We start from the raw sequence: 72089 nt of genomic DNA, 5'->3' as shown, positions 1-72089 counted from the left end.
ATTAATGGGTGACATCTGGGGTGCCCCCAATGTAGGAGTGCCCTGAGGTAGGTATGTGCTAGATGGGGCAATGGAATATGGATGGCTTTGAGGTATGGGCTGGTAGGGATTGTACATGGCTTGGGAAACTGAATGGTGGATGATGGGTTGCTGAGGTGGAGGTGGCACATATTGTTGCATATGTTGCGAGGCTTGCTGTTGATATTGGATTTGAGGTTGGGATTGAGGAACATAAGCTGGCTGTGGGATAAATGGATTTCTTTGTGGAGGTAAGGTATAAGATGTGTGTGAAGCTTGGGGAAAGGATCAGGGAGCTTGTGGAACTTAAATTTTGGATTTGAGGAGTTTGACCAATATATGTGGGTTTTGCCCCCATTTCGGAAGGTGTCTGCATGGCAAAAGAGGCCAAGTAATTGGTAGTTGGTGGTGGTGGATTTCCTCCTAGAAGTGGCATAGAAAAATAGTTGGTAACAGGAGGTAATGGATTGGTTGGTGGTGGAGGTGGTGGGAATTGAAAGCTTGGGAATGGAACTGATGGGGGGGCATATGCACCGAGTTGTGGTGCCAAAAAGGTGACAACAAATTGTTTTTTTTCTATTTTAAACAGCACGTATGCGCTATAGTGTGCACGAACTATAATGCGCGCTCACTATAGCGCGTACGCGCATTCTAAAAAATAAAAAGTATGTATGATGGGCTGCAAACCCGCAGCCCATCATTTTCATTACCATTTTCTTTTACTCCTACAGTGAGCAGCGCGTATGTGAGTTAAAGACTCAACATTTGCTCCACCATTTGCCAAAATGCCTCCTCGTCAATGAAATCCAAGACCACAAGAGCACCCACGACGATGCCGTAAGTGATATAAACCTAACTTTGCATTGTTTGATATATTTTTCATATTGTTTTGTAAGTTTTTTATATTCTTTTGTAGGGTTTTTACAAATTTCATTTACATTTGTTTATTTATTTTAATTTCAATTGATTTTTTATCAGGAAATGTTCATAATCAACCAAAAAATCTACAAGAACATCAAAACCCTCAAGAACCCCAAAACCAAAACCCTCCTCAAGAAGAACAAATTCCACAACTCGAACCAATTGCAAGACCTCCACCAGGCACACAAGAAAATCTAAGAAATGAAATAGAGAGAGGAAAAACTGAATTAGAAGGAATCATTGCTCGGTTTAAAGAATCCGGACAAACCAATCCAATGAGGGCTCAACTGGCATCATCCCTCAAATCCATTAACACTTAGATAGCCTCAGTTAGTGGTCAGTTAGATATTTGGTGGGCTAAGAGGGATGAACAAAAAAGATTTTATGCAAATAAATTGTCATATGAAGATGTTAAAAAAAAGGAAATACCAAAAGGTAGTATATGTGCATTATTTAGAAAACCTGGTGAGCAAAATACTGTTAGAGAGGGTACTAAACGATTACCCATCCATTGGTGCATACATGATGCTATTAGAAATAATTTTTGGGATAGATGGTGGATGGTTTTTGATGCCCCTCCTTGCAACAATCACGAGGTCCCCATGTATTTTTTGAAGAAATTATATTGTGAGTTTGTCCTTGGGGAGATCCCCAATTATTTTGATATGTTAGACTCCTAGGGTAGAGGTGGGGGGTCATCATTTGAGAGGCCCGGAGCACATCTTGACCCTAATGTAGTTAGGGCACCCGTGGTCCATCCACAACATGAGCATGTGATTATTCCTTCAGTTGTGAAGGAACATGTAGAGGCCAACACTCTAGGGACCATTAATGCTTTGACACAGACCCTCATCCATTCCACAAGCCCATTAGTTGAGGGGGAGCCTTCTATACGTCGTGGTCACATGTGCACTTCATGTGGATCCCTATGCACATTTGGCACTCATGTCGGAGATGGTGCAGATGATGGGCTTGTCACCAATCAGTTCCTGAATGAGACATTTGGCATTGACACACAGGTAAATTACTAATTTGATCACATTTCATACGTATAGTGAATGATTAATTAATTAGGATTTATTGACATTGTTGAAAATTTAGGGTCAAAGTGTTCCTGGGCCTAGCAGTGATCCTCCAGGCCCATTTTTTGTCCCTTCGATGAGTCCTGAGGTATGTATCAATTTAATCATTTTAATTAATAAATATATTTATTACGTAATCATATTAAGGATTGACCAAAAAAAATATGCATGTGCATCAGTTCTCCATAGGACCCTCAACCTTTACCACAGATGCAGAGCAGAGACATCATACGAGCTTCACACAGGTACAGTTGTTTCATGTTAATTTAATTCATTTGATTATATTTATTCCATGTTTCATGTTAGATATAACATGTATTGTATGATGTGCAGCTCATGATGTCGGACACACCTCCTCATCTGCGACAGTTTGTTGATAGTGGAGTGGCCGCAGCTGTGGCTAGCTCACAGCCACTGACGGAGGTATGAAAGAATTTTCTTCATTTTAGTTGTTTTTTATAATAGTTAATCTCAAAATTTCTAATGTTATTTATAAGTGATTATATTTATTGAATTGTTGTAGGGTCTTGTCACGCTTGATCGTCCACGAGCATTTGAGGTGGACTTACAAAGTGACTATTTGTTGGCGGTAAGAAAATAATTGATTTTGTGAGTACATATATTTGATTTCAACGTATAATAAATATTGATTCATATCTACTTTCTTTTTATTAGTTGGACCTAGAGAAGAGCCTCAACAAGAGGTCAAGTGAGCATGTCAGGAAGGCCCCGTCATCTCCACTGTCTCCCTCCACACGACGGCAGAGGACGTCGAGAGACTTGTTTCCTTCCCCATGTATATATATAGGCATCTGAGAGACATATTCGATACACATTTGATGTACATATGACATTCTATATTTGATGTATGACATTATTGGTTAATATATGATATGTTTGTTCATATACGACATTATTGGTTATCATAATATATTATGTGTTTGTTAATGTATATGACATTATTGGTTATCATTTTATATTATATGTTTGTTCATGTATGATGTTAAATTAGATATATTCGTGTATGACATTAAATTAGATATGTGCATGTATGAAATTAAATTCAATTGCTAGAGAATTTCCATTATGTCTACCAACTAGTAGATGTTCTTTTTTGCTTTATTAGTATTTCTCAAAAACTGCAAAGAAGCTGTTTCTGGTAGTATCTACTATAGTCCTACTCAAATATGTTTTCAAAAATACTTAGTATGGCAAAGAAATGTCTATGGAAAGCTTGTCAAATAGGATATTAAAGAACTAAATGTGGATAGTCATTAGTACCCATCAATAAGAACACAGACATCTTTCTCAAGCAAGCCATATGACATTAGCAAGTAATTTATAAATTTCCTTTGCAAATAACTAGAAGATGCTATGAATCTTAATACAGAGTTAATCATGAACTCATTATTCCATCCAAGAAGCATATATCACCCTAAGCCAATTAACCGACAGGATAAAAATTAATTCAATTTCAACAAAATTTTGAGTATAACAAGCATCTTAGGGATTCTTATAAGAATTAACATGATGTTCACAAGAGCATTACAAGTTCTTGTAATGCTATTTCACATATTGTAATCATATTCAGTTTTGAATGGCCATTTGTGTTACAAGCATAAATGTTCTTTAAGGTCTTTTAATTCTAGACATGAATTTTATTATGAAGCTTTTTTATGACAACCCACTCAATGCATATATTGTTCTTCCACATTATGCTAATTTGACTTTCATTGGTTGATTTGGGTCTAGACATGACATTATTCACTACCTTTTTTATATATTATTTTTTTGTAGTGAGGTTTTGGCTTGAATGAATGTATTAATCATCGAAGTTGTGAACCTTGGTCAAGATACTTACAAATATATTTTCAAATTGGACCTCAAATAGTTTTCTCAGTCACCCCCTATACACAGATACTGAAAAAGTAGTTAATTACAAAATTAATACTGAATTAACACAAGTTTAATTGAGAAGTATTATCTACCTCAATAGGCTAGATTATTATTGACCAGGAAGCTTTATCTTAGAGCAGTTGGTTTCCTAAATCTTTAGCACAATGACAGTCTTATGGAATGTGGAATTAGGTCTGCTAGCTAAGGAACGTTCTTTAAAAGGTAGAGGAAACTCAAGACTCACATGTTTCCAATCAATATAAATGTTTAAATTGCTTCTCTAATTTTTTCTATTTATGATCTTCTTCAAACTTAACTTTCTAAATGCATTGATGGGGAAATAAAGATCTTCTAGGAACTAAAGGCTAATCATGTTTAATACTTAAAATTTTCTATTTTTATCTAATAATTTAAAAAAGATTGTACAAGTGTTTTAAAAGAGAAACACTTGTCACTAACATCATAAGAAGGAATATCCAAGGAGTCTTACCACTGATCCCCCACCACCAAATTCAAGAGAAAACAAAATTCCACTACTAAAGAGATAGTAACAATGATCATCCCTAGTCTCTCCCTTATCACAAAATGATTACCATCAAAATTTGCATTTCCAATTGCGTCATGTGCATTTAAGTGATAGTAACATTTTCACTCTCTTACCTAATGTCTCCCATTTCTGAAACTCCTAGGGAAGGGCAAGGCCATCTTCTTAGTACTTCAAAATACAACGAGTTCCATTTTTTCACATATTGATAATCGTTGACTTAAAGTATAGTCGAAGTATTGACAGCCTATAGATATGCCCCGTCAAAGATCGCAACCCTGTGGCATTTAGTGACCCTTAGGGACATTCTGGTTCAGCATGCCTGAGAACGTTCGAGCATTGAAGGGGATAGGAAGAGGTTGGGGATAGGGTTTACCCGGCCACCCAAAGCTAATGGAGTAGACAGTTTGATCCCAGGATGAAAGATGAGAGAGATTTGGCAGTTGGCAACTTTGTACTGGCCAACACTACAAGTTTCAACATCACCCAAGATGGCATTGTAGAATGAAAATGGAATGCGATCTCCAAAAAGTGAGAGAGGTTATTGTAGATCTCTGCAATAGAGTTCTGTAGGAATTGTAATCTCATCCATATCTTGCACGAGCTTCGAGATATACCCCGTCAAAGATTGCAGCCCTGTGGCATTTAGTGACCCTTAGGGACATTCTGGTTCAGCGCGCCTGAGAACATTCAAGCATTGAAGGGGAGAAGACAAGGTTGGGGATAGGGTTTACCTGGTCACCTGGAGCTAATGGAGCAGACAGTTTGATCCCACGATGAAAGATGAGAGAGATTTGGCAGTTGGCAACTTTGTACTGGCCAACACTACAAGTTTCAGCATCACCCGAGATGGTGTTGTAAAATAAAAATAGAATGTGATCTCCAAAAAGCGAGAGAGGTTATTGTAGGTCTCTGCAACACGGTCTTGTAGGAACTAGAATTGCATCCATACCTCGCACAAGCTCCGAGATATGCCTCGTCAAAGATCACAGCCCTATGGCATTTAGTGACCCTTGGGGACATTCTGGATTGGCGTGCCTGAGAATGTTCGAGCACTAAAGGGGATAGGATGAGGTTGGGGATAGGGTTTACCTAGCCACTCAGAGCTAATGGAGTAGACAGTTCGATCCCACAATGAAAGGTGAGAGAGATTTGGCAGTTGACAACTTTGTACTGGCCCACACTGCAAGTTTCAGCATCACCCGAGATGGCATTGTAAAAAAAAAATGAAGTGTGATCTCCAAAAAGTGAGAGAGGTTATTGTAAGTCTCCGCAACACGGTCCTGTAGGAACTAGAATCACATCTATACCTTGTACAAGCTCTGAGCTATGCCCCGTCAAAGATCGCAGCCCTATGGCATTTAGTGACCCTTAGGGACATTCTGGTTCAGCGTGCCTGAGAATGTTCAAGCACTGAAGGGGACAGGAAGAAGTTGGGGATAAGGTTTACTTGACCACTCGGAGCTAATGGAGCAGACAGTTTGATCCCACGACGAAAGATGAGAGAGATTTGGCAGCTGGCAACTTTGTACTGGCCAACACTACAAATTTCAGCATCACCCGAGATGGCATTGTAGAATGAAAATGGAATGTGATCTCCAAAAAGAGAGAGAGGTTATTGTATGTCTCTGCAACATAGTCCTGTAGGAATTGGAATCTCATCCATATCTTGCACGAGCTTTGAGATATGCCCCATCAAAGATTGCAGCCCTGTGGCATTTAGTGACCCTTAGGGACATTCTAGTTTGGCGTGCCTGAGAACATTCAAGCATTGAAGGGGACAAGAAAAGGTTGGGGATATGTTTTACCTGGCCACCTGGAGCTAATGGAGTAGACAATTTGATCCCATGATGAAAGAAGAGAGAGATTTGGCAGTTGGCAACTTTGTACTGGCCAACACTACAAGTTTAATCATCACCCGAGATGGCATTGTAGAATGAAAATAGAATGTGATCTCCAAAAAGCGAGAGAGTTTATTGTAGGTCTCTGCAACACAGTCTTGTAGGAATTGGAATCTCATCCATATCTTGCACGAGCTTCGAGATATGCCCTGTCAAAGATCGCAGCCCTGTGGCATTTAGTGACCCTTAGGGACATTCTTGTTCGGCCTGCCTGAGAACATTCAAGCATTGAAGAGGACAAGACAAGGTTGGGGATAGGTTTTACCCGGCCACCTAGAGCTAATGGAGTAGACAGTTTGATCCCATGATGAAAGATGAGAGAGATTTGGCAGTTGGCAACTTTGTACTGGCCAACACTACAAGTTTCAGCATCACCCGAGATGGTGTTTTAAAATGAAAACAAAATGTGATCTCCAAAAAGCGAGAGAGGTTATTGTAGGTCTCCACAACACGGTCCTGTAGGAATTGGAATCGCATCCATACCTTGCATGAGCTCTGAGATATGTCTCGTCAAAGATCGCAGCCCTGTGGCATTTAGTGACCCTTGGGGACATTTTGGATTGGCATGCCTGAGAACGTTTGAGCACTAAAGGGGATAGGACGAGGTTGGAGATAGGGTTTACCCAGCCACCCAGAGCTAATAGAGTAGACAGTTCGATTGCACGATGAAAGGTGAGAGAGATTTGGCAGTTGACAACTTTGAACTGGCCCACACTACAAGTTTCACCATCACCCGAGATGGTGTTGTAAAATGAAAATAGAATGTGATATCCAAAAAGCGAGAAAGGTTATTGTAGGTCTCCGCAACACGGTCTTGTAGGAACTAGAATCGCATCCATACCTTGCACAAGCTCTGAGATATGCCCCATCAAAGATCGTAGCCCTATGGCATTTAGTGACCCTTGGGGACATTCCCGATTGGCATGCCTGAGAACGTTCAAGCACTAAAGGGGATAGGATGAGGTTGGGGATAGGGTTTACCCGGCCACTCGGAGCTAACAGATAAGACAGTTCGATCCCACGACGAAAGGTGAGAGTGATTTGGCAGTTGGCAACTTTGTACTGGCCCACACTGCAAGTTTCAGCATCACCCGAGATGGCATTGTAAAACAAAAATGGAGTGTGATCTCCAAAAAGTGAGAGAGGTTATTGTAGGTCTCCGCAACAGGGTCTTGTAGGAACTAGAATTGCATCCATACCTCGCACGAGCTTCGAGATATGCCCCGTCAAAGATCGCAGCCCTGTGGCATTTAGTGACCCTTAGGGACATTCTGGTTCAGCGTGCTTGAGAACGTTCGAGCACTGAAGGGGACATGAAGAGGTTGGGGATAAGGTTTACTCGGCCACCCGGAGCTAATGGAGGAGACAGTTTGATCCCACGATGAAAGATGAGAGAGATTTGGCAGTTGGCAACTTTGTACTAGCCAACACTACAAGTTTCAGCATCACCCAAGATGGCATTGTAAAATGAAAACAGAATGTGATCTCCAAAAAGTGAGAGAGTTTATTGTAGGTCTCCACAACACAGTCCTGTAGGAACTAGAATCCCATCCATACCTTGCACAAGCTCCGAGATATGCCCCGTCAAAGATCGCAGCCCTATGGCATTTAGTGAACCTTGGGGACATTTTGGATTGGCGTGCCTGAGAACATTTGAGCACTGAAGGGGATAGGACGAGGTTGGGGATAGGGTTTACCCGGCCACCCGGAGCTAACGGAGTAGACAGTTCGATCCCACGATGAAAGGTGAGAGAGATTTGCTAGTTGGCAACTTTGAACTGGCCCACACTACAAGTTTCAGCATCACCCGAGATGGCGTTGTAAAATGAAAACAGAATGTGATCTCCAAAAAGTGAGAGATTTTATTATAGGTCTCCACAACACAGTCCTGTAGGAACTGGAATCCCATCCATACCTCACACGAGCTCCGAGATATGCCCCATCAAAGATCGCAGCCCTATGGCATTTAGTGACCCTTGGGGACATTTCGAATTGGCGTGCCTGAGAACGTTCAAGCACTAAAGGGGATAGGATGAGGTCGGGGATAAGGTTTACCTGGCCACCTAGAGCTAATAGAGCAGACAGTTCGATCCCACGATGAAAGGTGAGAGAGATTTGGCAGTTGGCAACTTTGAACTGGCCCACACTGCAAGTTTCAGCATCACCCGAGATGGCGTTGTAAAACAAAAATGGAGTGTGATCTCCAAAAAGTGAGAGAGGTTATTGTAGGTCTTCACAACATGGTCCTGTAGGAACTAGAATCGCATCCATACCTCACACGATCTCCAAGATATGCCCTGTCAAAGATCGCAGCCCTATGGCATTTAGTGACCCTTGGGGACATTCTGGATTGGCGTGCCTGAGAATGTTTGAGCACTGAAGGGGATAGGAAAAGGTTGGGGATAGGGTTTACTTGACCACATAGAGCTAACGGAGTAGACAGTTCGATCCCACGAGGAAAGGTGAGAGAGATTTGGTAGTTGGCAACTTTGTACTAGCCGACATTGCAAGTTTCAGCATCACCCGAGATGGCGTCGTAAAATGAAAATGGAGTGTGATCTCCAAAAAGTGAGAGAGCTTATTGTAGGTCTCCAAAAAGAGTGTTTAAAAATGTAAAAACAGCGGGGGGTCCTTTGTATGGTTTGGGAGTTTGACCATTAAAACTAGAAATTGTCCTAGTAGTAAGTGCTGGTAATAGTTTTGAAATTTGATTGTTGAGTGTTGAGAAACCTCAAGTTTGGGATTTTTCTTGTTGGTTTGAGTCTATAATAACCATTTCCATCTGAAAAGTTGAGTGTTGAAACCATTTAAGAAGTATTTGCATAGTTTTCCCTAAAATTTGAGTGCATAAAAAGGGGTATGTGATTGCTCCCAAGGTGGATTTAGTGTTTTCTCCAAACAAGAGTTGCATTTTATGTTTGAAGTCATCTAATATAACCAAAGTGAAGGTGGTTGAACAATTTTGGGGTTCTAGAGACGTTGCAAAGTAAGAGTTCTAGAAAGCCCTAGGGTAAAGGGGCTAGAAAGGAGGGTTTTGTAAAAACCATTGTAAAGTTGATCATGAGACCAAAAAAATAAAAGAATCCTTGCATTTGAGTCATTTCTTAAGACTTTTTTGGGTCATGGGAGTTCCAAAAGTCAAGGGATTGTGAGTTGCTTTGTAAATGGCCTCAAACTAGGCTTAGTTGGCAGACTAAAATAGCCAGTTTTCAGTGATATTTTACAAAACAAGTGTAGTTGGTTTTGGAGTATATTTTAGAGTGAGGAAAAGAGTATTTTAATCACCCAATAGTTTAGGACTGGCAAGGGCTAGTTGGAACAAGCCTAGAAGAGGCAAAATTGAGAAAGTGTAAGAGATGAGTTGCAAGAAACAACTACTGTAGATGATGCAAATATTGACGAGTTGTAAAGTGAGGGGGAGGAAATCACTATTGAATCCTTCCTAAAAATCAATGGCTTATTAGATGAACCAATTAACACTTTGTTGAGGAGTTATTGACAAAATATGAAGGGACTAGGTACAATTGCACCTAAAAATACCCAACCAGAAAACCTGAACCAGCCAGTGGACTATTATAGGAAATAAAACCTTGAGCATACAACAAACATTGATATTAGATTAAGCTTGCTAATGCAAGATTCACAACCAGATTGGTTGTAGGAGGTTGTCACAAACCTTGGGTAACCAAATACTTGTGGGGATGAAAATGTTTCCCTTTTAATTCCATCCCCACCACATGTTGACCCCAAGGACGTCATCTAATGCTTTGAAAATGGTGGCAACCATGATGAAATAAATAGTTAACAATTTTTTGATACCCAGGCCCAAAATGACTATGATGGAGATGATGATTTTATACGTTACATGTCACTAGACAGAAAACAACATAGTGGTTTACCCAGTAGATTCCTATAGCTACCAAAGAAAAGGATACAAAATTCTAAGGAACAAGAGAGAATAAGAAGTTATTTGAGGCTAATGCACTTTACATGAAGGAGAAGATCAGGGATAGGAAAGATGGGAGAGAGGAAAAGATTGCAAGAAATGAGATCTTATATGCTATAGAGAGGGGAAAATGAGTTGTGGAGAAGGTTGCACTAAAGGAATAGAAGAGGAAAGAAAGAGAGGATAATCTAAATGTTTGAAAGAGATATAGACCAAATATTGGAGGTGCACCTTCAACAAAAAGTTTATACAAAAAGTAATAATTTATACAAAAAGTTTCAATTTATTTTAAATAATTAAATAATAGAAACATCATAGAATTAATAATTCAGTATAATCATAAAAAATAGACACTAAACAATCCCAAATTCAAACATACGAAGGTCCAACTAGAATAATGACTTTAAATAACCAAATACCAAAGCCAAACAAAGGAAATGGGACTTTTACCTTAAATGAATAAATTACATGAAGAAGGGTGGCTGGCTATTTGGAAATCTACTTATTTTTCTTCTCTCCCTCCTGTCTTCCAAGAGAACATGCAATGAAAGAAAAATATCATCACAATAAGAAAATATGAAAAATATTGTTCTAGCTTTAAAAAAATTGGAGACATCAAAACATAAAATCTAGATTCTAAACAAATCAAAACATAAAATCTATGATTTAAACTAAATCTCATCACTTACGCATCATAAAAATACGGTCCACCTTATTCATGTGGACAGTCTTGGGGAAGAGGTTGCAACAATGTATTTGGATCCAGTTGATCACTCTTTCTCTCTCTCCCTCTCTCTGTATTCAATCTAATGAGCCAACTGGATCTGCTCGACATTTTAATGTCTCAAGTATTGCCTCGTGGTCTGACTCGCGAACTCTCCAAAGATTCTTATTATGTGGTTTTCCACCATATTTTATCAAGTGGACATTTGATGCGACAACAAGATTTGAATAATGATGAATCTTCCTCTCTATTTGCCAATCCTCGAATAACCACAAGTTAGGGTTCTTCATAGAATATCATCTAAGCCATGTGCCAGTTACAACCACCGCACCGACATGGTACTCTAAACCTTCACCATCTATAACCGAGTGATCCAATTTTTTTTTGGCTTGAACACAATGACACAAATAATAATATGTCCCTTGTTCATTGTCTTCAGGTGCAATAACAGCGAAAACATGGCCTGCAGTGACAAATGTACAAAATGCGGTCATTAATTCAAAAAATACTTGCGTAAAAGTTATAAAGTTACATATTGAAATTACAAAGATATATAAATATATATATTACTAGGTTGCACTAGATTAGACAAGTAGTCAAAGTCAATAGATGATTCCATCTGTACCATTTCTAGTGCTTGTGGGGGATGATAGATGTCAATTGGGTCCAAAACCCATATATCCCATTTGTCCACCCATTCAGTCGACTCACAGTCATCCCAATTTTCCTTTGCACATGATGGACAATAGCATGCCATTTTTCGTGTGTGAATACTCCATGAACCTACATCAGAGCTTCTAAAAGAGTGCAACTCACTAGATCCTGTTAGTGTGCAACAATCCTAATATGGTGCAATGTTAGTATTATCTATCAACCAAAAAAATTTACGAACCGTAGACTCACCTTCCTTACCTGGGTCCATTGTAGTGTTACACCACTAGACGATGGATTTTGCATCTGTCAATATTGCTCCATCTTTGTACTTTAGTTCTTCACGAGCTAAGGCTCTTATGATGCATGCGCCTGCACCATCGTGCTCTCCCTTTCCATGACCAGCCTCTGTGAAATTCCACATTTATTGAATTCTACACAACTTGTGCATCCTGCTCAACCAATAGAACATCCATGCATTCTTGAATTGAGATGCACAATTGTCTGACCAAATAATGTGCTAACGATATGTGATGTCCTTGTTAGCCAAATCTCCATAAAATAGTTGAAAACAACCATGTACAAACTCTGTAGAATGTGATCGATTATCGCTGATGTAAAAATGGTACTCCCTCAAAATCTTCCTGTCATCCTCTGTACTTGTAGGTGAATGCATGAATGTTATGTGAACAAATATGGAAACCTGTTGAGAAGTATAATACTTTGCTTGCACCTCATTTTGTGGTTGTAGTGTGTAGTTCTCTACGAAATCTACAACCAAAACAATGGTATCTAGTTGAAACGTATCCTTGCACAACTTGAATTGCAAATCCAGCCATCGAGCTCTATGGGTATGCCTTGCATACTCGTAAATAATGTTTTCATAAAAAATCTTCATGAACTCATACAGTGGAATCTTTTCAATGACTAAATCACATCTTTTACTGTGTTTCCCATATTTTAGAGCATATGTCACTGTCTTAAATTTTCCATAATCTACTATTTCATTTCCAATTGCATGTGTACTATCCATATGTTGACAAGTTGATAAAAGTTGCAAAGAACCACAAAATAAGCACGTACCATCCAAGCATGATGTATTGTAAAATTGTTGGCTGTCCCTTATTTCACATAAAATGTTGGATATGAATTCCCTTGAAGATCTTGGTGGCTCATTTATGTCACAATCCTGCAAAACAAACTGAGAATGCAAAATTATGCATATATGCCTAAAAACATCAAAATGGTTAGAAAATTCAATATGTATCCTACAACAACAAGTTGTGCGTGTGTGATTTATCTTCACATAAAAAGGTTTACCCATCTCAAAAAATCTTTGACTTATTTGAATTTGAGGATACATACCAATAAATTTTGCAAAAAATTGTGTCTGAGTTGTGTCCAAAAAATGTTTTGCATGTGGCTCGCGATTTTGGCTACCAATCCTCCTTCTTACAACATCTCTTTGATTAGGGGAAACACGTGTGTTATTTTTCCAAAAATCTTCGATCAATGATTTCAAGGCTTCACTAATTTCTTTATCCTTTCACGGTAGTCTACCGCTAAATGTCCATAACTCATTTTTTGTTGGATCTTCCAATCTCTCACGCCTTAGCATGGCTCTCCTTAGAGTACCTCTACCAATTTTTAATATTTTTTTTGTCTTTCTCATGAGTCGAGCTTTCTTCATTTGGCTACTTACTATTGTCGATGTAAGTACTCGTCTTACGATATTACTATCTTTGGTGCGTGATTTAGAACCCACTTTGTCATAAGCATTCATTAGATTCTTTACAATGTTTTTTTCATTTGAATCATCCATCGTTCTTAGCCCAAGAATCTTCATGATAGGCCTAAATTTTAAATTCCTCATCATTTCAAAAAATAATTGGCATTGACCTGTAATATTTAATTCATCAAAAAATAATCTCCACATATGATTAACTTTTCTTTGACAAGTATGCTTGCTAATCTTGTTAGGCATTGATTTCAAAATGTTACTATCAATATCAATCAAATATTTTAGTCTTCTAAAACAAATTCTAGAAGGTGTTATAATCTCTTCAATTCTCTCAACATTTTGAACATCAACATAAGGTTGAGTGTATTGCATACCTTGAACCGAAGATGATGTGCCTTGGCAATAAGATGCAAAAGATGGAATATCACCTACTTGATGTGTTGATGTTGTGCCTTCAACATGACATGATGGAGTGTGTATATCGTCGGATCTACAAATCGGTGTCTCTTCAACATGAGAGGATGATATGACTTCAACATTGGAAGATGGTGTAGCAGACGAGATGACTCCAACATTAGAAGATGGTGTAGCTTCACAATTCAATTGCCTTCTTGAGCGTAACAGTCTCATTCGTTCTCTTTGTCTTTCCAATTCTTCCTCTTTGTTTCTTGGTACTGGTGGTTCTTGATCCTCTTCGAAAGTCAATTCTTCATTATTGCTTTGCAATTTTCTTTGCTCACATAGTAATTTCATTTTATCTCTTTTAATTGCAAAATATCTCTCCCTATCTTCATTTGTTTGATTTTTTGGTTTCTTCCTTGGGATGATGATGATTTCTACATGTCAAATTATTCAAACATTTGAATTACTTAAAATGTGTAAATTACAAATTATTCAAATACATATAAAAATTATAATTATTTGAATGAATACACAATATATATATAAAATGACTTGTCAAATTTCTAACCATTTCGAAATAACATTTCATTAAAACATACAAATTTCAATGAATTCACTATATATTAAACAACATGTCAAATTATAATCAAATTTGTATCTATATATCAACAAACAATATTTAAAATAGATTGCACTAACCTTTTCTATACAAGGAATATTCAAAAAGTCTTCAAATCGTGTATCCAATGATTGAATTTGGTGTTTGTTAGCTTCCAAAAGTGTTTGCCACCTTGAAATAGTGTTTGTTAGCTTGAAATAGTGTTTGCCACTTTGAAAGAATGTTTGCTGTGTTGAAACTTGCGATTTCTATCAGGATAATAGAGTGCAAAATAGAATAAAAGCAGAGAATGAATGAAACGGGCCCCAAAGTTGCTTTTTGACCATTTTTAGGTGATTTCACATAGTGCGTATGCGCTATAGTGTATAAGCACTATAGCGCATACGCACTATATTAGAACACATCACTCTCCACCCTCCGTACTCTCTCTCTCTTCCTACTCTCTCTCCCCTCTCCCATCCCCTACACTCTCTCTCTCTCCCCTCTCCCATCCTTTACTCTTTAGATCTCTCACACACACTCCCATCCTCCCTCTCCCACTTCTTACTCTCTCTCTCTCTTCCACCTCCTACTCTCTTTCACACTCTCTCCCATCCCCTACTCTCTCTTACAGACACACTCCCATCCGCTACTCTCTCTCTCTCCCCTCTCCCATCCCCTAAACTCTCTCTTTTGTAGATACACACTCCCATCCCCCTCTCTCTCTCCCCTCTCCCATCGCCCTCTCTCTCTCCCCTCTCCCATCCCCCTCTCTCTAGATCGCTCACACGCGCTCCCATCCCTCTCTCTCCTCCTCTCCCACTCCCTCTCCCACCACCTACTATCTCTCTCTCTCTCAAGTTCTCTCTCTCCCTCTCTACTCTCTCTCTCTCTCCCATCCCATACTCTTACTCTCTCTCTCTCTCTCCAATCCCCAACTCTCTCTCACACTCTCTCCCATCCCCTACTCTCTCTGACACTCTCTCTCATCCTTTCACTCTGTCTCTCTCATCTCATACTCTCTCTCTCTTTGTCACCTCCTACTCTCTCTCACACTCTTTCCCATCCTTTCACTCCGTCTCTCCCATCTCGTACTCTCTCTTTGCCACCCCCTACTCTCTCTCACACTCTCACAATCTCTCCTATTCCCTACTCTCTCTCTCTTTCACAGACACACACACACACACTCACACTCCCATCCCCCCTCTCTCTTCTCTCCCATCCCCTACTCTCTAGATTTGACAGACGCACTCCCATCCCTCTCTCTCCTCCTCTCCCACTCCCTCTCCCAGGTCACCTACTATTTCTCTCTCTCAAGTTCTCTCTCTCCCTCTCTACTCCCTCTCTCCCATCCCCTACTCTTACTCTCTCTCTCTCTCCCATTCCCAACTCTCTCTCACACTCTCTCCCATCCCCTACTCTCTCTCACACTCTCTCCCATCCTTTCACTCTGTCTCTCCCATCTTGTACTCTCTCTTTGCCACCCCATACTCTCTCACACACTCTCACACTCTATCCTATCCCCTACTCTCTCTCTTTCACAGACACACACACACTCACACTCCCATTCCCCCTCTCTCTTCTCTCCCATCCCCTACTCTCTAGATTTGTCACACGCACTCCCATCCCTCTCTCTCCTCCTCTCCCACTCCCTCTCCCAGGTCACCTACTATTTCTCTCTCTCAATTTCTCTCTCTCCCTCTCTACTCTCTCTCTCCCATCCCCTACTCTTACTCTCTCTCTCTCTCCCATTCCCAACTCTCTCTCACACTCTCTCCCATCCCCTACTCTCTCTCACACTCTCTCCCATCCTTTCACTCTGTCTCTCCCATCTCGTACTCTCTCTTTACCACCCCCTACTCTCTCTCACACTCTCACACTCTCTCCTATCCCCTACTCTCTCTCTTTCACAGACACACACACACACACACACACACACACACACTCACACTCCCATCCCCCCTCTCTCTTCTCTCCCATCCCTTACTCTCTAGATTTGTCACACGCACTCCCATCCCTCTCTCTCCTCCTCTCCCACTCCCTCTCCTAGGTCACCTACTATTTCTCTCTCTCACGTTCTCTCTCTCCCTCTCTACTCTCTCTCTCCCATCCCCTACTCTTACTCTCTCTCTCCCATTCCCAACTCTCTCTCACACTCTCTCCCATCCCCTACTCTCTCTCACACTCTCTCCCATCCCCTACTCTCTCTCACACTCTCTCCCATCCTTTCACTCTGTCTCTCCCATCTCGTACTCTCTCTTTGCCACCCCCTACTCTCTCTCACACTCTCACACTCTCTCCTATCCCCTACTCTCTCTCTTTCACAGACACACACACACACACACTCACACTCCCATCCCCCCTCTCTCTTCTATCTCATCCCCTACTCTCTAGATTTGTCACACGCACTCCCATCCCTCTCTCTCCTCCTCTCCCACTCCCTCTCCCAGGTCACCTACTATTTCTCTCTCTCAAGTTCTCTCTCTCCCTCTCTAATCTCTCTCTCCCATCCCCTACTCTTACTCTCTCTCTCTCTCCCATTCCCAACTCTCTCTCACACTCTCTCCCATCCCCTACTCTCTCTCACGCTCTCTCCCATCCTTTCACTCTATCTCTCCCATCTCGTACTCTCTCTTTGCCACCCCCTACTCTCTCTCACACTCTCACACTCTCTCCTATCCCCTACTCTCTCTCTTTCACAGACACACACACACACACACACTCACACTCCCATCCCCCCTATCTCTTCTCTCCCATCCCCTACTCTCTAGATTTGTCACACGCACTCCCATCCCTCTCTCTTCTCCTCTCCCACTCCCTCTCCCAGGTCACCTACTATTTCTCTCTCTCAAGTTCTCTCTCTCCCTCTCTACTCTCTCTCTCCCATCCCCTACTCTTACTCTCTCTCTCCCCCATTCCCAACTCTCTCTCACACTCTCTCCCATCCCCTACTCTCTCTCACACTCTCTCCCATCCTTTCACTCTTTCTCTCCCATCTTGTACTCTCTCTTTGCCACCCCCTACTCTCTCTCACACTCTCACACTCTATCCTATCCCCTACTCTGTCTCTTTCACAGACACACACACACACTCATGCTCCCATTCCCCCTCTCTCTTCTCTCACATCCCCTACTCTCTATATTTGTCACATGCACTCCCATCCCTCTCTCTCCTCCTCTCCCACTCCCTCTCCCAGGTCACCTACTATTTCTCTCTCTCAAGTTCTCTCTCTCCCTCTCTACTCTCTCTCTCCCATCCCCTACTCTTACTCTCTCTCTCTCCCATTCCCAACTCTCTCTCACACTCTCTCCCATCCTTTCACTCTGTCTCTCCCATCTCGTACTCTCTCTTTTCCACCCCCTACTCTCTCTCACACTCTCACACTCTCTCCTATCCCCTACTCTCTCTCTTTCATAGACACACACACACACTCACACTCCCATCCCCCCTCTCTCTTCTCTCCCATCCCCTACTCTCTAGATTTTTCACACGCACTCCCATCCCTCTCTATCCTCCTCTCCCACTCCCTCTCCCAGGTCACCTACTATTTCTCTCTCTCAAGTTCTCTCTCTCCCTCTCTACTCTCTCTCTCCCATCCCCTACTCTTACTCTCTCTCTCTCCCATTCCCAACTCTCTCTCACACTCTCTCCCATCCCCTACTCTCTCTCACACTCTCTCCCATCCTTTCACTTTGTCTCTCCCATCTCGTACTCTCTCTTTGCCACCCCCTACTCTCTCACACACTCTCACACTCTCTCCTATCCCCTACTCTCTCTCTTTCATAGACATAGACACACACACTCACACTCCCATCCCCCCTCTCTCTTGTCTCCCATCCCCTACTCTCTAGATTTGTCACACGCATTCCCATCCCTCTCTCTCCTCCTCTCCCACTCCCTCTCCCAGGTCACCTACTATTTCTCTCTCTCAAGTTCTCTCTCTCCCTCTCTACTCTCTCTCTCCCATCCCCTACTCTTACTCTCTCTCTCCCATTCCCAACTCTTTCTCACACTCTCTCCCATCCCCTACTCTCTCTCACACTCTCTCCCATCCTTTCACTCTGTCTCTCCCATCCCATACTCTCTCTCTCTCTCTCTCTCTGCCGCCCCCTACTCTCTCTCTCTCACTCTCTCCCATCCTTTTACTCTATCTCTCTCATCCTTTCACTCTGTCTCTCCCATCTCGTACTCTCTCTCTGCCACCCCCTACTCTCTCTCACACTCTCACACTCTCTCCCATCCCCTACTCTCTCTCTTTCATAGAAACACAGACTCTTATCCCCCCACTCTCTTCTCTCCCATCCCCTACTCTCTGCATCTGTCACGCACACTCCCATCCCCCCTATCTCTCTACCTCTCCCTCTCCTACCACCTACTAGATCTCTCTCTCAAGTTCTCTCTCTCCCTCTCTACTCTCTCTCTCTCTCCTATCCCTTCCCTTACTCTCACTCTCTCTCTCTCTCCCATCCCCTACTCTCTCTCACACTCCCATCCCCTAATCTCAGTCTCTCTCTCTCCCATCCCATATGAGCTCTCTCTGCCACCACCTAATCTCTCACACACTCTCACACTCTCTCCCATCCCCTACTCTATCTCTCTTACACACATTACCATTCCCCCTCTCTCTCTCTCCCTCTCCCACTCCCTCTCCCCCATCCCCTACTCTCTCTCTCCCCTCTCCCATCCCCTACTCTCTCTCTTTCATAGACATGCACTCCCATCCCCCCTCTCTCTCTCTCCTCTCCCATCCCCTACTCTCTAGATTTGTCACACACACTCCCATCCCCCCTCTCTCTCCCTCTCCCACTCCCTCTTGCACCACCTACTATCTCTCTCTCTCTCTCAAGTACTCTCTTTCCCTCTTTACTTTCTCTCTCCCATCCCCTACTCTCACTCTCTCTCTTCCATCCCCTACTCTCTCTCATACTCTCTCTCTCTCTCTCACCCCCATGTTGTACAAGCTCTCTCAAACTCTCACACTCTCTACCATCCCCTACTCTATCTCTCTTATACACATTCCCATTCTCCCCGTCTCTCTCTCACTCCCTCTCCCATTGCCTACTCTCTCCCATCCCCAACTCTATCTCTCTTACACACTTCGATTCCCCCTCTCCCTCTCCCTCTCACTCCCTCTCCCATCACCTACTATCTCTCTCTCTCTCTCTCTCTTCCTCTCTCTCCCATCCCCTACTCTCACTCTCTCTCTTTGCCACCCCTACTCTCTCTCACACTCTCTCCCATCCCCTACTTTCTCTCTTACACACACTTCCATCCCCCCTCTCTCTCCCTCTCCCACTCCCTCTACCATTGCCTAATATCTTTCTCCTCCATCCACCCTCTCTCTCCCTCTTTCACTCCCTCTGCCATTGCCTACTCTCTTTCTATCCCATCCCCTACTCTCTCTATCTCTCTCTCCCCTCTCTCATTCCCTACTCTCTCTCTTTCACACACACCAATCCCCCCTCTCTCCTCTCCCATCCTCTACTTTTTCTCTCACTCGCTCTCCCTCTCCCACTGCCTACTCTCACTCTCTCTCACACACACACACACACTCTCTCTCTCTCTCTGACTCTCTCCCTCTCTACTCTCTCTCTGCTACCCCATACCCTCTCTCACATTTTCACACTCTCTCTCTTTCTCTCTTACACACAATTCCATTCCCCCTCTCTCTCCCTCTCCCACTCCCTCTCCCATCGCCTACTCTCTCTTCCATCCCCTACTCTCTCTTCCATCCCATACTCTCTCTCAAGCTACTCTATCTTCCCCCTCTCCCATTCCCTACTCTCTCTCTTTCATCATCCTCCTCTCTCTCGCTCTTCCTCTCCCACTCCATCTCCCACCACCTACTCTCTCTCTCCCCATCCCCTACTCTCAATCTCTCTCTCCCAACTTGTACTCTCTCTCACACTTCCTCTCTCTCCCATCCCCTACTTTCAATCTCTCTCCCCCATCCCATACTCTCTCTTTGCCACCTCTACTCTCTCTCTTACACTTCCTCTCTCTTGCATCTTGTACTCTCTTTGCCACCCCTACTCTCTGACATTTCCTCTATCTCCCATCCTATACTCTCTCTGCCACCCCTACTCTTTCTCACTTCCTCTCTCCCCTCTCCCATCCCCTACTTTCTCTCTATCTCTCTCACACACACAAATAGCCATTCCCTCGCCCCACCCCCCCAGCTCTCTCTTGGTTTTGATTTGCAATTTAGGTCTCAATAGTGTGTGCGCACTATAGCATGTGCGCACTATAGTGCGTGCACACTATAGTGCGTGCGCATTACCTCAATTTCAATAGAATTTTAATAGGGTGTAAGCGCTATAGGGCGCATGCGCTATTCAAAGCTTTGCTTTAAAATCAAGCTTAAGGCTTGGTTTTGCCTTGGAGATCCAACCCAAAGGTTTGGAGTTTATAAACAGGTCTGAGACGTGTTTTCTAGCAAACATACAAAAAATGATTGATTTTTCTTGTGTGCTCCCCTTCAAGATTCTTCGTGGTTGGGTATCGATAAGATCAGGTTACATAACATTATAGGTCTCTGTGTTAGCTATCTAACCATATAATTTATTTTTAATTTGAACTATTTTAAGTCTTTCATCTATAATTTCTTTTGAATGTATGTTCATTTTTTGTCAAAAACCACCATGTACTAATTGGGCTGTAGATTTTAGCTCATTCATCGAATTTTGTAACAACTTAGTTTTTTAGAAACTAGACTCCATTCTACACACTTTGAAAAAAAGAAGTTTTGATTTTAGATTAGTTTTCAATCATTTCTAGGGGGAGCACACAGATATTTCACATTTTTGGGATGGGTCTAATTTAAAAATTCATTAAAAAAAAATACACATTATAAAATTACCCGAAAAATCTAGAATAAACTAAATAGTGTTAGGTAACTTTTGACCAGAGAGATTAAAGAATTTCAAAAAAAAGGTTAAAATTTTAGGGGGGCCACACTTTGTACTATGTTATGTTTTTTTGGAATAAACAGTACCACTTTCTGTGGCCCCCTTTTTTAAGGACCTAAAACTAAACCATTTTGAAAAAAAATTAGTAGTTTAGAAACTAGATTCAAAGGACTACGACTTTTGTTTTTGTCATATCTTAAAATTTTGAGTGTAACTATCTTCAAATTCTTGTTGAAGTCACGAATTTTCTTATTTCAGGAAAAAGGTGTCCACTTTTACCCCCCTTTTGGCACCACAACTTTCTGCACTTACCTGGGGTTCGATAGCTTGGTGGCTGGATTTGAAAGCTTGGTAAAGTGGTGGCAGGAGCTTGGGTCACTTGAGAGCTTGGCAGAACATTAGTAGTAGCTCGTGGGGTGTGATAGCTTTGTGGAGTGAAGGTAGTAGCTTGTGGATTTGTGGCTGATGGCACTGAGCTCCAAGGACCTAGTGGAAATGATGGAATTGTGTTCTGAGCGAAGGTAAACAGGTTGGGGGTGATAAAAGGTTGATTACTTGGCCCCATGGGTGGCATCCCAATTATATATTATTGTGGTTGGCAAAAGATGCTAGCACTAATTTGGGAGATGGGTGGATTTGGAAGGCTAGGTTGGAGAGCAACAGGAGCAACAGTGAAGGGAGTGAATGGTGAGGTGTTTTGGGAAAAGGGGGTTTGGGATGGAGTGGTATGGACCAATGCTGGAGTGGTGGTGGCTGGATTGGCTTGTGGAAGGGAGATTTCAACTTGAGTGAAGGCTGGTATGTTTGGGTCTGTTGGATCATATGGGGTGGGTTGAGGCTCTTCTTTTGGCACATATTGAGGATAATTTGAATAATAAGAGCCTATGGGTGGTGGGAGTTGCTCAAACAAGGGGTGAGATGGATCTGATAAGGGGGGAGGTCTTCCAAAGTCGAAGGCTCCAATGTTGTCACTTCGAAAGCTAGCCATGATTGTTTCCTTGTTTTTGTCTATAATGGCGTTCACCAATATTGCATTTCCTGGTTGGTTCATGAAAGCTTCAATGTTAGTAGGTGATGGTATAGTGTTCTCTGGGCTAAAGGATGGTTGAGTGCTCAAGGGGAGCGATGTTGTTGGATTCAAATGATAGGGCTCCATTGTTTCCTTCTTCTTCTTGCCTAAGCGAGTGACGAGTGGCATGAAAATGTAGAATGTTCCTAGGGATGAGATGCAACAATGCTGATAGATGCAAAAGGGTGAAGGCTTTTCTATGCAAATGATTTTCTAGGTTGAGGCAAAGCTATATGAAAAATCCTAAGGAGGATTGGGTTGATGATTCTAACTTCAAAGATATGTTGCCAAATTATGAAAGTCTACTTTCCTATGTGCAAACTTGGTGGTGATTGTGTCAACTTAAGGATAGACTGATGATCCTTTAGGAAGAACACGCGATTGACCACTTGTGGATCCCAACCTTTAGCTCAAGGTGATGAGGGATAACAAGTGACAAAGCTAAATTACCCTAGAAAAAGCTCTATCAAAGGGATAACCTGGGTGAGATTGGTGGATTTGGAAGATGTTAGGAATGGAAAACTTTTGGCAAGGTGACAACAATTTTGAAGGCTTGGATGTGAAGATTTTGATTGCTGGCTAGATGGTTTGATTCTAAATGAGATGAATGAGCTAAAATTCTTAAGGGGAAGACTAAAGATGGCTGGCTTTCCTACAAAGATGGGTCTAATGCAAAAGTGAAGCTTATGCAAGAAGATGTGGAGAAACAAGGGGGTCTAATCATAGAAATCATGCCTAGTTGGTAAGGCATAAGCATTGTTAACTCCTGGATGTTGGTTAAATTGGATGGTACGATCTAACCAGGCACATTGAAGGGCTTCATCGGCAGCTTTGTCCTCTACTTTGTGGAGTTTGGCAATTTGAGGACTTGGTGTTAGTTCCTTTCTCTTGGCTGAAAGTTCTTGGTATACCTGAGATGGTTTGAGTTTAACTTTGTGGAACTTTTGTTTGGGTTTGGGTTGTTCTGAAATCAATTTCTGAATCTTCTTGGCTTTGAGAGATCTCAATTGTTTTGCTTCAACTTGTTCAACTTCTGGAATAGGTAGTGACTACGCTAAGTGTGCCCTAAGCTAGGATTGACCAAGTTTGGAAAACATTCATTCAACAAATAAAAAATCAAGCAATAGATAGGAACAACCAGATAGAAGTTTTTGATTCTTAGAATGTGATACTTGTGCCGAGGAGTGTGTATGTTTTACAAATATTTCGATTAGTCACTTCAAACACATTAACACCCTAGATGGTTGTCTACAAGGCTGACAGTTAGTTTAGCTAGTGCGTCCTCGATATACCCAAGGTACGTGAGGCTCAAATCTATAGATGAAACCAAAAAGATGTCACACAGCCGAGAGGAGCGGTAACTCACTTCTCCTCTTTCACTTCTCAAGCGTATAAAGTTCCTTGAGGCTTAGCCCGAGTGACAAAATCTTGATCCCAAGAGAGGTGTCTTTTGATTCACCTCCCGATCTTTATACCCCGCCGGAACACTGGAGTTGAGGTCATCCCAAGGGGTAATGAAATCCACAAGAAGGCCTCCTAAAAAGAGAAACAAGGTTTTGAATCCTAATCTTATGCACCCAAGATGGCCTCGAAAGACAACAAGGGGAGAGAAGACTTGGATGACCTTGGGCTACAAAACATGCTTGTTCCTTTTCCAACTGAATCTTATGTGTGTTGATCTAGACTTTGCAAGCACTCATGTTTAAGAGACAATGTTCAATTCCAACTTTGAAATGTGCCAACAAAGCAAAATTGGTCAAAGAAAGAATACAAGAAGAAGAGTTAGGGTCAACAAAAAAGTAAACCCGCGTGCCCCGAGGCCCTCCATGTTAAGTATCAATTAATTTCCTTTAAAGCATTCAAGAGTTGGTGTGATTTTGTTTTAAGCCCAAAACAAAGATGTGTGAAACTCGATTGTCAAGCGCGCACCTGGAGGCCCTCCACATAAATAGTTGTTCAATTTTAGTGCCCAAACTTGAAGTGTGATTGATTTAATCTAGAGTTTTGGTCATTTAAGAATTTTGATAAAGTTAAAGCAAACGTTCAAAGACCAAGTGAGTGAGTTAGATTGTGGAACATTTAACACCTTTTTCAAGTAGACCCATCCCCATAAATGGCGCTGAGATTGCAACCAATGGTCGAATTGATGGGTGATTAGAAAAGAGGCGAGTTCAAGGAACTACTCAAATTGATTTTCGCAAATTTTTATTTAACTTAACGAGGTTTCTTAAATGTCCAAAAATCAAACTTTGCCTAAATTGCATGTAGAAAAGAGATTTATTTTGTTCAATTTTAAAAGCTCCAAATAAAGTGTTTGATATTGCAATGGTTAATTGACCTTTTGCATTCAAGATTGGATTTGTTGTTTTAATCATGCATTTATAAAAACAAAAAACTTGATTTTAATCCATGGCACTCAAGAGTGATTTTAGCAACATGCATTCAAAGAAAAGTGATTAAAAATTCAAGTTTTTTTTTTCTTTGAGCATTCAAGACTGAGATTTTGTGTGTTGTTTTAAGAACTTTGAAGTGCTTTGTTTTAACCTTAGATCATTCAAGATTGTTTTTGGACTCAAAAGTGAAAATGACTCTTTGGACTTTGCTTTTCATTCAAGATTTTGAGTTCTAGTTTGCATGTTTTAAGCCCAAAAATGATATTCCTAGATTGTTTTGATGCATGAAAAACCTAAGAAACATTCAAAATTTTGCAACAAGACATTTGTTTGGAACAAATAACAAAGCTTTTAGGACAATTTCGGCAACCATTTAGGACTCTTAATTTTCATGAGATTTTTAAAGGAACTTTAAAATATTTGCAAATGAGGTTCATTTTATCCTTGATTGATGTTTTGAGTTTGATTTAGATTTTAGTGTGCACTTAGTGTTGATTTTGAACCTTTTGAAATGGAAACTTGAAGTTCTTTTTAAATTTCCAAAAATGAAGTGTTCCTAACTTTGCATGAATGCATCTAAAACCTTGATGTTGCAAGGATGCAAATGATTGGATTGGTTTAGTTTCACTTGTTAAAAGGTTTTTTTTTTTTTTTTTTTTTTTTTTTGCAAATTTTTAGTTTCTAATGGATTTAAGTATGATTTAGGGGTTCATTTTAAGCACTAAAAAGAAGTATGTATTGATTTTGCTTCTTTAAAAAAAAAATGGCCAAGATCTCCCACAACAAGAAGAAGAAGAAGAAGTAGATGGAATAAGAAGAATATAGACAAGAAGAGGAATAAGAACTCCAAGTGCTTTGTCCACCTATAAGCTTGAAAAATTTGCAAACACTATGAGATAGACTATGAGTTCCTTTGTCTTCTTCATGGTCATGTGGACCTACAAAACCAATTTATACAATCCTACCAATCACAAAAACAAGCAAAATTGGCCAAAATTAGCAAATGACATACAAAACTTGACTAAAAAAGCTAATGAAGATGACCCATGCGGGGTCCCACCGGGCGTGCCAAAATGTATATGAGCAATGTTAGTATGCTAATAGAAACCAAATTTAAATAAAGCTTCTACAAACTAAAAAAAATTCATAAACTTCAAGATAGACTAAGATGAGATCTCAATTAAGAATATGAGCCATTAATGGGCTCTCTCAATAAGAAGCTCTCTTGTTGAGTGGCTTTGTCTAAATAGATAGGATGTATGCTCAAGCTTATGCTTCAAAAAGGGCTTCAAATGGAGTTGGAATTTGGGTGTGAGTGTATGGTTTTGATGTGAAATGGCTTCTTAAAATGGCATTATGACTTTACTTCATGGATTGTGTTGTTTTCCAAAGGGGAAGGATCCAATTTATAGGCAAGAGGCTTGAGGGATTGAGGGCTAAGATGCAACGATAGGAAAAAGCTCATGGAGGGCTCAGATTGCATGAGAGGAGAGCACATGGATTGTGTTTCCTTACAACCAATCAAGGAGTGACACATGTCACAGGGTGAGAGGATGGAGGAAAGGGGAAAGATGAGTCAACAAAGGAGGCTCAAGGGATACAATCTTCATAAAGACCCTCATAATGGCTTGTAAGAGCAATAAAAGGGCTTGGAAGAGTCATTTATGGCCTAGTGGGCTTCATAAAGTTTTATGGTTGGGATATTTTGAGGGAGATGAGAGGAATTTCGACTTGGGCTTGCTTAGGAAGGTTTTAAGCTTGCTTAGGATTGTGCAAATGATTAGAGGATGGATTAGGATGGTTTAGGATTAGCTTAGGGATAGGCAAGTGGATGGCATTTAATGAGGGTGGGTGAAGGAGGAGATATTTGTTAACTTTGGCTTGGGTTAGTAAGTCTTAACCCATGTTTAAAGAATGTGACAATGTTAGGAGGGGATTAGGATTAGGTTTAAAGACATCTTCTAGAAGAGTCTAGACTTTGGATGAGGATAAAGACTTTCTAGAATAATCTAGAACTTCCTAGGATGAGGATGAAGACATTCTAGAAGAGTCTAGAACTTCTTAGGATGAGGATAAATTAGATTTTTAGGAAATAAATAAAGTTTTATTTATTTCAAGGGTTTGGGTTGAGGAGATATTTATTAAATTTTTTTTTTAATAAACATGAGCATTAATATTTAATCTTAATTAAATATTTTGAGTTGGGATTAGGGGTAGGAAATGATGGGATTAGCCTTTAATCAAAATTAAAGAAGGATTAGAAGATTTTGGAAGAGGTTAGTGGTCTTAAGGAAATTGGCCAAGTTTTGGGCAGAAAATTATTTATTTATTTATTTTGAGTTTTTTGGTCAATTTATTAATTAAATAATTAATAAATAAGGAAATAATGTTTAAATAAGATTTAAACATTTTTGGGAGGGATTCCTTAATTAAATATTTTTAATTAAGATAAAGGGATTTAATGGCATAAAAATAAATTAATTAATTAAATAAATAATTAATTAATAAATGATGATGTCATCAAAAATTTTTCAAAAAATAAAAATACTTTATTTTCTAAAGATTTTTAGGTGTCTACAATACTGTGCTTTTTTCCTCAACTACACTAAATTTGGCTTTGCTATTGCCTAAAATTTAATGCACCAAGTTATCCTCTTTGAAAGCGGGTGCTGAATCCTAGTACGTATATGTATTGCTTCAATATAGTGATTTGTGGGACACAAGAGTATGATTGTCACAATCTCTGAATCAAATCATTTCAATATGCAATTCTTGTCTATACTCTTTAATTTTCTTTTTCAAAAGAAGATAGAAATAGAGTTATATGGAGATTGATTTCGGTTCACCTTTCTTTCTTGGAAGAAATTTCTCTGATAGAGTTTTGAAATATTTTTCCTACAAATTCTGCCATTCATTGTTCTTGGTTTTATTTAAATTCTTGCTGGGATTTCATTTTTCTTTGTTTTAATTAAATTGTTGTTTGAATTTTAAAGGATGCTTTGAAATTATAATTATTTGATTTTCATCCAATTTTGTAGTCCACATATGAGAAAAAGATTTTAAAAAATAAAATATATTGTATACTTATCTTATGTCCCTATATGTCACTGCTTAAGTGCAATTTTAACTTAAATTTTAGTGGTTTGAGTATCTCCATGCAAACTTTTAATCTTGGGAAAAGATTAATTGGAATCTAAATATTATTTAAAAATTGAAAATAAGCTCTAGCAAATGGGGGATCATTGTAGAATGATTATAAATTTAAATTGTTTATAAAATTATGATTTCATCAAGCTTAAATTGTTGTGGAGATATGCAACATTGTTGAACTAGAGTGAAGGGGAGTGAAATGTCAAGAGTCACGAAACGATATTTAAATTAAATTATAAAATCTTAAATATATTAATATTTCAGTGATTATAAAAAATAAAAATTTAAAATTAAACTGATTTATATAAATATATTTTAGTAGATTTCAATGAAGAATATAATGAACAACAACATAACTTCAAACCAATTATCAATTAATTTTTATTTATTTTTTATCGATAAATGGCCAAGGCCTTGGATCATATATTAAATAAAGATAAAAAACAAACTACAAAGTGTTACTCCATTCAAACGAACACTGGTAGGAAAGAACGAAGAAGAAAACCTCCAGTCTTGCTCGGGACTAATGTCCTATATTATTACATTTCCATAGGGGCATACCCCAGATCTCATAAGTAACATGAATTTACGTAAAATTATATAAGAATTACGTAAAAATCACATGGGCATTCCCATGAAAATCTGTCTTCGATTAGTATCCTTCTGTCTAAATTGGAAGATCCAATGTCAAAAACCTGTCTAGAGACTCTTACTTCAAGAAACAGGGATAGTTAGTAGAACAAAGAAAAAATTTCAATAAAAAACAAATAAAAACATAGATATTCCTAATAAAATCTTGAATATTGAAAAAAAAAAAAAAAAAAAAAAACATTCTACAGATCATGATCTATCATAGTTTATTAATCATATTTATAAATTATTTAACCCTTTTCTTAAGCTAAGTTGAGAAATTGATATAACATGAATGTTCTATGATCACCAAGCTAAGACAAATGTCATTACTCTTAAATCCCTTATAATTCATGGTTCAATATTATGTTAGTCTTGGAGTCTACACATTAACCTACTTCTACCTTATATACCTTCCTAACTGTAAATTATAAATGAGAATTCAACCCCTCAGAGCTATCGACACAGTCAAAATTGATCTTTATGTAATGGATCGAATATAATTCCTGGTCACTAGGCTCTACCCCTAATATATTATAATCAATTCTATTTACGGAGGAGATCTTACTACTAATCTCCAATTCTTATGGAGTTATTATTATCAATTTGGAACCAAGATAGAGTAACAGTCAAGAAGGAAGCCCGAGTAATCACAATGTTAAAATATAAATTAATGCAACCCAACAATTATTTATATTAAAATTATCCAAACTTTCAAATATCATAATCTTCCTGATACATCTACAAACCTTATAATAATTAACAAAACAACCCTACTAATATATCTAGTCAAAGCCGGTAACATGATTTCTACAGCATTGTTTACCAGCCCGACACCCTTGAATCTAATAAGGAACAATAACCAGAATCTTGAGCAAAGGAAATATCATATAATGAAACTTTTGAAGCGATGCTGGGACACACCATCAAGGTTCCCATCTATACTAGTAACGATCAAATTCCTTTTTAACTTAAAAGAAAAATATCATTTCTTGAAGATAGATCCCATATCTGAAATTCAACTACCGTTGACAGAGCAATCCCTAAATTGATATCGTTCTAATCAGTCACTATATTCTTGAATCTCTTCCTAAAATTATCTAATTAATCAGGGCTACAAATTTGATCCCTTCAAAACACCAAAACCATATGGAAATATATTTTTATTATCAAATTTACATTCATTACAATGATGTCACAGATTTATAGTACCATACTAATTACAAAACCATTCTATATTGTCAAAGATTTACAGAAATAGAACAATATATTGCTAAAATAGAGATCAATAAACACCCTATATTATACGGATATAAGAACCCTATACAAACTGTAAGCTTACTATAGGAGCCCTAATATCTAGGGACAAAACAACAGTCTAATGCTAGAGACCAAAAATTGTGAACAGATTCTACTATTTCCATGAAACCATAATCACCTCTGGGAGAGAGTCTGGATCATCCATGACCATATTAGGAGGGAGCACATAATCAACTCTTAGTTTGCTTTTTTTTTTGCATTAAGAATGTAGAATTCCAAGGCATTGACGTCGTTGAATACTACTCCCGGGCTCACATAAGCTTTAAACATCTTGATGTACTTGACTACCCACACCATGTTCTCTGCTACCCTAATTCCATGCCAGCCCAAAAGGAAATTGACACTAGCTTCCATTCATGGCCAAGCCCTAAAAAAGGCTAGATTATCCCTAACCATAAAACACTGCCATCGAGGGGCTATCCTTAACTCCTCCGCACCCAAGGGAAGACCCATGTATTTCCTAGGGTAAGGGATTCTGCCCTTGTCATCAATACTGAAAACTGCCTTCTCTAACCCTCGTCTCCATACAGGGTTAAAAATGTTTACACAGAGCCTAACAATCTCTTCTCTGTCAATCTTTGCCCTCACCATTACCCCAATTAATGATCCAATTATCGAACTGTTGGTTCTCTAGGTCGCCCTATAGTAAAACACATCCTCCCCTATCACCCTACTCACAGCAAAACACATCATATCATCTGCATTTCTCAGGAGACGACTCCATCTCTCTGGTGTTGCCTTCCCGTGAAAGGCCATCATCCTGTTCTGTGTCGTATGGTAGACATTAACATTAGATTACATCGTGACAACAGGAAAACACACAGAGGTGGTAATCAAAGACTATCACTCTCAATCAATAATCCCTCTCAACATACATTTCTATTTAACAAAGGAAAACCATCATGATTCGACCTCTCCTATGTGTCCTTTAATCAAAGGTTTCAATTTGGCAATGACCTTAGCCACTCACACTTAGCATTTTGTATTTGATCACATATTGCAGAGCCTTAACTTTATGAGCTAGGTGGCATATTCCAAACCCTCTCCATCCTAATCTTATAATCATAACTTGTTACGATATCTTCCAAGGATCTAAGTTAGTAATAATAGCAATTAACAAGATCTTGAGCTGGATGATAGCTGGAAAGCACGAAACAGCTAGACTAAAGAGATGGTAAGTTAGGATAAAGATCAATTTGATTAATCTCTATACCTTAATACTTTAGATAAGCCTTATGTGATTCATACTGAGTGTAGTCTCTATACTAAATCAGTCCGTCACCACAGAATATGAAAAAGGTTCCTAAGGGGGAACACTTATGAAAGGAATCGGGTTTTCTCCTTCATAACTGCAATAGGAACACTAATCTAGGAGACTTTGAATCAAAAAATCTTTAGTTATTAGTGTAAATATCAATAAATCTACATACTAATATTATCTTTATTAATATAGGTTAATTAAGTACTGATGATAAGGTGTTTAAAAGATAAACTTTCAAATATCTTTTTTTTTTATATCCTTCTTTCTATCAATTTCTTCCAAATTTTATTATTAGATATTATATTTAAATATATATAATTTTAGTATTTTCAACTATAAATATTGGATATATCTAAGAATACTAAATCTATATATACAAATATATATATATATATATATATATATATATATATATATATATATATATATATATATATATATATATAGAGAGAGAGAGAGAGAGAGAGAGAGAGAGAGAGAGAGAGAGCTTATGTGTATGCATACTTAAGTATTTATGCATTTATAAGAGTATATATATTTATAAAAGAATAAATGAATGAAAAAATAAGAAAAACTCTCTAGGAAACTACAGCAGGGGAGGAGGCTCAGAGTTGTATATCAAGAGCGATTCTCCATCAACACCCCTATTGGCAGGTCCGTCAGCCAACTTATTGCCTTCTCGGTAAATGTGTTTAATCAGGACATCCTCAAAAGTTTCCAATAATAGCAACACTTCTTGGAGTTTAGAATTCAAGGCCCAATTAGTAGTCTTTTTTTTCCTAATGGCATTCAAGACTATTTGAGAGTCGCCTTCTGTGACGATTTTAGATAGACCTAAATTATGAAAAAGTTGCAGACCTTTCTCCAATGCTTCAAATTCTAGCATATTATTTGAAATAGGATGAAGAGGAGATCTTAACTTTTCTATCCACCAACTATCTTCATCATTGATGATACAACCAACACCAGCTATATTGAGGTTCCCTCTTGCAGCACCATCAAAATTCAGTTTATGCCATCCTGGAGGAGGAGGAACCCATTTGCAATTGGCCCTTGCCTCCTTATTGCTAGCTACATAAACCAGTGGAGGGTTGATCAGATTGGTCCATTGTTTCTTCATCATTCCATCCCAAAAGGAGAAAGAACATTCTTCATGAGAGGATTTCCTTAGGTAAGAATTCATAACTTTTGTAATAGATACTTTGAGTTTTATTAGAAAACTATCTAGATTTTGCTCTTTATTTTTGAAAATACAATGATTCCTTTCTTTCCATAGTTCCCAAACCACTATGGATGGGAAAATATTCGAAAGTTTGCTATATACCCCATGAACCAAATGTGTAGGCTAGGAACAAAGGAGCCCCTTAAGGGAATTCTGAAAAGGGGTTCTGTATTTAATCCATTCCCGACAATTTTGAGCGAAAGGACAATTTAGGAAGAGATGGTCTACATCTTCATTGCTCTGTTTACACATGACACACCAGTTAGGGCCCATGATACCATATCTGGCTAATCTATCCATAGTCAGAGCTCTTTTTGAAGGGAAATCCATAAAAAGAAACCCGCCTTGGGTAGACATCTAGGATCCCAACATAATTTTAAAGGGATCTCCACATAGTTCCACTACTGTGATTGAATAATAGATAGATACCCAAGCTTCACACTATAACAACCATCCTTTGAACCAGCCCAGATGAGGTTATCTAACCTTTCAGATTGTTTAATTTTCCTATTTGAGATGATCTTTTCAAAGGCTGCAACTGAATTCGGATCAAAATCTAAATCCTCGATAGAGTGCCATCTCCATCACAATTCCCCATTCACCATCTCTTTAACTTTATAATCTTTAACCTTATTGCCCCATAATGTTTTCAACTTAGAAATAAGGTTTTTTAGATTGGGGGATGAATGGATGGGGGGTAGCCCATCCCAAGAATCTTCCTAGAACAAAGCTTTATTCTGTGCCGCCACATCCCAAGTTAGAAATTTGCTAATAATTTCCTGGCATTTTGACATGAAATTCCAACACACTAACCCTTTGGGCAATTTTTCCATCCTGAACACTAATTTCGGGTCCGTAGGGTCTAGATATTTATAATATAATATTTTGGCCCATTTTTGTTCATTTTCTTGATATAACCTCCATACTAGTTTAGCTCCTAAAGCCTCATTTTGCCATTATGGTTTCTTAATACCTAAACCCCCCCACTCCTTGGGTTTGCATAAACTGTCCCACTTAATGAGAACAAGTTTCTTGTCACTTTCCTTATCCTTCCATAGGAAATTTCTAATTTTTGATTCAAAATTCTTGGACATCTAATTATTGAGAGGAACACATGCCATTGGAAAAATTGGAGTGGCTGATAGGACTGCTCGGATCTTGGTGATCTTCCCAGCCTTAGAGAGCCACTTATTCTTCTAGCTACCAATCCGCTTATCCACCTTATTGATCGTATCCATCCAAACTTTGGTGTACCTCAAATTCTTCTCTAGGGAGATACCTAAATATTTGCATGGAAACTTTCCTTTATTGTAACCCATAATTCCACATATCCTATTTTCCTAATCAAGAGAGGTATTCAAAAAGAAAATTTTGGATTTTTCTTTGTTAACCTTCTAACCTGAAGCATTCATATATTGCTGAAGTGTCCTTTTAAAACCCAAAGCCTCTTGGATGGAGCTCTTGCTAGGTAAAATGGTATCATCTGCATACTATTGATGTGTAATATTAGGAAGATTCCTGGTAACCAAGATACCAGAGATCCTTCTTTCCTTATAAGTGAAGGAGACTACTCTCCCGAAAGCTTCAGCAATTAGAATGAAGAGAGAGCGAGATAGTGGATCTCCCTGTCTAATACCCTTGGAGATATTGAAAAAACCTTTAGGCATCCCATTAATGAGAATTGAAATCTTCCGGGTTGAAATAAACTTGAGTATTAGGTTTACCCATTGTTGCAAAAAGCCAAACGCTTCTAAGACTTTACAGAGAAAATGCCAATCAACCATATCATAAGCCTTTTGTATGTCTAACTTCATAAGAATACATGCTTCTTTATCTATGGAAGCCGAGTGGATGACTTCCTGAATAATGATTATACCATCCAAAATAGATCTTCCTGGAACAAAACCTATCTATTCTTCAGAAATCAATTTCTGCATGATGACCTTGAGTCTATTGGCTATAACTTTTGAGAATATTTTATATATAGTATTGCAAAGAGCTATAGGCTGAAAGTCTCTAGGATGATCCAAACAATCCTTCTTGGGGATAAGAGTAAAGAAGGAATAGTTGATTTTCAGCCAGCAAGGATCCACCATTCCTTGATGCAATTATCAATTAATTTTGCTATTCTTGTATGTACCTTTTGATTTTGATTTTTTCAGAAGATGATAGAAAGAAATAGAGTTATATATGGAGATTGATTTTGATTCATCTTCCTTTTTTGAAAGAAATTTCTTTGATAGAATTTTGAAGTAACTGTTCCATAATCCATTCATTTTCTTGGTTGCAAATACTATTGTATTAAGTTGCATTCTATTAACTAATGTAGTTCAAACAATCAAATTGCTTTATTATTAGATGACTCAAAAGTTCATGAGTATAATTCTTTACTTTTGTAATTTTAAAATTGTAATTTCTCGAATTTCATTGGTTCAAATGAATGTATGTTATAAGACCTATTTTCATGGAATAGAAAATTTTCTTTTTAAAACAAGGTTCACTTTTTTTTTGAGTTAGAACAGAAATTTCTAACTTTTATGACGTTCTCTAACTATAGAAATTATTTGTAACCTTGAATTCAAATACTTTTCTATATTAAAAACTGAAAACAAGTACTAAGGGCTTCTTTGGCAATAGGTATACAAGTGGAATAAGCATATATAAATTCTTAAAATTTTGAATTCTTCGTTTGGATGCACAAATCAGAATTGGAATACGAAGTAAAATAGGAATACATATTCCAATTTTAGCCTAAAAATGGGGTTTTGCAATTCCACCCAAATAGGTGTTATTGGAATACGTATTCCTATTCCACTTTTATTTATTTTAGAAAACATAAATTTTGGGGTTCGTTAATTCCCCATCAAATATTGGCTGAACCAAACAAAGAATAGGAATACATAGCCCCATTTTCTATTCTAGAATAAGTATTCTAGAATAGCTATTCCTATTCCCCTGTTCCTATTCTCACAGCCAAATGGACCCTGAGTTATTGTTCCAACATTTTAAGACAATGTTTCCATTTATGAAGGCAATGGACAAACTACTGGAACTATATATTCAAAGATTATACAAATTTAGAATATGATCAAAAATAAACCCGTTCAGCAAAAAATTGTATAGTCCGAGTTATAGATAAACAAATTTTGAAGAGGGGAAAACTATATTGCCTTACCTCTAGATTGATAAAAAGTCATCCATATTCTTTAGTAGTTTTTCCTCACACATAGAAATTGTTCGTCTAGACAAAAAGACATGCTGACCAACTCTACCAGCAGTGAGTTTGCATATTGTGTTTCTCCTTTCTTTTCAGATTCATTTTGAGATTCACCCAGAAATTGTTTTTAGGTTGATGTTGCATCTAGGCCTAGAATTTGATGATCACCCTTGCCTGTCACATGAATTTTTTATGATGGTTGGGTTATTTTAGTGCCTTTCATTTTATTTTCAAAAAAAAATATTGATTGTCAAAATTTTTATTTATGAATAATTTAATAAATTATTTTTAAATTTAAATAATTTTCACTATAATTTGCAACATATTAGGAATAGACTTTATCTTATTTTCTACTACATTAATCCATCTTGCTTGAGCATCTTTGTGTATCCATGATTTTTCATGAGTAATCAAAGGATCACGTTGAAAATTACTACATCCATCCCCTAGACCCCATGGTCCTAGCATCCTATAATTCTCACAATAATTACATTTCATTACTATGTTACCATCATTAAGAAAATGATTTCTAGCCATTCCATTCAAAATTTTCTTTTAACTTGAACTTTTTCCTTGCCTTGATTATAAATTGTTGACCTATCTTCAATCTCATCATTAAAACTATACCCTTCCCCAAATTGATTTGCTTGTTCATTTAAATCCTCCGTTGAAGAAGACACAAAAAATTCTTTGAAAGTTTCTTTCAAATTTTTTTTTGTGAGATTGTTCATTCTGATTTAGTAATGAAATACTAGAAGATTTTGAATCTTTTTTCTAGGCCACCTATAATTTCTCCAATAGTGGCTTGTTTCCTTCTCTTTGAAGAAATTTTTTATGTACTTGCAAAAATAAATATAAAATTAGTAACTATGTATGAACATTATTGTGTACAGATATTGAAAAACTACATAAAAATTACATTGTGTGATTCAACTTGATGAAAAAGAAAAGTTTTTTTGAAAACTACATAAAATTTACCTTATGTGATTTAATCTATGAATAAGAATATTGAAGCTACCATAAATCAGATATACAATTGTTTGACAAAAAATAATATTTTTGGTATATGACTGTTTTATATAGATGCAAATTGAAATAAATATACTCTATTAACAAAAAAAAATCTCATATTTATAACAAGTTTCTAATTTTTTTCATTTAAAAAAAAATAAAAATTCTAAATACAATAATTAAAAATAAGTGCAAATCAGACATATATTAAAAAATCATAGATATTTCCAAATTAATATAAGAAAATTTTAACACAAAAGATTTAACTTATATGATTAAAAATATAAAATCATAAAACTTAAAAGTATTAAAGAAGCTTGGCAATTTTCTTATATATATCATTTTAAAATGTTAAATCAATATAAATATTAAGAAGTTTCTAAAATCACATACTTTGTAAAAAGATTCTAAAATAATAATAATTACAAATTACAATGAATTAAGGTAAAATTATATAAATAGAGATTGAAGGAGCAAAAAAGCAGAGCCAAATTTTTGATTGTGAATTAGCGAATTACCCTTGTTCTAATTTTTTTTGACACTAGGTCTAGCTAAGGTGGTGATCTTTGATGTCACTAGCGCATCAGATGGAGGATAGCGAACCTCCTCCATGCATGGAAGTTTTATGGCTGAGGTAAGGGATGCCGAGCATGTTACAAGTAAGGTAAGCTCATCGCCAATTAATGGCTCCTCCTCTCTGAATGGTAATGTTTGTCCTAAATTTTTTTTTTTGAGGCATCTGAAACTGGTAAGTTCCCTTCGGTTCCCTTGTCACCCTTTGCTATTGTTCTGAATCCAGAAATGCTAGAAGAAATTGTTAAGGAAAAGAATAGATTGAGAGATACTGCTATATTTTTTTTGGCTGTTGAACTTGAAAAATGTCCACCAAGAAAGTTTATGGATGACTGGTTTCATCAATATTGGAATAAAAAACTAAGGTTACACATTTCTTTTTTGTAGGAAATTACAAAAGGGCTTGTATGTGATTTTCTTTGTGAATCATGATGCTCAAAAAGAGGTACTAAAAAAACAATTCTGGAATGTAGGTTCCTCTTCTTTTAGGGCTCTTTCTTGGTCACCTGAGGCCATCCATGAGGAGGTTCTCGCACTTTCAGTGCCAAGGTGGATACTGGTTAAAAACATTCCCCCATTTCTGTGACACTTTTTGCCACAATTGCTTGAACCTATTGGTAAAGTTGTTCGGATGGACGAAACTATGAGACTTGTCCCGCATATGGACACCCAAATTCTTATCTCTATCTTACCTGGTAAGGATATCCCTACCAATATTTCCATTAATATCCTTAATAAAACTTATATTTTCCCTTTAGAGATTCTGGGGGGTTTGAACGCATGTTTTCTCTATCGAAGAGAAAGGCACCTCTGTGAGGATTGCCCTATCATCAAGAAAAGACCTAACCTCTCTACTGCTAATATGGTTATTCCCCCAATCACCTACAACCTTCCATAGGAGAATGTCTTCAGTCGTGTTAGTAAACAAATTTTCCTTTTAAATAAACTCTCCAAATGCCCAATTCTGAAAGAACAATTAGCTGCAAACAGTTGGATAATCTATCATGAGATTGATAGATTTCCTCTGAATTAGGAAGGTACAACTCCCTTATGGAATGATATGAAATGAATTCATTTCATTGCCTAAACTAATTGGGTGTGTTCTTAACCTGAGAATGAAAGAGGAAAATTGAGTCAATCCTAGGCAAGATTAACTCAGGCAAATTTTAGATCCTAAACCTAGCCAACTTCAAGAACTCACACATCTTATGACTCCTCGGCATTGGTGATGCAATAATGTTGTTAGTTATGCAAATGTAGTGACATGGAGTTAAAAAGAAAACATCTGAAACTTTGCAACATGAACAGATGAAAGTACTCTGATCCATCACCCATTCACCATTTAGCTGAGAATGCAAGAAAGTGCTTAAGGCTGATTATAACAATACTCTAATTGGAAGTAATAAAAAAAAAGTGATGCCTAAATGCTCAGATTCATAACACAACCTTTCTTGTTTTGAACACAACAAACATAATACTCGAATTACATCTGCTTACAATCTATAGCCAAAACTATTACAAAGAACCAAAATATCCATCTCTAATGCATGAACGAAAATGCAAAAAATTGAATGCTCTCCCCTCTACTCCAGCTCTTTGACTGTATGCAGAAAAAGCAGAATCTATATGCAATGCGATAAAATATTTAAACTAAAATACCCTCTCTTTTGTTCCAGCTCTCTGACTGTCTGCAGTCAAGAAGCCCTCTACATGCAATCAAATGAAATATCTAAATGAAAATACCCCCTCTTCTACTCCAGGTCCCCGACTGTATGTAGAAAAGACCGAATCCTTTTTACTAAAAACTTTACAGATTTTATAGATCTTTACAATAACATGCTTGTAAGAGCCAATGACCTTTCCTCTTCTCTGAATACAAAGAGATAAAATACAAAGAAAAATACTTTTCAAATCTGAGAACTCAAACAGTCACCACGGATGAAGGAATACAAGAATAATGACTTCTCAATTCTGAAACTATTCATTTTTTACCAACATTTGAGCTGAATCCATTGGGCTTCTGGATTCACATCATTTCCTCTACTCATATCTGCTGCCTGAGTTCAATGATCATTGCTGTAACTATTCCCATGATATCAATCCTGAACTGCGATATAACATTGACCAAACAATGGTGGAGAATGATAATGGTGACAATGATGGCATATTACAAGATTGTATTCACTAGTTACATCTACCATATCTTTGACATTTACATATTCCTCCCTCATGATAGAAGTAGCAAGGCCACTATAGACTACCAATCTTGATATGCAGCCACACCTTTTACAAATTCCTCATAAGCCCTTGGGCATCCTGGATAATAAAAAATATTGCAATTTTCACAATCATGGTGCATTCTTTCAGGGTGGAATTGCAGACCCATGATGAACTTTCCTTCCTCTGGATTTTATCCATTTGGGTCATAAAAGCTTCAATCAAACCACTTGGGGCATATGCCATTGCCATGAATCTCTCTGCCAATCTCTTTATCCCCTGATGATGATAGCTATTAACCATAATCTCCATATTAACTCCTTATGAATCTTCAAACCATGAGTGGAGTGGAGCAACTTCTACCACTTTGATAGCGTGCTTATACCCATCATAATTGTCATAGTTTATGTGCTTGATATCAAAACCCAACTTTTCTGACACCTCTTTCTCAACATCCTGATATAGGGTTCCCATAAAAGCTATATTGAAGAGCTGAGATCCTCTACATATACCCAAATAAGGTACATTTCTTTCGAGATAGCACCTGCCAAGCTACAATTCAATGGCGTCCTTTGCGTTATCAATGGCAGCGTCACTGCTATGTAATTTCCTTATTTGGTCAATTTCATCAAGAGCATTCTGAGAGAAGCCAAACTTCTCATAGCCAAATAAACAGTGCCGATTACTTTTGAGTTGATAAGAAGCTACTGCTCTCATTACATAGATTGATTCAATCAATATCGACAAGCTATGTATATAACATTATGGATGCTGTTAATTGTTAAAGACGATCGAATTTGACATCTTTTATAAGGTCGTTCCTTGAAAAATGTTTAAATTGATCTCCTATGAAAGCCACACCATGCAAAGGCTTTTCCTGCGGGTAGAAAGTCTCTTTTGTGAGAATCACACACACTTAGTGTGATTTCAAAAAATGGAGTAGCCCTCACTCGTATTTCCACCCGTCAAACTTAAGAGCGAGGGTGTTTTTATAACTTAAACATGCGCCTTTATCTCAAGAATAATATCAACTGTTATTGTTTATTAAAAATGTATTAGATTGATGCGTATTCTACCCTATTACACTTTTGAAATCTTAGTTGGCACCTTTAATCATATCTTCCATCATTTTAAAACATATATCATTCAATCATGCCAATTATCTATATACACACCAACTTTATGAAGTTTGGCATTTGTCACACTGAAACAAGACAATAAGGTCCAAGTTCAAAAAGAACTCATCAAGTAGCATGTTCACTGTATTTTTTATTACGCTCTTGATTTCCAGAGTCTTCTGTTCGCCCTATGATTGATAACAAGAAATGCAATATATAGGATAGGCAGCTCAATATGCATTGTAAATAATACAATGATTGAACTTTTAGACATCACAAAATTCCCAAATGCGGTCATGTGCTAAGAATTTGATTTTTTTTTATCAACATTATTTATATAATGTATGCCAAACATAATCTCCATAGTACGACATTTCCAATATAATCATAATGAGCTCAAGATGCATTTCCTTTGCATTTTAAATGTAACATCAGGTGAAACTGATTTGTAAATGTTGTGGCTCCACTATGTGAGGTACTATTTTGCTTCAAAATTAAATGAGATAGGTGAAGTAATAATAAACCTCTATCATCACTATCATACTATCCTTCATATTTTCATCAATGGGAGCATATTATCTCAACCGGGTTAGGATCTATAACCTACTTGATATAAAAAGACCTTTAGACCAACCCAATCGACTTAGAGAAGGAAAGGCAATGACAAGGAAACCCAGCAAAGATAACCTACCTAAGGAAGACGTAGACCTAGACTCAACCATGACTAGACCTGACTATATGACCCCAATTATTGCCAAAAAAATGGGTGATTGAAAGTCAGACAATAGCTGGCTCCGACTGGGGAATCATGTACTGCAAAGTGCATGAAGAATTCAACATCTTTGGTTAAGCAAGTGCCTTAAGCATTGGGTTATGGAGTCTAGAATGAAGATCAATGAGGAAGTGCATATAGGGAGGGTGGAGGGGAGTAGGGAAAACTAAAACAAAGTAAGAGAAAACAACAACAACAACTAGGCAAGAAGAAGCTACACTAGACACACCAAGACTGGAAAGAGAAATTATTTACAAAAGGTGAGGAGACCTCACTTGTAGGACCAAAAGAAAAGAAAGATTCATACATGATCATTTATAGGAAGAGAGAAATATGAATCTTTTTGGCATAGAGGAGAATGCTTCACTAGCTTGCAACAACATTGATATCTTCTGGCCAATCCTTGACTACTGAATTTGAGTCCAAAAGCTATTTGTAACATAGTAACCCATAGAACATTGCCAAATAGTCATGCCTCATCATATACTTCTGATTGCTCTGTATTTTTCTGCATACTATCTTTCACATGTTCTATCCTGTTTGGTGAAGAAGGAAACTCACCGGACTCTGCAAACATCACTGAATCATACTTGCATCTATTCTCCTCAACCTTGTCACTTAGAACAAGGATATCAATTTTCAAATCCAAACTGGTAGAATATTCAAGTGATTCTAAAAGCACTTCTTAAAAACACTCACATCCATTTACTCCATTACCACTCTCAGCAAGGATATCATCTTTCAAATCAGAATGAACATAATCAGAAAATTGAAAAGCTTTTGGAAGTGAAATAGCATCATACCAATCACAGGCTTTATCATTAACAACTTTAGATTTCAAAATGGGGCTGAAATTGAAGGATTCCTTATTTGCTACAGCATCCGTCCAAGCTGAGATATCTTCTTTATTTTCTATAGCAAGATGTTCATCTGAATTCACAATTTCAATATTTGGATTAATTATGGAAGAGTATTCCAGACCGGGAGGATTATAATCAGATTCACTATCTTCTTCATAATGCTGCAATACCTCATTATCTTTCATAATTCCTTCCTTTTCATCATCTGTTATTGCAACATCTTTAGATTCAATATGATGACCACTAAGGCATAATGCAGCCAGCATGTTTGTTTTAGGATAGTTCTCCAGAAGACAACAATTTAAAATATAATCCTCATTTAGTTCTCTTTCAATTTTGTTGATCATTTCTTCAATCATATTTTTAGATTTGACAAAACATGTTTCCACTTTTTCTTCAAGACAGATAGATTCTAATATAGTATTATCAAAAACCTTTGCAACTTGAAAATCAGTTTCACAAAAATTTTCAATGGAATTCAACTCTTCATGTTTTTCATTAACTATCTGATTATTCTCATCAGAGACTTCATGCAAAGGTTTGACTTTATTTTCTTCAAATCTGAAACTTTTAAAATCAGAGGCAAATGAAGGCATGAAAGAAAATTCTTTGTCAACTGTTCTTATCAATTCTTCATCATTGAGAAGGCTGTCTTCATTTGCTGAAAGTTGCACTTCTAGGAAACCAGGCTTCTCTTGCTGTTCAAAATTCAAACCATTGGTCGATATGATCTCTTCATTCTGCTTATTGATTCTATCCACCTTAGCAATGCTTTCTGCAACTTCAATGATTTCAGCATGCTGGACTGAAACTGATTCTTTTGTTTGCAGTTCTGAGAGTGGTTCTAGATTCATACTTACTGCATCAGGTTCAACATTAGGAGAACAAGTCTCATTTCCAACCTTAAATGATGGATCTAAAGGTGTAACTAATGACTCCACAGGAAATACTATTGAGAAGCAAGGGATAATAACAATCTTTTCTTCTTCTTGTGGTGGTTCAGGCTGGAAATGCTTTTCATGCTTATTGCCTTCTTCATGCAGATGGCTCATCCATGGTAGCACTATTGATGAAGAAAATTTAGACTTTCTCAAAGCAGGGAAGATGGGAGAAGAAAAAGTATCCTTTTTAGAACTCGCATAAGTTCCTTTCTGTCTGAACTCCTGGAGAACATAGAATCTCTTTTCAATCAGCTTCCACACTTCTCTAGACCGATGGTCTTGAGCTATACTCAAGTTGTTTCTTGTGGCATAACTGATACTCTCTTTAAATTTACTCTAGATTTGTTGAAGCATAGGATCATCATCAATCACAATCTCTTTCATAGATGACGAAAGTCTTTTTTTATATTTTAAATCATTTCTCGGAGGAATTTGACCTTGATACATTTCTTAAGATTATTTGCACAATAGAGTAACAGAAATCTGAATCAAATTTATGGAAAGATAATGATGTTAACTCGATCATGAGCAACCAATTTTTCAGCAAGTTCTTCAAAAATCTGTTCTAATAGGCATGATCTTTTTACAATGGAGTCGCCAATCTCTTGCAAGATAATAAAGTTTTTGAGAATAAAAGCACTGGACTCTTCAACTAGAAAATATGAGAATAAAAATGGACTCGCCAACTTCTTTTAGAGATAAAAATAATACTAAGGAAGTAAAATCTAAACACTGATCTTCTTTTCCAGTCCCCAGCGGAGTCGCCAAAAATCTGTTGGTAAACATATTGTCCTTTTAAATAAACTCTCCAAATGCCCAATTCTAAAAGAACAATTAGCTACCAACAGTTGGATAATTTATCATGAGATTGATAGATTTCCTCTAAATTAGGAAGGTACAACTCCCTTATGGAATGATATGCAATGAATTCATTTTATTGCCTAAACTAATTGGGCGTGTTCTTAACCCGAGAACAAAAGAGGAAAATCGAGTCAATCCTAGGCAAGATTAACTCAGGCAAAATTTAGATCCTAAACCTAGCCAACTTAAAGAACTCACACATCTTATGACTCCTTGGTATTGGTGATGCAATAATGTTGTTAGTTATGCAAATGCAGCGACATGAAGTTAAAAAGAAAACATCTGAAACTTTGCAACATGAACAGATGAAAGTACTATGATCTATCACCCATTCACCATTTAGCTGAGAATGCAAGAAAGTGCTTAAGGCTAATTATAACAATACTCTGATTGGAAGTAATAAAAAAAAAGTGATGCCTAAATGCTTAGATTCATAACACAACTTTTCTTGTTTTGAACACAACAAACATAATACTCGGATTACATCTGCTTACAATCTACAGCCAAAACTATTACAAAGAACCAAAATATCCATCTCTAATGCATGAATGAAAATGCAGAAAATTGAATGCTCTCCCCTCTACTCTAGCTCTTTGACTGTATGCAGAAAAAGCAGAACCTATATGCAATGCAATAAAATATCTAAACTAAAATACCCTCTCTTCTGTTCCAGCTCTCTGACTGTCTGCAGTCAAGAAGCCCTCCACATGCAATCAAATGAAATATCTAAATTAAAATGCCCCCCCTCTATCTAAATTAAAATGCCCCCCCTCTTCTACTCTAGCTCTCCGACTGTATGCAGAAAAGACCGAATCCTTTTTACTGAAAACTTTACAGAATTTATACATCTTTACAATAACAGGCTTGTAAGAGCCAATGACCTTTCCTCTTCTTTGAATAGAAAGAGATAAAATACAAAGAAAAAGACTTTTCAAATCTGAGAACTCGAATAGTCACCACGGATGAAGGAATACAAGAATAATGACTTCTCAATTCTGAAACTATTCATTTCTAACCAACATTTGAGCTGAATCCATTGGGCTTTTGGAGTCGCATCATTTCCTCTGCTCATATCTGTTGCCTGAGTTCAATGATCATTGTTGTAACTATTCCCATGATATCAATCCTGAACTGCGATATAACATTGACCAAACAATGGTGGAGAATGATAATGGTGACAATGATGGCATATTACAGCATTGTATTCACTAGTTACATCTACCATATCTTTGACATTTACATATTCCTCCCTCATGATAGAAGTAGCAAGGCCACTATAGACTGCCAATCTTGATATGCAGCCACACCTTTTACAAATTTCTCGTAAGCCTTTGGGCATCCTGGATAATAAAAAATATTGCAATTTTCACAATCATGGCACATTCTTTCAGGGTGGAATTGCAGACCCATGATGAACTTTCCTTCCTCTGGATTTTATCCATTTGGGTCATAAGAGCTTCAATCAAACCACTTGGGGCATATGCCATTACCATGAATCTCTCTGCCAATCTCTTTATCCCCTGATGATGATAGCTATTAACCATAATCTCCATATTAACTCCTTATGAATCTTCAAACCATGAGTGGAGTGGAGCAACTTCTACCACTTTGATAGCGTGCTTATACCCATCATAATTGTCATAGTTTATGTGCTTGATATCAAAACCTGACTTTTCTGACACGTCTTTCTCAACATCCTGATATAGGGTTCACCCACAAGCTATATTGAAGAGCTGAGATCCTCTACATATACCCAAATAAGGTACGTTTCTTTTGAGATAGCACCTGGCAAGCTACAATTCAATGGCATCCTTTGCATTGTCAATGGCAGTGTCACTGCTATGTAATTTCCTTATTTGGTCAATTTCATCAAGAGCATTTTGAGAGAAGCCATACTTCTCATAGCCAAATAAACAGTGCCAATTACTTTTGAGTTGATCAGAAGTCGCTTCTCTCATTACATAGATTGATTCAATCAATAGCAACAAGCTATATATATAACATGATGGATGCTGTTGATTGTTAAAGACGATCGAATTCGACATCTTTCATAAGGTCGTTCCTTGAAACATGCTTAAATTGATCTCCTATGAAAGCCGCACCATGCAAAGGCTTTTCCTGCGGGTAGAAAGTCTCTTTTGCGAGAATCACACACACGTAGTGTGATTTCAGCAAATGGAGTAGCCCTCCCTCATATTTCCACCCGTCAAACTTAAGAGCGAGGGTGTTTTTATAACTTAAACATGCGCCTTTATCTCAAGAATAATATCAACTATTATTGTTTATTAAAAATGTATTAGATTGATGCGTATTCTACCCTGTTAGACTTTTGAAATCTTAGTCGGCACCTTTAATCATATCTTCCAACATTTTAAAACATATATCATTCAATCATGCCAATTATCTATATATACACCAGCTTTATGAAGTTTGGCATTTGTCACACTGAAACAAGACAGTAAGGTCCAAGTTCAAAAAGAACTCATCAAGTAGCATGTTCACTATATTTTTTATTGTGCTCTTGATTTCCAGAGTCTTCTGTTCGCCATATGATTGATAGCAAGAAATGCAATATATAGGATAGGCAGCTCAATATGCATTGTAAATAATACAATGATTGAACTTTTAGACATCACAGAATTCAATTTGATTTTTTTTTTATCAACATTATTTATATAATGTATGCCAAACATAATCTCCATAGTACTGCATTTCCAATATAATCATAATGAGCTCAAGATGCATTTTCTTTGCATTTTAAATGTAACATCAGGTGAAACTGATTTGTAAATGTTGTGGCTCCACTATGTGAGGTACTTTTTTGCTTCAAAATTAAATGAGATAGCTGAAGTAATAATAAACCTCTGTCATCACTATCATACTATCCTTACTTCATATTTTCATCAATAGGAGCATATTATCTCAGCCGGGTTAGGATCTATAACCTACCCGATATAAAAAAGACCTTTAGACCAACCCAACTAGCTTAGAGAAGGAAAGGCAATGACAAGGAAACTCAGCAAAGATAACCTAGCTAAGGAAGACGTAGACCTAGACTCAACCATGACCAGACCTGACTATATGACCCCAATTATTGCCAAAAAAATGGGTCATTGAAAGTCAGACAACAAGTTGCAACCCCCCTCCTTCTTCTTCACCATCGTCTCCTCCTGCCAACACCCCTAATGACTCAATTAAAATTGTGTCTAACCCTCACTCTACTATTATCACTCATCCTAGGAAAACTATTGGGGAAATGACTCCTGCATCATTTTCCTCCCAAGCTCCTTCTAATGAAGGTCTTCAGGCGCCCCCTATTAATGACTCAGCCATTAATTTCAATTCAGATGATGGTTTCACTATCGTTCAAGACAAGAAAAAGTGAAAAAAAGGGAATGGTAACTCTATGCCAAAGTCTTTCTACCCTACTATCAGTACTCCTCAACAATCTAGCTTGTTATCTGCTCCTGTTTTGAGCAATACCAGTAACGACTACATAAATCAACATGATGGTTTGATGGAAAAACCCCACACAAGGGATTCATCTCATAAAATCCCTCCAAAAGTCTTCCAAGAGATTAGGGATAATTATAATTTTGAGATCATCCTGGCTGCCCCTATGCCCACTAATGCTCATATTAGGCCTTCCATGGATGGAGTCTATAGCATAGATTGATGTACATGTTAATATGGTCCCTTTTGCTGCTAGACGTAGAGGTAGGCCCCCTGGTTCAAAGAACAAACCATTTGTGCCTAAAATAGGGGAGTGCTCAAATAAATTCTTAGATCTAACTGATCAAGAGGGAATTGCGTGTTTCACCCCTCACTCTATTTCTCAATGAATTGTTTATCATGGAATGTGAGGGGTTTAAAGTCCCCTGATAGAAAGTTTGTTATCAAGTAGTTGTTAGATTCTCTGCATTCTTTTGATTTTTTTATGATGCAAGAAGTCAAGGCTATGCAATTCACTTTGGATTCCAATCTCAACTTTATATGGAGGGGTGCTATCAAGTTTTATACTAACCATGAGAGAGGTAGAGGTGGTGTGGCTTTTCTTATTAACTGCAAGTGGGGTAACTATATCACCAATCAAGGATGTTCTCCATGTCAGAGAGCTGTGTGGGTGACTTTGTAGCATGATAATAAACCCTTTGGAATTTGTGCAATTTATGCTTCAAATGACCCTAAGGAAAGAATCAAGCTCTGGAAATGGCTTTTAGGCCTCTCTGATATGCCTTGGCTTTTCAGTGGTGATTTCAACATGGTTGAATCCTAGGATGACAAGTCGGGGGCCTCTCCTTTTCATTGGAAATATAATGAGAATTTTTTTTGGTATAAACTTATAAATTCTAAGAATATTTTTGATCCTATTGTCGAGAAAAGGAGTTCCAATCTTGGGTTATGGCACACTTGGTGTAATTTTCAACAAGGCAATGCCAGGATTTAGTCCAAGCTTGACCATTTCTATGCCAATAGGTTTTCTTTCTCTTTCCCCCCTGACAGTGCTGGGAATATTATTTGTGTCATTGCTACTACTCTTTCTGATCATCACCCTATTTTGACTAAAGTCAATTTTAACAATAGCCCCCTTCAGCACAAGTCTACCAGCAATAAGTTCATTTTAAACACCAACCTCCTCTTGGATGAGGATGTTCTTGCTACTATGTAGATTATTAGAGGTATTAATAAACTTAATCTTTAGCACATGTCCCATCTAGATAGATGGAACACTAACGTGTCTACCTGGAGGGTTTTTCTACAAAACATTGGTCAGAAAAAAGCTAAGGACTACAGGTTTGTTGAAAAAAAATTATCTTTTGATCTGCAAATTGTTGAGAACAACATCCAAAATAATCCCTCTAATATGGATCTTCTCTCCTAGGTTATAGCTGCTAAGGATGCTCTTAGGAAGCATCAGCAGGTTAGGATTCGGGGAGCCAGGATCAAATCTAGAGCCCACTGGCTTCAATATGGGGACAGGTGATCTAAATTTTTCTTTAACCTTCCTAAACATAAGCATATTAAAGAGTCTGTTGATAGACTTTTGATTGATAATCATGATATTATTGATCCTGAGGTTACTATTTAGGCTTTTACCAACTATTATAAGGGTCTTTTTACCTCTGAAGACTCCTTTGAGGCTGAGTCTATAAGAGATAAATGCAAATTTCTCATTCCTAAAAAGTTAGACTCAGAAGATATTGCTATCATTGCTAAAGATATCTCTATTGAGGAGATTGAGGGAGCTATCAAGGCTCTCAATAATAATAAAGCTCCAAGCCCTGATGGTTTCCTAGTTGAGTTCTATAAATCCAATATCATTTGGATATGTAAGGATCTCAAGGACCTTTATTCTGAAGCTTTGACTAAGGGTTCCTTGGGTCAGCATGTTAATAAAGGTATTATTAAGCTCCTCCCTAAAGATGGTGATAAGACCTTCATTAAGAATTGGAGGCCGATTACCCTTCTTAATGTTTCTTATAAGATTTTGGCTAAAATCATGGCTCTTAGGTTGGTCAATATTCTTCCTAAGTTTATTAATTCCACCCAAACTAGTTCCATAAAGGGTAGGTACATTCTGGAGAATCTCATAACTAGGTAGGAAGCCATGGATTGGTCTAAATGCTCACATCAAAGCTCTGCCATGCTTCTTCTTGACTTTGAGAAGGCATATGACAGGGTTGAGTGGAGATTTCTTCTCATGATGTTAGATGCCTTTGGATTCCCTCCCTTCTTTTGTAAAATTGTGCAGATGCTTCTTAACGATGCCTCTGCTCAAGTTGAAGTCAATGGTGTTCTCTCTGCTCCTTTTTCTCTTGGTAGATCCATTAGACAAGGGTGCCCTCTAGCACCTTCTCTTTTTATGATTCTCTCAGAGGATCTCTTCTATATCCTCAGAGATAATTCCATTTCTCCTGAGGTCAGAGGTATTTACCTACCTAATAATGAAGAGCTCATCAATTGTCAATTTGCGGATGATACTGCGTTGTTCTTTGAGCTATCAAAAAGTAACTTTAATGCTTTGCTTGATAAACTTAGTCTCTTCTGTACTATATTTGGGGCTAATATCTCCCAAGCTAAATCTATTTGCTTAGGGTGGGAGGAGCAACCCTCAGATTGGCTTTCCCAATTCAGCTTTCAATGGGGGTCCCAATAAGATTACCAGATATCTTGGGATCCCCTTTTCGGTGGAGCCTACCATCAAAGACATGTGGTCCTAGGTTAAAGAGAAGATTGATAAGAAGCTCGGAAAATGGCATAACAAGGCCCTTTCTCTGGCAGGCAGAATTCAGGTTTGCCAGAAAATGTTGTCCTCTTACACCATTTATTACTCTTCCGCTTGGTTATTTAATAACTATCAGATTGCTGAAATTTAGAAGTCCATTAGACACTTTCTTCGGTATGATGGCAAAGGAAATAACAAAATTCATTATGTTAAGTGGGTTTGGTGCAACATTGACAAAACCCTTGAGGCGCTTGGGCTTAAGGATTTAAGAACTCAGAGCATAGCCCTGTCTACCAAATGGATTTTTCAATCCATGGAGGGTGATTCTCCTTGGAAAGTGCTAGTTAGAAACAAAATTGCAAGGGGTGTTCCTAAGAAAGCTAAATCCTAGACTAACCTCCCCTTTTGTGATCTCTTGCTTGGCAACTTTCCTATTATGGTCCAAGGCTCCATGTTTTTCAGGTCTATCTGGAGGGCTTGGGATCATGTTAGGAAATTCATCACTCACAAGGATTTTCACTCTAGTGATCAACTCCATGGTGAAAGGTCCATTTGGTGGAATCTTCACCTAAATGGTAAACCTTTGGCCCTTACCCAAGGGTGTTCTACCAGACTTTGGGCTAAGAAAGATATTAAGCAATTCATGGACCTTTATAAGAAAAATCATATTTTGCCTTGGAATGAGCTTAAGAATAAATGTGGTATCCCAGACTCTCATAGAAGAACTTATAACATGATTCTGCAAGCTGCTATTGGTCTTCTTGTTATTTGCAATGTTGATTCTCATAGGTACTTGAAGCGTAAATGGCATGATGGTGTTGTCACTAACCTTCTTAAGGCCAAGAACATTTATAAAATTCTTGCTTGTAACATTGATATTATTGATCATGTCAATACCGTTTGGTACTCTTCTTTTGATGCTGATGATTGGAAAAATTATTTTGAAATGTTATGGAAGAATTCTATTGAACCTAAAATTAGATGCTTCAGATGGTTAGCCTTGTTGGACAGGCTACTTATTAAGAGAGATTTTTCTAATTCTGATACTTGTATTTTTTTGTAGAGTTCCTGAATCTAGTAGACATATCCTTCTTGACTGTATTTTTGCTAAAAAATTATGGAATATGTTTGGCATTGTCTATCCTATTGATGTTACTATTCTTGATATTATTTTTGGGCATATTGATGGTCTTCCTAAAGATACTAATTTATTTTGGAATATTTTGTCATCTAACATTCTTTGGCAGATCTGGAAATGTAGGAGCGAGGAAAGGTACCAAGGTAAGCAAAGGGGTCTTACTGAGTTTTTTTGAAAACTCACTTATTTTAAAATCTACTTGCAGGTGCAAGTTACCATGTTGATGGAGTAGGGGAAATTGAGAAGGTTCCTGCATGATGGGTACCAATGGCATAAAACTTTGGATGACTTGCAAGTTTTTGCGCATGTTTGTAATAGGCTGACCAGGGAGACCAAAGAGAAAGGGCATGCAGAAAAGAGCAATTATTCATGTTGATGCAAATTCAAGAGCACAAAAGAATTGTTTTGATGGAGGGCCCCTTAGGTTGGACAGCGTGGGTGGATACGCCCTTTGATGTTCTTGGCTAAATTGTTCCTCTTCTCTTCTATTGTTTTTTTGACTTGATGTACAGCGGTCTCTGATTCTCTTTGGTGAGGCTTGGCCTCCTTGTTTTCTCTCGTGGTGACCTTTTTGGTTCTCCTCCTTTTTTTAACTCTTATATCTAATAGAAAAAATATATATAAATACAAATATATAATGAATAATATAAAATATGTTAACAATTACATTATAATATAATTTATTAGTAAGTTGAGTTTCTAAATTTGATATATTTTAGATTCTAAATTATTACTACTAATATAGACACACGCACACACACACACACACACACACACACACACACACACTTTAATATAATGTTATATCTATATTATCAAGAGAAGTACTATATTATCCATATAAGAGATTTTGACAGTTTATTAAGAAATTTAATTGTCAAAATTTTTTAGCCCATCAATGTGTACGGTCTTTAAAAAAAATAGCCTCTCATATACGGTTAAAATGTAGAAAAATGGCCAATACGGCCACCAATTTCTAGGACTGGTTGCATCAATTTTAGTTTATGGAAATTATTGTAATTCTAAATTCAAAATAGAAGCCAGTCTATCTTCTCTATTATATTTAATTTTGATGGTTGGAGTTGTATTTAAGAATTAACTTTAAATTAATTTTTGATATTCTTATTTTAAAATATCTTTTATGTTTTCTACTTTAGTTTAAACTTAGTTTTAATTAAGATCTATTAGATTTCCACAATCCATGAGAATGAGATATGCTTTTTGGATTTGATTGTGTAGAGTTTTTTATCATCAACATTCCAGATCATACTACATGATCCATCATCTGTATGATTCGAAACATTGATGATATAAAACTCTACAAAATCAAATCCAGAAAGCATATCTCATTAGTTTTAATTACTTTTGTTTATTTATATTTTTTATATTTTTACAATTTTAAATTAAATATAATATTTTTATTATTATTTTATGATATATTTTTACCAATTTATTATTTTAAAAATTAGAAATTTGTTTATCTATATATTCTAAAAAAAATATTATTTGTAAAAGGTTAAAGTCATAATTTTTAAATTAATTCTAAAATTTAATACATTTCATAAACTTGTAAGTGGTAGAAAAACCTATTTTTGCCCAAGAATATTATTCGTAGAAAATAATTTTAACTAGTAGTCGCATGCTTTTATACATGCAACAAGTGGCCGATAGTTGATAGGAGATGAGATTTAGGAGAAAAATGTAGAATGAACATTAAATAATGTAAATACAAGTTTTTTTAAACTGAAAATAAAAAAATAAAAACGTTGAAGATTAAAACATAGATTCACAATTTACAATATTTAAAAATTTGAATATTGGTTGAGAAATATGTTAATAATTTTAAAATTTTACAATTAAATTCAATTTATCAAATATGAAAAAATAATCATTTAAAAAAACCCATCAAAAAATCTATTATGAAAAATCAATAAGAGAAATTAGAAAAATAATATGAAAAATAATGACGTCTCTAACAAATATTCTATTTACTAAACAAATTATATTAGCAGTCGCATGCTTTTGTACATGCAATAGGTGCACCGATAAGAGATGAGATTTAAGCAAAAAATGTAGACTGAACATTAAATAATGTAAATATAAGTTTTTTAAAAATGAAAATAAAAAAATAAAAAACTTGAAGATTAAACCATAGATATAAAATTTACAGTATTTAGGAAATTTGAATGTTGCTTAACAAATGTGTTCAATAATTTCAATATTTTACAATTAAATTCAATTTATCAAATATGAAAAAAAAATCATTTAAAAAAAAACTCATTAAAAAAATTTATTAAAAAAATGTAATAAGAGAACCAAAAAATAATAATATGAAAAATAGTGACATCACTAACAAATATTCTATTGACTAAATGAATTATAGAAATTGAAAAAATAATATTTAAAGAAAAAATTAAACTAATAATTTAAAATAATTTAAAGTAATTTCAAAACTATAACCTAAATCAATTTAAAAAATAAAAAGTTTAATAAATAGAGATCACAACATAACCTAATATGGAGATAAATAATAATTATTTTTTAAATAAATAAGAAAAGAAAAACAATAATTAAAAGTAGATATTTAAATTATGATCTTATGTGAACAAATTAGATTATTAATAACCTTTAATTTAAATAACATAATATTTCCTAAAATCTTTTAAATAGATTAATAAATATTATTTATTTAAATTAAATTTATCAAATATGAAAAAAAATCATCAAAAACTCAATTATGAAAAAGTTAATAAGAGAAATACAAAAAAAAAGTCTAAAAAATATTCTATTGACTAAATAAGTTATTCAAACTAAAAAATAATATTTAAAGAAAATATTAAACTAATATAAAAAAATAAATTAAAATAATTTTAAAAACTAAAATCTAAATCAATTTTAAAAATCAAAAGTTAACTGAATAGATCACAACATGAGTGAGATCACAACTGATAAATTGAAAAAGGAAGACAATAGTTAAAAGTGGAGATAGCAACTAATAAATATCAAAATAAGAGTTAAAAGTGGAGGGACATAAAAACTAGCTGGTAAATGATTAACAGGAAGGATTTTCAATTTTCTGGCCAAACTCTTACAAATTTTTCGTCAAAATTTTAATTTTCGAGAACAAAGTTCCCAAAAATAGCCTATTAGCTAAAAAAATTGAAAAATAATATTTAAAGAAAAAACTAAAATAATTTAAAAACTAGAACTTAGATCAATTTAAAAAATCAAAAGTTAAATAAATCAAGATACAACATAAGCTAAAATGTGGAGATCACAAGCAATTATTTTTAAAAATAAATAAGAAAAGAAAAACAATAGTTAAAAGTGGATATTTAAAATATAATCTTATGTGAACAAATTAAATTATTAATAATTTTCAATTAAAATAACATAATATTTACTAAAATCTTTTAAATAGATTAATAAATATTATTTATTTAAATTAAATTTATTAAATATGAAAAAATAATCATTTAAAAAACCCCATCAAAAAATTGATTATGAAAAAATAATAAGAGAAATACAAAAAAATAATATATCTAACAAATATTCTATTGACTAAATAAATTATAGAAACTAAAAAATATATTTAAAGAAAAAATATAAAAATATAAAAATAAATTAAAAACTAAAATCTAAATCAATTAAAAAAAAAAAATGAATAAAAATCACAACATATGAACTAGTGTGGAGATCCCAACTGATATATAGAAAAAGAAAAACAATAGTTAAAAGTGGACATAATAGCTAATAACTATAAAAACAAGAGCTAAAAGTCGAGTGAGATAAAAAAAGAAGCTTGGCTGGTAAATAATTAGTGTGAAGGATTTGCAGTTTACTGGCCAATTAGTCAACTTTTTCATCAAAAATTAAATTTCTGGGACCAAAGTTTCCACAAATAGCCTATCAACTAAAATATTAAAAGAGTGTTGCCTTGGTATTTAATGAACCAATATTTCAAAACTTTAAGTTAAATGGGAAAATAGAATCAAAGTAACAACTGCTTACTCTCTCTCCCAAAACCATAACCTTCTAGAAACTCTAAGGTTGGAGAGTTGGAGTTAGTGGTCAGCCTTCTCACTGTCTCTCCTCAAACCTATACTTACTCTCTCTCCCCAAACCTTAACTTTTCAAAGTTTTGAGTTGAGATTTAAATTCCAACCCAAGGTTTTGTCAAAATCCCAACTTAGACTTTTGAGCCCAAACTCCAACTTTCAAATAAAGTTAGAATATATAATCTAAAAATATGTTCTTGACAGAGGCTTTGCAAATCATGTATAGAGAGATCAAAAGTAGAACTAACACTTTGAATAGATTATGGATGGCTATCAAGGGACAATATGAAGACAACTTTCAATCTCAGGCAAGAATCAATATGCATAGTTGGAAAAAGCTTCATAAAAACTCATGGGAGCCATTATATAACCAATAGTCATATAGATGTTTGCGCGAGTGTTATGAAGATGCATTTGGTAGTTGTAAACTCTTTGAGAAATCCAAAGCAATAACTCAAAATCATCTAATTGGAGATAAATATCTATCTTCGAAAATGTTCCTTTGGCAATGAACACATAAGAGGAGCCCTAGAAACCTTGTACAGAGAATTTCATGTCAAATATTTGACACAATGATTGTAGATAAATGTAGAGTACATAGAAGATGACAAAGCACCTACTGCTTGACAAATAGTTGCATTGAAATATGATCTAGAGAGGACCATTGCCAATGATGTGATTTGTGCAAAGGAACTAAAGTTGGTAAGTATTATATATGAATACAAATTGAAAGACAAGTGGGATGTGGAAGCATTTCTATGGTTTGTGGACTATTCAAATACATTCACATTCCAACAAAGGGATCAGTTATTAGGAACATGAGCAGAAAACATAAGTCATTTGCATATTCTAAGAGACTTGATTGCACACATTCAAAATGTCAATGTCAATGATGAAATAAGATGTATATGTTAGAATATTTAATGTTTTTCTAGTTGTCCCATGAACCTTTTGTGTACCCACTACCAAGTTTGACAGTTTACAACTCCAACAGACATAACATTTAATACATGTAAGTGAGTTCAAATTTTGAAAATGAGGGGGAAAATCTATGAGAAGGAAAATGACAAAAGGAGGGAATGTTCTTTCATTCCATAAGACAGATCCTAGACATTCTGAAGAAAAGAGATGAGTTCAACAAAAGGAGAAAGAGTTAGTGTGTAGTAGCAACATGTGGGACTGCCTTTCTGAGTTTTGTGAAAGTAATATTTTGTCATGTATGATAAGTGATTGCTCCATGCTTATTGTATGCAACCATACATTGTTGTAAGTTTGTTTTAAGTATTTAGATATTTTGTTCTTCTAGAGTTTGTAGTTCATTCTCTAGATTTGTATAAGTTTGATTTAGTTAATTGTAAGCAAGCAAGCATGCTTGTCAATCTCAAATCTATTGTGTTTTGATCTTGTATCCATTGACACATTCTGATGTGCATGTTAGTATTTTTTCACAAAATAAAGGAGAAACCATTAACTTTGTTTATGCATTTTCTAGAACATTGTTGTTTCTCTTTGCAACACTTAGCTTGTGTTTGAGCCAAGTAATTGATCATTGTTCATAGTGAACTGTCTTAGGTTATGGAACTCATCTACTCTATTTTGCTTCCATTCCTCTGGTAGGAGTTGCTCACAGAAGTTTTCCAAGAATAACTCCCATGTGACACTGTTCATGTCTATGCCCAACTTCTTCTCTTCAATAGTCCACCAAGTGGCTCTAAAGTTTTCCAAGTTGGTAATAGCAAACCTTGCTTTGACATTACTATCAAAGTCCTTAATGGAAAAAACCTTGTCAAGAGCAATAAGCCACTACTCGGCTACATAACCTAAACCATGCTCATTAAAGTGCTTGACCTTGGATCTCTGAAGGTCCTTCATTTGAGTAGATACAATGGATCTTTGTCGATCCCTCCAAGGGCTCCTAGACCTAGGTCTATGCTCATGTCCTACTTGATGTGCTCCATCCCGATCATGAACTAGAGGTAGGTGATCAATGATGGTTTTCATCATTTGTATCAAGTCAACCTCCTCAAAGTTGGCCTACCACTCACCATGGTTCTCTTCTTGATAATCACTAACATGCCCATCCCTAGTCCATTCCTGAATAGGGCCTTTGTGGACAGATTCATGAATATTGATGTCTCTACCTTGTTCACAAACTCTACCATAGCCTAGGCTATGGCCTCTAACAGAAGATCTCATCCCTGATGCCATCCTACAATAATATCCAAGATACAAGATGCTATAACAACCATAAAACATGCTACTATAAAGCATAGATAAAAGACACATGTTTTGAAAATAGTATGAGTTTGATTTTCAGTTTTACCTAATTTTAGGTTTGAGTATAATTCAGTTTTGAAGTCTAAATGTTCAAGTCTGAAAGTATACAACTAAAGTCTAAGTTCTATTTTAGTTCAACTAGTTCAATTTTCAATTTGAAATAGATATACATAATAGTTTAAAGTTTTCATTTTTGTTCAGGTAGTTAACAACTAGTGGAAATCCAATATAGCCAGAGCTCCCAATAACTCAGGCTTTGATACCAGATATAAGACCCCACCAAGGGATAAAAAAGAATTAACCTAAAGTTTTACTAAATTTGCCAAATAGTTGCATTGAAATATGATCTACAGAGGACCATTGCCAATGATGTGATTTGTGCAAAGGAACTAAATTTGGTAAGTATTATATATGAATACAAATTGAAACACAAGTGGGATGTGGCAACATTTCTATGTTTTGTGTACTATTCAAATACATTCACATTTCAACAAAGGGTTCAATTATTAGGAACATGTGCAAGAAACATAGAGTCATTTGCATATTCTAAGAGACTTGATTGCACACACTCAAAATGTCAATATCAATGATGAAATAAGATGTATATGTTAGAATAATTAATATTTTTCCAATTGTCCCATGAGCCTTTTGCATACCCACTACCAAGTTTGACGGTTTGCAACTCCAATAGACATAACATTTAATACAATTAGGTGAGTTCAAATTTTGAAAATAAGGGGGAAAATTTGTGAGAAGGAAAATAAAAAAAGGAGGGATTGTTCTTTCATTCGATAAGATAGATCCTAGACATTTTGAAGAAAAGAGATGAATTCAATAGAAGTAGAAAGAGTTAGTGTGTAGTAGCAACATGTGGGATTGCCTTTCTGAGTTTTGTGAAAGTAATATTTTGTCATGTATGATAAGTGATTGCTCCATGCTTATTGTATGTAGCCATACATTGTTGTAAGTTTGTTTTAAGTATTTAGATATTTTTTTCTTCTAGAGTTTGTAGTTCATTCTCTAGATTTATATTAGTTTGATTCAATTAATTGTAAGCAAGCAAGCATGCTTGTCAATCTCAAATCTATTGTGTTTTTATCTTGTATCCGTTGACACATTCTAATGTGCATGTTAGTATTTTTTCACAAAATAAAGGAGAAACCATTAACTTTGTTTACGCATTTTCTAGAACATTGTTGTTTCTCTTTGCAACACTCAACTTGTATTTGAGCCAAGTAATTGATCACTGTTCATAGTGAACTGTCTCACGTTATGGATTTCATCTGCTCTATGCTGCTTCCATTCCTCTAGTAGGAATTGCTCACAGAAGTTTTCCAAGAATAACTCCCATGTGACACTGTTCATGTCTATGCCCAACTTCTTCTCTTCGATAGTCCACCAAGTGGCTCCAAAGTTTTCCAGGTTGGTAATAGAAAACCTTGCTTTGACATTACTATCAAAGTCCTAAATGGAAAAAAACCCTATCAAGAGCAATAAGCCATTGTTCTGCTGCATAACTTGAACTATGCCCGTTAAAGTGCTTGACCTTGGATCTCTGAAGGTGCTTCATTTGAGTAGATACAATGGATCTTTGTCGATCCCTCCGAGGGCTCCTAGACCTAGGTCTATGCTCATGTCCTTCTTGATGTGCTCCATCCCGATCATGAACAAGAGGTAGGTGATCAATGATGGTTTTCATCATTTGTCTCAGGTCAACCTCCTCAAAGCTGGCCTACTGCTCACCATGGTTCTCTTCCTGATAATCATTAACATGCCCATCCCTAGTCCCTTCCTAAATAGGGCTTTTGTGGATAGATTCATGAACATTGATGTCTCTACCTTGTCCACAACCTCTACCATAGCCTAGGCTATAGCCTCTAACAGAAGATCTCATCCCCGATGCCATCCTACAATAATATCTAAGATACAAGATGCTATAACAACCATAAAACATGCTACTATAAAGCATAGATAAAAGACACATATTTTGAAAATAGTATGATTTTGATTTTCAGTTTTGCCTATTTTTAGGTTTGAGTATAATTCAGTTTTGAAGTCTAAATGTTCAAGTTTGAAAGTATACAACTAAAGTCTAAGTTCTATTTCAGTTCAACTAGTTCAAGTTTTAGTTTGAAATAGATATACATAACAGTTTAAAGTTTTCATTTTTGTTCAGGTAGTTAACAACTAGTGGCAATCCAATATACCCTAAGCTCCCAATGTAGAACTCGAGCTCTGATACTAGATATAATGCCCCGCCAAGGGATCAAAAGGAATTAACCTAAAATTTTACTAAGTTCGCCAAATATTTTTTGTTTTGAACAAAAAAGAATAACATACACATCAAATATAAAGTAGTGGAAGCAATTGCATACAATCATCTATAAGCACACATAACAGGTTACATTCCGTAAAGATCCCAAGATGTTGAGTCACATTTAAATTTAATTAATAGTAAGTCTAAAAAATACTACATCCACATGAAAGAATAATTGAAAAGTCCAAAGTCCATTTAAATAATATACATTTGTTCCAAATGCCACTTGGTAATAAAATTTGAAATGCTCAATCATCCATTGTACATGTCATAGGGTATGAAAGGCTAAAAGAATATACATTTATAAAATTAGAATTACATCATCTCTTTCAGGTCCATGATACAAAGTATAATCCACCACAATACACAGAAATAGAATGAAAGGAAATATAGACATGGAAACTCTAGCCATGATAGCAATGGACAAATCTCATTGGTAAGAGTAAAAAACACTACCACCCGACCGCATGGAACCTAAATGGTCCACTCCCACTACGCTAAGGAGATAGTCTCAAATGTCAAAAGTAATCTCTAAGTCCAAGAAATCCAAAAAGTAATCTAACTCAAAGGTTCTGAAATACATCGACATCTAGACCCAAAGGCAAACATAGACACATAGGAAATCTATACTGCTAGTGGGCAAGTGTCATCACACGAATCAATGCTAGGGTTACTCGGCGAGTCTTTTAATCCTTTGCTGCCCTAGTGACCCTATGTGGCATTAGTATCCTTTCATACTGACAAGGCATACTAATGACTCAACTCTAAGGTTACCTGACTAGTCTTTTAATCCTTTGGTGCCTTCGTGACTTTTTGTGGTACCAATATCTTATTAATTTATTTTAACCCATTTAATGAAATTTTATCACTTATTAAACTACTTACAATTAGTTACCCTGGTAGCCACTTTGGGCCTTGACCCCCATTGCAAGCCACTTCCCAACTTAACATACAAATTACTTACCCTAGGATCATAAAAGCATAAATCAAAGAATCATATAAAATCACCTCAGTCGTATACAAGTGACTAGAAACCATCAAAGATAATTCAGAATAACACATCAATTCTCTATGAGCAACTGGAAAGCATCCCAAAAATACTGATCAAAGACTCAAAATGGTTAAGTATTTCATAACAATCACCTCAGCTTCACACAAGAACACTAGAAAGCAATAACACACAATAAATACAAACATATCATAGAGTATACCAACACATTACCAAAGTTGAGTTTAAAAAGATCAAGATAAAATCACCATAACATCACACTCATAGAACTCTCAAGTCTCTAGTAACATCATTAGACTGGTCAAGCTAGGAAAAACCTTGAAACCCCAAAACATAGACAACATACAGATAAAAAAGTATAGGTTTCATAATTTGGTTTGATTTTGAAAAAGCATAATGATGAGTTAAATGTAAGGTTTTAGTTTTCATTTCAAAGTACATTTCAAGTAAAAGATTCTCAGTTTACCCTGCATGTTAACTCATTCATCTCTTCAAATAAAATTTAAAATTACCGCCATTATATTTTAAATCAATTTTCTAAAAATAATCAAGGATAATTATTTATTTATTTAAATTATTAAAATAAATCCATTAATTTAAAATATTTTTCAATCTTATTAAAAATTAGGATGATTAATAATTAAATAAATCTTCATTTCTATTAAATAATCTTTCAATATTAAATAAATAAATAAAATAAAATTTGATTAGATTAATTAATACAAATAAAATAATTATTAAAAATGTAAATAGTTAATAATCTTAATTTTTAAAATGAATTATTTAAAATAAAATATTAAACAAACATAATTTAATAAATTAAATATTATATATTTTTAATATACTAATTATAAAAATAAATTAAATTAAACTAAATTAAATTAGATTAAAAAATTATTAAATTTTTTATTTATAATCATTTTAAAAGCATTTATTTAAAGGCCTGTTGACCTTGGGATTCTGTGACAGCCCGACTGCCATGGCAGTAGGCATACCTATTGCTCACAGTAGTAGGCCTGCGGTGCAGCCATAAAAAGCCAGTCGATAACCCATGATCACTGTTGTGGGGTAAGGTAGGGGGGAGGTGGGGGTGTCACGACCCCGCCTCCCATTTTAAATACTAATAATTTATTTTTTTAAATTATATTATATTTTATTTTATTTTATTTTAAATTCTATTATGTTTAAAATTATATAAAATTTAATTCAATCAATAACTCCTCCCAATTAAAATTTTATAACTTTTGTTTGCTAAAACAATCCTAGCAAATCTTTGATAGGGAAAATATGGCCAACTGGTCAAATTTTTTTCTATTTAAATTTTTGATTTCAATACAAAACCCTTCCCTATTTAATTTTCACTTTTGAATCTATCGAAGGAGAGTTATTTGATATATTAATCTTCCGTATACAGAGGAATCAACATGCATGCTAGAATTTCACCATATTGAAACACTTGTCATAGAGAATCATCTAGAAAACCATTTGCAGACACGAAGAAGACAGAAATAAAGTATGCGAATAATCACAAGAATCTACCTGGACTTTGATGCTAATCGCTACGCCCAAAAAGATTGTGAGAGAAATTTCTCCTCTCAAAACCTTCTCTCTTCCAAAATTCTTTCTTCTTCCAAAATGAACCCTCAAATTTTGATATGGAGTTCTCTCCTAAAATCAAGGCACTAATTGTGCGATCACTCGAGAAAACTCTCTGCTCACCATGCTTTAACTCTTTATTCACTTTTCTTTAACTTTTCCATGCATGTTTATAAATTATAAAATAACTTTATTTAATTTCACTTGACCCCTCTTTTTAATTAATTTATTAAATTTTAATCTCATGCAAACATCATGCAATCTTAGAACTTTTAATAAATTAATATCTTTCTCACTTCTTAATGTATTTCAAACATTTAATTGATAAAATATTTATTAACTTAAATAATAATAGTATTTAGCATCTATTTTAAAAATGAACTCTAAATATACTATTATTTATTTAAATAAATATTATCGCAGTCTTAATTTAAGCTTATAACTTTTATCTTTAAGTTTAATTCTTTTTATATAATTAATTCTCTAAATTAATTAAACATAATTAAATATTTAAAATATCATAATAATTTTCCATTAAATTAAATTGCTAATTTAATCTTTTAATTAGACTTAATTAATAAAAAAATCACCAGAGACTCATAAAGAAAAATACAAAAATCCATCATAGAAAAACACATACAAGATCATACTAGAGGGTTAGAATCACAAATTAACATCATTCGACACATTCAAAAGGTAATCAACTCATATACTTGTCCTAACTTTCTAGGACAAATGGCTTAAAGGTTTACGATTTGGACTTGACAATTTATCTTCCCTCTCTTTCCATTTAGATAATGTGATAAGGTACGCTCATCTTGGTGATTCAGGGAAGTCGATTCCCAATACCTGCAATCTATGTAAAATCCTTGCATGTACAAATATAATATTCTAAACTAGATAGGTAATGATAGGAAGTGGTGCATCGTGTAGATCCCAACTAGCAGGTGACTATGACTCCCTTCCTTAACCACATCAGAAACATCATACATAAAGAAAACACACACACACACACACACACACACACACACACACACACACACACACACACACACCATACACATGTAACTTATGGGATAAGTATCCATAAGAAAACACATATGATAATCCATCTAACTAATCATCATCAGTAACTAAAAACACTATAATAATCATCATGCATACATGAAGTATAGAGTGCAAAGTAATCTCATCATAATATCTACTGAATATGATACAATATCTGATAATCTCAAAACAATGCCACTAATCATAAGCATAAGACTAGTCTAAAATAGTTCAGCAATAATAAAAAAATGCAAACTAGGGGTAGGCACTATAGAAATAAACTAAATTGTCATCATATGCATTAAATGGAATGTCTTGAAGATCATGAAGAGAGCTTAAAAATGCAAAAAACCACCCCATTTAAAGGAAATGCAATAAATATGAAAGAAATGGAATAAAAGAATTTAGGATGCAATATATGAAAATAATGCAAATGAAAAAGGAGATTTAATTTCCACACATGTACATAAGAGCATATAAAGTAGATCTAGATGCACAAATAAGAAATCTAAATCCATACAAAAAGAAAGGAGCACAAGTTGGGTTTACCAAAATGTTTTGGTGAAACTGATACCAAATAAGGGAGTCTAAGAGATCTAACTCCAAAATAAAAAAGTGGAGATGTATCAAGTTCACCAAAATGTTTAGGGGGGAAATAAAACCACTCAATATGCTATAAGTCTTCAACTTTCACAATAACATTCAATACACAATAGAAAGAGAGGCTTCCAAACACTTGACTCTCAATATAATCCAAGTTAGATTATGAAAACCCAAATCAATAAAGGGATGTTAATGCTAAACCCAAATTAAATTAAGGAAGTACACAAGAAATTCCTCTTTGATGCAATACTAATTTATTAAAGACATGTAAATGTAAAATGTGAAACTGAACTAATTGATTAAATGAGAAGTGTAAGGAAAATCTAGGTGTTAAATATATGCAATCAACCCAATTAAGATATCTAGAAATAGGTCTAGACCAAAAATTGAAATGATTGATAACGTACTTACCTCAAAATGTATAAGGTAATATTCTATTTCAGTTCAAAATTTATGCATTTGAAATTGCATTTTAACTTTTGACTACAAATTTTTTATCATAACATAAAATCGAAAAAATGATGTTTTTCTCTAGCCTCTAGGAAGATTTTGACCTATATAAAAGTGTCCTGATGCTTTATGAGAAGATCGACATGTTCCTACAATATAGTAGAAAAGTTGATCCAGCTTCTTAAGAAATGTTTCAATGATTAGTTTCCAGATTTGTGCTTGCAATTTTGATATCCTACTCCTACACACAATAAAACTTGGTTGTTTGTTTTGGTTTGATGAGGGCATGCCTTGTTAAAGACCTAGATTGAGGAATCAACCTTCAAATTGAAATGTAAAACAAGAAAGGAAGGAAGACAAATGTAAATATCCTACTTACTTGAGGAAATTTGAAACTCTTTTCAATAAGGATTTTGCAATGCTTGTGTGGTGTAGATGTTGAATATGCAACAAAGGATGTAGGAAATATCCACAAATGTAACATTTGGATCTACTAAAACCACATCATGGGGCCATGGATACAAATGTGCATCAATGGAAATGTGATGAATGCCTTGAAATGTACATATTCTCCCTTGATAGTTGACAAAATGCTAGATCTTGAAGAGAAAATGCACACAAAGGATCCTTGATCTTGAATGTTTGTTGAATTCTTGAAATTCCTTAGGAAATATGCTAGCTTGAGCGATTGGAGTTTCTTTTTGATGTCTTGTGATATAAACATGAGGTGCATAGGCTTCCTTCTATACAATTTTTTGGGCTAAAAAATAAAGCAAGCCATTGGGGTCACTCGATTTCAAAAATGAACTCCCTAACATAGAATGGTCATGGGACCCAAAATGCATGGGGAACATGTTAGATTGGTTGACCTTATTCTGGATAAGTTTACTTAGGTCAACCTAATCCTTTTGGTTCTCTCAAAGAAAGAGAGGCCTGGGGATCCCATAAACTGTACTAAACAAAACTGGGAAAAGGAAATTGAATAAGAGAAATAGCTAAATGAGTACCAGTCCATCGATGGTCTATAAGGTCATTAAAGGAAGGAAGCTAAAATGTAGTAAATGATGGATTATTGCATTTTAAGATGATACAAGTATTATTACCCTCTCCACCTCAATATTGGGAGATAATTTTTTAATGTTTACTTGATTCTTTCTTAAATTTCATATGAAGTGGAATTATTCCTCTTTATATTTTCTGTCTTATATATCTTTCCCTCTCCATATTACATGTTTCTGAAGATTCTTCCTTTTGACCAACTTGTTGTGAGCTCTTTTTTTTCTTTAATGGTTGTACATTTTTCCTTCCTTATTCACCTTGAGAGAAACTTCATTTAAAATTCTATTAATCATATTAGTTTTATTAAAAATTCTTTAATAATTCTCTTTTTCCTCTCTTCATCGGTAATAATTTTGAGCCCTTGACATTTTCTTTCTCCATAAATCTAACATGTTTTTTCCATGTCATGTTTAGACAACTAATTTTTGTGATTGATAAGCATTGTCCAATAGCTATCTTTCATCACATATTTTCCTACATTTTCCAAGGGGTCTTCCCCTCTTGGGTTAAGTTTGGGCTATTTCTAGTATATTTGATTCATTCTTCCATGATTGATCTCTTGGAACTACTAGTTCACTTTTCATATCCATTGAGCTTTCCAATTGTAATTCTTCTAATAAGACTTTATCTACAATTTCATGAATCAACTTAATTTGTGTCTCCTCAATACACTCTTGAATGAATTTTTCCAATTCTTCAAATATAATTTTTTTTAATCTTGAGAACTTTGGTAGTCATCTCTTAATATTATCTGTCTTGTAAATATATTAGTTTAGTAGCTTCACCATATTTTCTAATGTGAAAACCTTCTATATTATTTTAGATTTCCCCCTATTTTCTTGTTCAAAAACCTCTTTCTTAAGAATTTTCCTTGACCTTTGAAATCCATTTTCATTTCTCTTCTATACATATTCTTTAACCAAATGATAAATGTTATTAATTCACCCCATTCTAACAAGTTTGTGTGATCTCTTCTTGTCCTTTGTTCATATTTAATTTCTCAAAATGCATTATTTGAATACTCTTCTCATTAATCTTCTTGTTTTGTAAATTCATTAGTTTAGTAGCCTCGTAATATTTATTAATACTAAAACTCTCTATATTAATTTTCTCCTCTTTTTTCCTTGTTCAAAGACTTCTCCTACACAAGGTTCATAGGTAAAGAAAATATTTAAATTTTTTTTTCATAACCTAGTTCAAAAGGCATATGACACTATGCCATGAGTTTTCAATAAATTTCTCTAATGTATTGTTTCTAGGGTGACAATCACAAGAGAAGACATTTGGTTAACGACGGGGACTTCATATCATATCTTAGTTTTAGTAGTTGTGCAATATGCAATGATATTTAATCTAGAGTGTAATATGTGGTGATATTTAATCTAAAATATTTTCTAAGGTTATCAAAGGGTTTGCGATAAGATATGCATGTGATTAATTTTATTAGTCCCTGCCTTGCATAAGGTAGGGTACTATTTTTTTTGTGGTGGTCACTATCAATATTTTTTTTCCAACGAAAGCTAATAAATTTCTAAGGTTGAAAAAAACTTTTTATTTTTAAATTAATTTTGAATCAATAATTCTTTTTTTTTCATTGGCTAGCAGAAATTATGCTAGGGGTAAAAATATTTTTTTGAGACCAATAATTACAAGAAAAAGGTTTCTGGAAACTTCTTTCCATGAACTTTGGTTTGCTTATAATGTCTAGGTTATCCAAGTAATACAAGTGGCCATGATAGGCTCTTCGTAGACATGGTATGGCCCAACATCTACTGAAATAATGGGAATTGACAGTGGCAATGCCCCTTGATCAACCCATTTTAGGGTTTCCCCCAATTTCTCTCGATTTCATCCCATGATGTCGATTCTTCTTAGCCCTTGCCCATCCAGCTGCTCCAGATGGCTCAAAAATTCTCTCACAACATAATTTTTGGTGAATCCTAAGGTGCCCAAAATTATTGCGTGCAACACATCTTCACCTTCCATCCCTGCATTCATTGTCCAACTCTTCCAATGTAATTTGTCAGAATGCTTTTGCTAAACCGAGCTAGCATGACATTACTTGTCTTTTAAAAAAAACCAAATTCCCAAATAGTCTTGCATGCACATTGTATTAATGGTCTTCATTGATATTGTCAGTGGGGCTTAGCTCTCTGTTGGTAAAAAAATTTGTCACAATAGAATATGCCCAACGGAGTGTGTGGTAAATCGTTCACAACAGTTGGATAGGCCTTTGATATCTAGCCTTCCTCTGCGTTTAGAGGGGAAGCTCCCTCATAGGATAAAATATGTGATTTTTCAATAAAGATGAAGAAATTAGAGAATAGGAAGGAAAACCATTGATAGTGAATCCACCACACACCTTAAACATTTTCATAAAAAATGATGTAACTATTAATGAGAGCTATCAAGGACTATGCTTGAGAACTTTCAGCAACACAATGCTAATTCAACCATCCACAAATACTCACATCATACCATGAAATTAATCATAGATGAATCAACACTTTACCAATTTAGATTCCTTGGAGAGAGAATGCAAAATGTACTTCCTTTTATTTCTTGCACCAAGAAAGAAAGAAATAACTGATTACTAAAAAACAACAATTGTACACACTTTCCAAAAATTTCTTTGTTATCAGACCATAAGTGTTCCCTGTATCCAAGTCCAAAAAAGTCCGTTATTAAATTAAGATTCATGAATTTATAGCCAATCTAGAACAACCAACTTTTCGGGTTCATAGAGTTTGGACTACTTGAAGATGGTTAGTAACCAACTCTAACCCTTAAGGTTTAACTACAGCTAGGAAAACCAAAACCCGAGTTAACTCTCAAGTTGACCTCTTTACAAAATACATAAATAAAATTCTAAGACAACTTTAGATAAAATTACTTCTAACTTTTAACTATGACCATTGATATTCCCTGAACTTGTCCTTTGATCTGTAGGTGCTGTCAGCAATTGAGTTGAGTTTGCCTCTCACTTTGTTTTGGATTATATTCTTGAACATCTCTTCTTTCATCAATAATCCCTTGCTTGATAGAAAAAGTTATTGTGAATTGGATCCGACTAAACTATGTAAGGTACTACCTCTAGATAGTGTTAGGGAAATGCTTTCAACCATTCATTTACCCCAGATATGCTTCTTACATGATGGCTTTGAGTTTTTGTCGTAGTCATATAGTTCTCCAATTGTACTGAGTAAATATTACCTCTGGTCTCAAGGTCCAAACATCAGCAACAGTTGCAACATCCCCACCATGAGGACAACTATGATTTATCCACCTAACAAGCTATAATTCAGAACTCCAAAAGTGATCCCCATACTGTGTCTCTATCATCAAACTAGTCTACTCCTAAAGGTAGCATACTGGCCTTGGTCCCTCCATTTCCAATAGCAATCAGATAAAGCCCAACCAATAACATCCCACTTTTCACCTCGCTAACTATCACACATTGCATAGTCGGATCAGATCAGTTGCAATGTGGAGGAAATAAAGATTTGTGGGACTGTATTAGCATTACAAGATATTCAACTCTTTGTATAATAGTTGCAAAAATGACTATTTTGAATCTGTTCATCCAACAATCAGATATCACTCCTTCCACAAGCACCAATAGGAATGTTGTACCCAAAAAATTAGTCAAGGTGCTAGCTGTTTCCATAGTTTCAACATCCATTACGCCAAATATGTACATAATAATGTTCATGATTGTCCCCACAAAGGCTAAGTTGTCCAGTATTGTCATTGCATAAATAAGGCAGTGGAGTGTTTCCTATCATGGGTAGACTTTTGTGCAGGCCTTCCCTTCTAGTCTACAAATCATTCCAACTCATCAAATTCTTCTATTTTATTTGCAAGTTTCCCCATCTTTAAAACTACATAAGCACACATAGGCCTCGGTACCTTTGATGCCATCAAGTCAACATTCTTGGTACTGGGCATAGTATATTACAATCACCATATGATATTCATTTCCACCATGCTCTTACTTTCTTGAAGCATTTTGTCAAGCATTTCATGTGCCTTGTCTGTGGTCGTATCTACCACTGAGATAAATGTTGCAGGTTAGAGAACAAGGAGAAGCTTGTCAAACTGATTATGTACCCCATCACTCATGCAATCTTTGGTCACATAGACAGTCTACACACCCCTCCTTCATTTCCTATAATCATTGTATTTCATGAGACAACGTCTTTATGAGGCACTTTGTCAAGCAGAGCACATGGGTTATATCTAGGCTACCACATTTCTGGTAGGCATTTCATCATACAGTTTACATGCGCATTTTGGATCTGCATACTTTCCACCAATTTGTTAGCCACCGTCACTTCCAACTCGAATCTGCTCTTTACAAGGTGACCATGTACTTGCTTCCACCATTCGAGGGAGGATTCCTTTTTCACTGCAACCATTTAAAATGAATCCTGTTGCTAAGCCATAGACCATCTCCACTTAAGCCAACACATGCTTGTGATCATAGTAATCCATGATATGACATCCCATTCAACCATTTGGTCAAACACTCAGCATGTAGGGTCTATATTCTTGTATTTGGTATACGTGTTAACTTGCCTGATGGTTTGGACAGTAAGTTTGATAGTAACTCTCAATCCTTCTTAGTCTCTTGTCGTTTCCTTTTCTATATCTTCACTATTTTTCTTCAGTGCCAAACCCAACTATAGGAGCACCCCCAAATGGCCTTGTTGATGTCATTAGTGCCCGACTTGCTCCCAATTCGTGCCATCTCCTTAATAATGCATACTGCATGGATCTCAAAGAAATTGGGAGTGAATGGAAACAAGACCCTCGTCAATAAGTCTGCCCGCTTCATCACTTCTAACAATCTATGCCACCTTCTTTTGGCACTCTACAAAATACTTGAACTACTAAAGAACCCTTTTTATATTTGCAAATTGAACTCCTGTGTCATCAAGAATTAGCACACCTACTACTACTCCAAACATTTGTGAACTTCATTTCCAACCAGTAGTTGTTTTAAGGTTGGAGTTTGGGTTAGAATTGTTTGGGTTAGGATTAGGTCAAAAAGTTGGAGTACGGGAAGAGAGAGTATGGCTAGTACATGGAGAGAGAAAAATTGAGTATGAAAACTCAAACCCAAACTCAAACCATGTACTTCTCTCTGAAAGGTTTGAGTATGTGGAGAGAGAAAAATTTGAAGAGAGAGAGAGAGAAAGCCAAAACCTGTACTTCTCTCTAAAGGTTGGAGTACGTGGAGAGAGAAAAGTACATGGAGAGAGAGGATTGTGAAAAGGAGAATGAGACTCTAACTCAAACCCCATACTTCTACTTAAAAGTTTTAGTACGTGGAGAGAGAAAAGTACAGGGAGAGAGAAAGTTTAGTTTTTCTTTATGACTAATCTCTCTCTCTCTGTGATTAATTAATATAACTAAAACTTCATGTAAAATGTTTGGGTAACACTCTCTAAAACATTGATCTTGTCAGTTTGATTTAGATGATCCAAAAGACTCATCAAATGTTTTTGTGTTGAATATGTTTATTAATCCCTACCTCACATAAGGCAGGGTGCTAATGCCTTTTCAAAATCTATTTAAGATATCTCCCTATTAAAGCCATCACTGGAACTAAAACTCTCAGAAAATCCTCTATAACTAGACTAAAAATTTATTCCCCATTAACTTTCTCTATGGACTCAACCTATGCACAAAAATACATTTAACTACCAATTCTCAGGAAATGTCCTTCATTTTTACAGTACATCACAAAAGAAAACTTGTTTGTTGAAGTTTTTTCCTGAGACACAAAAAGAAAAGAACTTTGACAATTATATCCATATGTGTGAGATTCAACAAAGTAGCTTCTGCTGTAACAGATACAACCTTCCATCATCACTTATTTTCCAAAATACAAATTTCCTACACTAACTAAGAAGCAACATAGTATAAGAACTGTGAAACTAATGGTTTCTTTTACCAACAATCCCCTAGATTGACTGGTACAGATTAATGTTAGAGGACCTCTCTTCACTGCAAGTACTAGTTGCCCACTGCTACCATTGGAGAGCATTGATTCTCATTTTCTTTCCTTGTTTGATTTCAAATGCAATTCTTAGGCATCTGTAAATCTCGTATCCTATTACAATCCCATTTTCCCCTTCCTCACTTTAAGTCCTATTCTCCAAACACCCTCCAAACATTTAATATTTGTGGATTGATCTATCCAAATACCCTAGGTAAGAATAGGGACTTCCAATCTCGACAAATCCAGGGTACAATTCTAACAACATTGACTCATAAGTAGTTACAATCAATATAAAAATTTGAAAAATAACCACCTCGTGTTGATTCAATTTTTACAACTAAAAATTCAATTAGGA

The 72089-nt window shown here is 35.9% G+C and overlaps 2 pseudogenes; both read right to left on the bottom strand.

Annotated features, from left to right (window-relative positions):
- Nucleotides 1-39435: 39435 nt before the first annotated feature.
- LOC149576213 (putative glutamine amidotransferase GAT1_2.1 pseudogene) lies at nt 39436-40112 on the bottom strand (annotated as a pseudogene).
- A 5086-nt stretch (nt 40113-45198) lies between these two features.
- On the bottom strand, nt 45199-45905 carry LOC149576212 (putative glutamine amidotransferase GAT1_2.1 pseudogene; annotated as a pseudogene).
- Nucleotides 45906-72089: the final 26184 nt, after the last annotated feature.

This window comes from Cupressus sempervirens, chromosome 1 (assembly GCF_028749045.1).
Source record: "Cupressus sempervirens isolate cs-2001-9-10 chromosome 1, ASM2874904v1, whole genome shotgun sequence".
Classification (NCBI taxonomy): domain Eukaryota; kingdom Viridiplantae; phylum Streptophyta; class Pinopsida; order Cupressales; family Cupressaceae; genus Cupressus; species Cupressus sempervirens.
The sequence above is the reverse complement of the archived record's forward strand: the minus strand, read 5'-3'. Positions and strand labels throughout refer to the sequence as shown.